This window comes from Aegilops tauschii, chromosome 4, assembly GCF_002575655.3.
Source record: "Aegilops tauschii subsp. strangulata cultivar AL8/78 chromosome 4, Aet v6.0, whole genome shotgun sequence".
Classification (NCBI taxonomy): Eukaryota; Viridiplantae; Streptophyta; class Magnoliopsida; order Poales; family Poaceae; genus Aegilops; species Aegilops tauschii.
Genome location: NC_053038.3, coordinates 514,896,113 through 514,968,201, shown reverse-complemented (window position 1 = coordinate 514,968,201; position 72,089 = coordinate 514,896,113). Strand labels below are relative to the sequence as shown.

Below are 72,089 nucleotides of genomic sequence, written 5' to 3'. Positions count from 1 at the left end.
GTGGACAGCGCCGTCGTAAAAGGTGTGTGGGCGGTCGGTGCTGGTTGCGGACATCCAGCAATGTCTCTGTGGCGGTCGAAGAGGTACAACGACGGCGACGGAGGTGGAGGGTGTGGATGCAAAGCAATGGGGAGATGGGGTGAAGTGGAGGGAAATGGTACCGGGAGGGGGAATTTAATGGGCCTCAGGTGTCTGAGTCCTACGTGGCAGCGGTCCGGACTTCCGCAACCACCCCCCTCCCCCCCCCCCCAACTTTGTCTCCACTTTGTGGGAGAAAGCGTGTCCGGATCACCGAGCACACCGATACAGGACCACGTTAGATGACACAACACGTCCGAACCTCGCAATATGGATGTATGCGGGCGGTTTGAGGGTCCGCATTGAAGATGCCCTTACTACATAGTCTCCCTGTCTCAAACTACATACAATCAGCAGCAGCTACCTAGCTTGAGCTAGGCAACTAGCTAGGTTGCCGACATAGTACGGTACAATACTGGAAAAGAAAACACACATCCACAGCCACTGTCACCCACTGTATACAATCATCCATATTATTATTCACTCGTCAATAAGGAGGGGCAGTATTTGTAGGGTTTCTTTTGAACAACTTTGTTCTCTGGGACCACCGGCTATCAAGTCAGCATGCCACGCCTACTACTGTCGAGCAAGAGGGTAAGATCAACCAGTTTAGGGCCAATTTGATAATCGAGGGAGAGAATGTGTATTAACTATTAATGTACAAAGTTAGAAAAACAAATATGTTACATGAGTATTTCCTTAAAAAATATAATTCGAGCAGTAGTAAATAACAAATGGCGAAGCTAAGCCGAGCAGGTGGCTAGTATCATTTTGACTACACTCGGTTGCACTTTTCATTGGGTTCATATGCCGCCCCTCACGATAATGCATGCTTTGTGGACAGCATCTAAATGGACCAAGGATCTCCGCTGCAATAAAAAAAGGCGTTGTGCTTTCTCCACAAATAACTCTCATATGCATTGTTCATTGTAAACGTTTCCACAAATCTTTGAGTTTCATACAAATAAATACATCATGAACATATAAATTGTGCGTCTTGAACGTTTTCACACGCTATTTACAACTGTCCTTTTTTGAACTAGAGTTTTCTTCCATAGATCATTAAGAAACTTGAGCATATTCGGTTACACAAAAGAAAAGTGCTGCCTCGATCGACAGTGGATGCATGCATGCATGGGAGAGCAACGGGAACACATCCGTCGTTGCTTCTCCTACCATATGCATGCATGTGCACAATATATTTAAATTATTCACTAGCTATCCACTCATGCAGGCGCATATTTCCTACGCGACTCATACATGGGTATTAATTAATTACGACGATTTTGATCAACTGAAACTTGGCCGGTGTGGATCAATATTCCGGTTGGTAGGTTTTGCCGATCTTGAAATCGGTGGAGAAGACCTCGTCGAAGACGTTCTTCATGCCATTCTTGGACAAGAAGCGGAAGTTGAAGGGGCCAACCAGCGGCTTGGAGCACGAGACCTCCCACACGTCGCCCTTCTTGGTCAAGGGCTGCCACTCCTCTGAGCCGTGCTGCCGGAGCTCCACCTCTGACAGGCTGTCGTTTGGCCTTGTGTAGTCGATCTTCAGCGCCAGCTTCTTTTTGTCGGACCCCTTCTGCACCGTCAACTTCACTTTCACGGCCATCGCGCCGGCGAACAGCGCCGCCAGCACCACCACCGTGAGCATCCTCGAGGAGGAGGCCATCTTCTCGGTTGATCCAAGAGATTTGATTGCTGTTATGTGTATGTAGCTGGTGGTGCGAGCTGTGTCTGTGTGGATTCTAATGGATGAACTGCCTGGTATTTATGGGCGGAAGAGAGCGCGCGACCAGCGGCGCTCCGGCGATCTCGCTGGCTGGCTGTGGCCGGGCTTGTCCGCTGATGCGTATGCGGCCCGGCGCCACCATCGGAGGAATGAAATTCAGAAGCCGTGCATGCTTAGTTGGGCCAAATCGGTCCAACTAATATGACAAGACACTATGACAAGGTCCTCTGATTCTAAATACTCGCGTACTAATAATCAACACTACTTTGTAAATTCTTCATTTCTAAATATGAAACAAAATTTGGAACACGGCTATGAACATGCGAACATATATAACCAGATAAATAGAGCAAGTACCACGCAACAATTCAACACAAAAGACTATATCTTGCTTATTGCGACTTGCGAGTGATAGAATGCGCTCGCCTACAGACCTCCCACAAGTCAGTTGGCCCAACAAGTTTTTTTTGAGGGGTAGTTGGCCCAACAAGTGCTTTTCCTTTTCACCCACGCTCTCCTCGCTGTAGTGTGCTGGGTTTTTTTCCTCTTCATGCGAGCCTTCTCACAGGTCTTGTATGTCGGTTTTCTTTTTCTTTTTCTTTATATTTCTTGTTATCCGTTTAATTTTCTATCTTTTTCAATTTCCCTTCTTATCTTTTTTCAATTTATTTATTCGTTCTTTTTATTATATTTCTCATATCATTTTTTTTCCTTCTTCCTTTTCATTTATTTTTTCCTTTACATTTCGATCATGTATTTCTTATTAATTTGTCATATTTTAGTTTTTCAGCTTATAATATATTGTTCAATAATAACATAAAAAGTATACAGTCAACTTTGTTTTAAAACATAATGTATTTTAAGAATTTTCATCATGTACTTCAGAAATGTTCATCGTGTATTTAAAAAATAATTATGATGTATTAAAAAAACCTCCACCATGTAATTTCATTAAAAATCTCCCGCCTATTAAAAATGTTCAAAGTTTACTGCAAGAAAGAGTTAGATTGTATTTCAAAATATTTACCATCTAATGTTCATAGTCATACTAAAATGTTTGATGTGTATTTGAAAAAGTTTGGGGTGTATTTCAAAGATGTCCATCACGAATTTAAAAATTTTCATCATGTAATTCAAAAATTCCTTGTGTATCTCATAAAGTTCATCATGCATTTAGAAAATGTCCAGATTCTATTAAAAATGGTTGTCGCCTATTTTGAAAATGATGTATCTTAAAAATTAGTCATTGTATATTCTAAAATGTTTTTCTTGGATTTAAAAAAATTATTGTGTATTTTTGAGGATTTCATTATAGAGCATTATTTTTCAATATGGGCCACTCTTTAAATTGCACCAACAATATTTAAAAGTATGTGACCACATATTAAATACATGAATAAAATGTAAAAACTCAAAATACTTAAAATATTTCATATAAAAAATTTGAAAACAAAAATATGAAAATAAAACCCAAAAGGGCAAAAAAAAAAAGGCGTGTCTCGCCTGTGCTTTGAGAGACAGCCGCCTCATACTAGTGAGCACGATCAATATGCAGCGCTACAGGGAAGTCTGACTGAGTGCTCACTAAGAGCTAGGCATAGACGCGCACACGAGGTACGGATCCTGCTTGGCGCGTAGGTCGCCAAGTAACAACCAAATTCTTTTGAGACAAACATGGCGACCAAATTTGTACCCCCAGCTCCCTACTACGTACACTTGGGCTGGCCCAAATGGCTATTACCCGTTTTTGGAAGGTCCTGGAACCTTCCCCGACCAGTTTGATTTCTTGTTCTTTCTTTATATTTTTTGTGCTTTCTTTATTTATTTTGTTTCCTTTCGTTTTTATTGTATTCATGTTCCTTTTTTTCATTTTTCATTTTCATTTTTCCTTTCTTCCTTTCTTTTCCACATCATTTCGCGAACTTCTATCAAATTCATGAACATTTTTGGATATCTCAAATATTCTCTGAGATCATGAACATTTTTCGAATTTGCAAAGATTTTTGTTGAAATCATGAATATTTTTTGCAATCATTAAATTTCTTTACAAATTCATGAGCATTTTTTAGATCATGATCATTTTGCGAACTCACGAAGATTTTTCTAATCAGTGTACATTTTTTGATCCACAAATGTCGTTTAAAATATGGGAACATTTTTTGGTTTTCATAAATTTTATGGACATATTTTGAATTTTATAGCACTATTTGAAAAGGTTAATAGTTTTTCAAAAATTGAGTACATTATTTTATTTCCCAAACATTCTTTTCAGAAAATGAACATTTTTTAATGTGCCAATATTTGGTCAATCCGTAAAAAAATTTGAATTAGTGAACAATTTATGATTTCCCAACATTTCCAAATAGTGAACATTTTACAATAATAAATGAGCAAGAAAAAACATATATTATTGTGGGGGGGGGGGGGGGGATAAAACATGTGTGATAGAAATGTATGAATCAGAGACAAAGAAACGAAAGCGAGCTGGTTAAAAAGCAGCAAGCGAGCGAGAATTGTGCCAGCCCAAGTAGTGATGTCAGACTCCCCCACCCTGTGAATTCCATCGTTTTTCGCCTCGCATGTCGCATATCCTGCAAGGCAAATCCGGTTTGAGTCAAATAGGCTCCCTTCTGCACAGACGAGCTAGGCAATCACTTCTGGTTGGCCGACCCATATAGCTAGCGTACACGATAAAGTTTATGTAGGATTTTCAACTGTTTTAGGAACCTTCTAGATTGTTCTAGTCTGTTTTTCTTTACCCTTTTCATTTTCTATTTTATTTGTTTCAAAAATGTTTGAATTTTGAAAAACATTCAGATTTTTTAAAAAGATCATAATCATCAAAAAGTGTAAGCGTATCCAAAAAATGTTCCCATGAAAAAAATGCTTGGGAATGTTATAAACAAGGTCAAATTAAAAAAGTTTACAATATTTGATATATCTTCATGTTTAATAATGTTCATACTTCTCATGAAATGTTCCTCAAATGTTTTACAAAATTATATTTTTCGAATAATATCAACAAAGTTGATAAGTTGGTTGCAATTTTTACAAAAAAACATGCAGATTTTAAGAAAATGTCCAGGTTTTTATAAAAGTAAGTTTACAAAACATTTTTAAAATGCACGTTTTTAGAAAAGTTCTCAATAGTTTTAGAAAATTTTCATTTTTTTAAATCACAGACTTTATGGGAAGCGAAATATAAAAACGATTGAAAAAACCCGCAGAAAATAAAAATCAGACGCTATAGGCCTTGTCATCGCTACAGTGGTCGGCTCGCTGTAGCACTTCGTAAATGCGCCTGCTCGGCCTGTGACACCCCCTATGCGTTTTGCGTCCCACCTACAGGGCTATTTCTGGCACAATGCGAGACCTATCGTCGCCTCCTCTATGGACTGGTCCATCTAAACGGTTTGGGAAGGTTCTGATATACCGATTTGGGTCGGTTTTAGCGTCTTCCATGCAATTGTTTTTCTTGTTCCATTTTTCTGTGTTCTTTTCAATGACCTTCTTCGGGTTTTCTCTTTCTCTTTTCCCTCTCCTTTTTTCCAAAATTTGTCAATCATTTTCAATACACCTTATCCATTTTTAGTATACATGTCTAACATTTTTTTGGTACACGTTCAACATTTATCAAAGACATGATGATCATTTTTTATATGCATATTTGAACATTTTTTCCAATCAATGTTAAACTCTTTTAGATATGTATTGAACATTTTTTTGAACTGTATAGTTTATTTAAAACTGCGTGAATATTTTCTATATTACACAAACATTTACTTCAATCAACACGAACTAATTATTGAAAAAGTGTGACCATTTTTCTTAAGGTCACGAACATTTTTTTGAATGGTATGAAATGTTTTTTCAAAATTATATGAACATTGTTTTACATTGAATTATTTAAAATGATATTTTTGTAATATCCGAACATTTTTTCTGCATGGTGCAGAACTGCATTTAAGATTGCAGGAGCTCTTTTGGACATTGTTTTAATAATATTTCAAAATTTCATGTAATTTATTTTGAAGCACACAAAGATTGTTTAAATGTTATTATTTTTTTAATGCTATCAATATTTTCTAAAGTTGTGCCGACATTTTTTTACACCACGTGAACATTTTAAAAATGTGCGATGAACAATTCTAAAAGTTTAAGTAAATTAGTTATAAAATATTTATATTTTGCCATAATAAATCAAAAGTAAAAAAGGGAAATATGAAAAATAAGTGGAAAAACAAAACAAGTGAAAGGTTTAATGTTAATAACAACTAACGGGCCGCCCCCCTACAACCTCGCATAGATGCGAAACGGACGCCACCCTCGCAGCGGGACGAGACATATTGCTTCCCCGATTGAAACCCAACACATGTGTGCTTTTTGTTTGGGCTGGCCAGTATGAATATATACAAGGGCACTGATAGGCGCCGGCGCACCAGCCGAACGGTTGGGCCGGTCAAGCCCCAGCCACCCGATACATACTTTTTCAACCGTTTGATTGCTTTGTTTGAAAAGTCAAACACGCACACGAAAACAAGAAAAAAAAAAGGCAGCGTGCGCACATGCCAGATCCCGTGCGCTCGCCGACGGCCCGCACTTGTCCTCGTCTTCCCAAGGTTGCTTGCCACCCTCGCCACCGCGCCCGTCACCCGCGCTTGCCTGCCGCTCGACCGTCGCTCGTGCGCGACACTTGCCTCAGCTGCCTCTGCTCGCATGGTTGCAACTCGAATATAGGAGGGTTGAAGCAAAAAGACTTGCCGGTTCCAGCAAAAATAATGATGGTTCCACCAAAAATCTCAGCAGTAGAAAAACTTCAGGAGTCGTTTGTAGCAAATAAAATTAGCTAGTTCCACCAAAAAGAAACGATGGTTTGAACAAAAAAGCATGCCGCTTCAAACAATTGTTTGCTGGTTCCAGCAAATTACATGACGTCGTGATGTGTCATGTAAATGGATGTAGCAATTGAGAACATTGGTTGTAGCAAAAACTCAAACGGTGGTAGCAAAAAAAGTGATGCACTCGTTCCATCAATAAAACATGGTAGCAACAAAATTGATTGGTTCCAGCAAAAAACAAAGATGGTGGTAGCAAAAATGTACACTGGTTGTACCAAAAGCAAATGACATGGTTGCAAAAATTTGTGTTGGTTCCATAAAAAAAACGAACACAATGGTAGCAAAATAATTGATTGGTTCCAGCAAAAACTGAAGATGGTGGTAGCAAAATTGTACACTCGTTGTACCAAAAAGCAAATGACATGGCAGCAAAATTTTGGATTGGTTCCATCAAAAAGAAAACATGGTGGTAGCAAAATGGGACGCTGGTTCCAGCAAAAAATATGGTCGTCGCCATCCTCACCGGTCGTTGTTCGCTATCGCAGCAAAATGGGATGCCGGTTCCAGCAAAACAGAGAGCTGGTTCCAGCATTTTTGCCGGTCGGTTGCAGCACATGTCGTCGCCGTGGACGTCGCCGGGCGTAGCAGGGACAGTCACCGGTTCCAGCATCCTCGCCGGGTGGCCTCGTCATCTCCAACACACGGTTGCAGCACATGGTATGCAGCCCCCAAAACGCCGGCCGGCGTGGTCGTAGCTTTGGCCGTAGGTGCGCGGTGCGGCTCGGCCTGTTGTAGTATCGCTGGCCGCCGTCTCCAGCAACCGTGGATGTCCTTCCCCACGGTAGCCGCTCGCCCCGGCTCCCGTAGCAGCACCTCCGCCTCCCTTCCTTCAGAACGGTGTGATCCGCAGCCACTAGAGCAGTGGATTTGGTTGCGTTAGAGATCAACGGAGGAGCAGGATTAGGTGAGGAGTGGATATTGGAGAGGAAATCCAGAGAAAGGGGATCCACGCTACTGTTATTTTGGGGAGAAAGAGTGATAGAGGAAGGATGCGTAGATGGAAATGAGGTGAAATGAGTGGTGGAGCTCATAGGTGAAGAGATAAGGCACGACACAGGCGGTGGATGGGGCCCGTGACGTGTGGAGGAGAAAAGAACGAGTAGCTGCGCGAGAGAGCGGTGTGACCGGCCGAAGATTCGGCCGGCACGCCGATTTTAAACGTTTCCCTATATACAATGAGTTGAGCGGACTATGTGTGCAAGGGTCATGTTGTAACGTTAGAACTCAGATGATTAGGTTCCATGTGCCGAAACCAACCCATCGGGTTTAAGTCTTAGACTTGCACTGATGGTGGCATTTTTCTGAATTTATTTTAGGCCTTCCGGCGATGTGTGTGCAGTGGGAAGAGACATTCCCGTCAGCTACGAAGGTGTCTGTGGCAACTTTGTCAATCTCAAGATGTTGTGCAGGCTAAGTATCTCGATGGTGCTCATAGGGGTAATGTGTGCATCTATGCGTTCACAGGGTTGAGTATATATGCGTGAATACAGGGGACTGGCAGGTTGCCCCACCACCGGGCAGCATAGTGACTGGTAGGTTGTCCCCCATTAGTGTCGACCATTGTCGAGGACTACCAGTTCCACCTTATTTTCCATCTAGTGCAACCAAGTACCTCAAATACATACTACACATGCAACACAAAAGTTACATAGTACTAAATAGGTAACCTAGCCTACTTCTACTCAACATCGAAGATGTAGACGATCTTCGTGTCGACGATACCGGATGGACCTGCCTCTTGGTGGATGGCCGCTCCCGCAGCTCCAGGTCCTTGTTGGACTCCATGTTCGTGGAGAGTGCATCCTGTAGCGAACGTGCTATGCAACAAAAATTTGATGCTAGATGATCAAACCCAGGAACACTATGAAGATGGAGGGTAACGATCAGGCTCACCGACGGTATAGGGTAGCGGAAGCAGTGACGAGTCGGTGTAGCATGACGATCCCGCCGATTCCCGCAACTAGGTTTTACCCTTCCAGCCGTGAGAATTGTTCTCTGAGACGAGCGTCGAAATAGATGAAGTAGTAGTCCGGCAGAGCTTCGGCGTCCAAGAAGAAGAACAGTGAGAAAAATAGAGAGAGAAAGGCTAGCAGCGCTTCTCGTCTAATTAGGTCTAATTCTCTTAGACAAATTAGACCGAGATTAGAGCCCGTCTAGGTAGGAGCCTAAACACTTAGGCCAGTTAGACCGGGAGAGCATGGAGCTATGCGGGAGAGAGGCCCCTTTGGATTTGATGTGACTCAAGAGGGAGGCCTCCCCACATATATATAGGTGGAGGAAGAGGAGGGGCGCCCAAAGGAGGGGGAATCCTTCTCCTCTTCCACCTGGAAGAGGGAAGGATTCCCTCCTATACCAATTCGGCCTAGGGCCCTGCCATAGCCCTGTGGCACCGCTTGTTGGCCCCATGGGGCCCACTAGGGGCCGTCTCATGACGGTCCTTCATAAGTTTCTTCCATAACTAAAATCCCAGATTTTTCAGATGTCTCTGGAACACATTCTGATGACCTCGAAAACTTTCCGTATATAGATTCGGACTGTCCGAAATCATGTTATACATTTTCAAAATTCCCACGACCCTTCTAGAACCATCTGAAACACTTTCAAAACTATCTAAAATTCTTTCGGTGCTCCTTTAACTCATTTCTCCAGTAACAAGGACTAGAACCCTTAAGCGTGTGACCCTACAGGTTCAAAAATATGCGAACATGTCCTGGAACCACTTCCAGACAATAGTTAACAACGGAATCTAGAACCCTTATTAACTCCCGCATATTCACAAAGTTCTTGAGCAAACCTTTGTTTACGAATACCATTCACTTTGCTCGGTGATATGTTTATGAACCCGAGGTTAGATGATTGGTATCCCCGTGATCAACTCCTTGATCACTATACTGGTTATCCTTGTTAACGGTTTCGTTTTCCTTACTTGTGTTCGTGTTCCGGTATTCCGTGCTCATAACTACAAGTGTTTGGCCAGACAATAATGATGATGTAACACCAAGTGGGCCTACAGAGTATCTCTATTGTGAGAGGAGCAACTCTAGTCTTGAACTATCGATACCGAGACGTACGTTTCTGGTGTACCCGTAAGTCACCTTTATTCACATCCTTGTACGGACTAACATGTAGTAAACCCCAAAGTAACCATCCGGTATGTTGGTATACAATGTTCTCATGGTCTAAGGAATAATGCAACCGTGAACAAGTTATATGAAATACCGATAACATAGCAACAAACACATCTCTCAATAATTCATAAGAGTTGTCCATCCAACACCATTGTTCCAATAAAAATGTGTTGTCATTATTGATAGCATCCTTGTTACAATAACAATTCTCATGACAAGGAAAACAAGATCATCATCAATACATGAGCTAGTCTTAGAGGTATTACGAAGGATCATCTTGATGTTTATGTTTCCACACATGCACTTGGGTTTTCATTTTAATCTCATATTCAATAACCGATGCTACTATAGCATAAAAATATAAACTTAATTGAGAACATCAAAATACAATAATAACATTTATTATTGCCTCTAGGGCATATTCTAGCAGTCTCCCACTTGCACTATAGTCAATAATCTAGTTACATAAGTTACCCAACACCAATGGCATTCGGTGTTGCTCATGTTTTGCTTGTGGTATAGACTTCTTCAATGGATCTGACATCTTCAAGTCCGTGTGCATCTTGCATAGCTTTGTGTCTCCGCACTACACAAAATTCATAATTTGTGTGGAATCAGCTTTGTGTATGTTTTGAACTCCTGGTAGAACCTTGGCTTCTTGGCCAGGGCTATGGCGCCACTATTCTCAATAGTGCCCCATTGACTCAAGCGCACTTGAAACCATACCAAGCTCGGTGATGAACTTCTTGGTCTAAAAAACATGCATTGCCACTTCTAAAGTGGCGACATACTTAGGCTCTATTGTAAAATCCATCACAGTTTTCTGCTTGGAACAATTCCAACTTATTATGCCACCGTTCTATGTATTCACAAAACCTTAATTGAAATTGAAGATCATCTGGATCTATTGTGAAGATTGGATCAGTGTAACTCGTTACAATGATCATGCATCAGTGTAACAATTTACAGCGAAGCTCTTCATCAAGTCCATTTACGAGAAATGTGTCCTTAGAACTTCTCATGTACTTAAGCATATTTTCCATTGTAGTCCATTTGATCAACACCTTGATCATTTTGGCTTATTACTTGTAACACTTGGAGCATAGGACATATCTGGTGTTTACATACCATGCCTTATATATAAATCCATATACAAATGTATATAGAATTTCACTCATATGTTTTTGCCCATCAGTCCTCTTAGGATACTGAGTTTTGCTGAAAACTTTTCATGTGACCTTGGCAACAACACTCCTTGGTGTATACTAAACCTTTTATTATCTTGTCAATATTTCCATGTGACTTCGGCAAGAGCACTTCTTGTCATTTTCATACTAAACCTTTTAGTATTTTGTCAATATGTACATGCTTGGCTAATCCCTATGAGTTTGGATCTATCTTTATAGACCTTAATGCCCAATATGTAAGCTACTTTGCCGAAGTATTTTATTAAAAAACTATTTTTCAATGAAGTCTTAATTGGTTTCGAGAAATTTACTTTACTTCCAATCAACAATATGTCAAACACATAAAGTGTTAGAAATTTTATTTAGCTCCCACTTATTTTCTTGTAACTAGCTACAAGCATCTTCGTCCTTCTTGATGAAATCAAACTCTTTTGACCATTTCATCATTACGAATATTCAAACTCCTTTGCACTTGCTTCAGACTCTCTGAAGTTTTCATATCTTTTAGCATCCTTAAGATTGATAAAACTCTCGGGATGTATCATATACATGTCCTCGTTATAGTCGACTCCTTGTACTTGTCAAAACACTTTGCAACAAGTCGAGCTTTATGAATGTAAAGAATTTCATATGCGCATGTTTATAGATCCATTTACATTCATTAGGTCCAATACCTTCCAGAGGGTCTACCAAGTTACAAACATGATTTTTGTACATGGATACATCTCAGATTACTTGGCGTTAAGCCAATTTCTAGAGTCAGGTCCCATCATTGTCTTTTTGTACTTCACAGGCTTACTATTGTCTAATAACGATATCTCGTTCGCATACCACCGTGGGTTGCACGAGTTTTTCTCATCCCGCGTGGTTCAGTTGCTAGTTCGATCAAAGTCCCTACATCGCATGTAAGAACTTTTTGTATCAATCTTAGTGCAGAAACTTTGGAACTACTTCCGGAGTTCCATTACTATTTGTCGTGATAGCAAAGATTCTCCAATCTCATTGAGCTGCAATATCCTCCCACTCATTCTTTTGCGAAAAACCTTTTCGCCAAGACACACCTTCTTAGAGAAAAACACTTTTCCTCCAGTGCTGTGATAGAAGAAATTCCCTACACTTTGGGATAACCAACAAAGTAGCACAAGTCTGATTTGGGATTTAAACTTGTAAACATTTTACAAAGACAAATTGATTAGGCTTCCCAAGCCATATCTTATATGTCATCTCAACAGATATGATGTCGCTCTTTTCAGTGTAAAACTCGCAGTCACTAAAGCATAAACAAAAAATGATAATGGTAAATAAGTCGATAACATCTATGAGACTACCATGTCATACAAGGTTTGATTACATTTCTTGAACACTCCACTCCCGAGTGGTGTTTTGGTATTCGCAAGTTTCGAAACTATTTCATGACTCATCAGATATTCGCTAAACCCGTAACTCAAATATTCCTTTCCGCGATCCAATCCCAAAAACTTAATTGTCTTGTTACAATAATTTTTTACTGCATTCTAAAATTCTTTGAACTATTCAAGCATTCCAGACTTATCTCTCTTTAAGTAAATATCTATATATCCACTTAAATCATCACTATAAGTAATGAAGTAAAAGAATCCACATTGCACAACTACACTCATTGGACTGCACACAGTATGCATGACTATCAATAAGTTAGTTGCCCATTCCTTATGGCCTATGAACCAGTTTTAGTCATTTTACCCTTTATACTAAAGTTCACAAGTGTCAAAAGATTCAAAATCAATATGACTCCAAACCCATCACTATGGAGTTTCTTCTTGTGGCTTTTGCTAATGTGACAAAAATGGATGTGCCACAAACATGTGGTATTCATATCAGTCTTGCGATGTTTAACATCACTATTATGGATGTCAATATCGTCATCAAGATTCGTAACATACAACCCACTCATAATGGAAGTATGGCCCCTATGTTATTCATAACATCGAAGAACACTTATTCTTCAATTTTATGAACAATATTTCGCAACAAACATGATTATGGAAATAATATTCTTGCACAAGGCTAGAGTATAGTAACATTTTACTTAATTCCAAAATAAATTAGGAAGATAGATCCTGAGATAATATGTTGATGGTGAATTTAGTAACTTTTACTAGTTCCCAATGCGTATCGAAATCTCATCTGTAGCTAGTCTTTTAGGCCTTTGTAGTTCTCATATCAGTATCTTTGTGACTAACAATTAGTCATAATATCAAGAATTATACTATGGACTAGTACCGAATTCATCCATAACGTGCATCACACTGATACCTGAGTTTGACTTTCCAGTCTTCTCCTTTTTGCCAATAATCTTCTTGTAGTTTTACTTTCTGTGTCTCTCCTACTTACAGAAGAAACACACAACTCCAAGAGTGGCACACGCCTTGGACATCCTAAGTGTGTAAGTCTCACTAACACCCTCTGCCTTTTCTCTTTAAGTTGTCGTTTTACCATCATCACATGACTTGTGTTCTTCTAGATCTCACTCTTATCAGTATAAAGCATAGACACTTCGTTTATACTTGCAATCAAACATTACTTTGGATATCTCATATGCTTTAGCCTTTTTTGTTTTTGGAACAACCTTTTCAGCTCCAAGAATATCACATAACTATCCCAAACATTTTGAAACTTGGGTCTCATGGAGGCAAGCATCATGTACTGAATTGTGATGGAATTCTAGTTGTTGGTTCGAGCGACGTGAGTCTCATCATCCATAGCATCAATGGGAGAACACCAAAAGTATGCAGTATGACATAGTCCTCCTCGGCACTTCTTGAGGACAATCCTCACATCATGCTACCACTCCGTAAAGTTTTAACCAGATAATTATACACAGCTAATCAAAATTCAATCAACAAGGTGGTAATGCGGCCTTTATTCTACAATGATAATGCAAATACTTAGACATTGTTCAAAATTAATGTAACTCTAGTTAAGGGTTTAACGAAAGTGTCCTCCTACTAAAATCAATATCCTCATAATTGATTACTAGTGATTCATGATCCACGACTCACTTTCTACCCATTGATGTGACATCACCGGTGAGTGGTAATTGAGATCGGTAGGTCAACAATCAACCATATCTCCCTATGACTCTTGTTCTTCTTTTGATGGTTGTGTTCCAAGATCAAGACCGTCTTGATATGTCATCAAGACAACCAAATGTACTTGCAGTATGAACCGTTCATGTCCGTCTTATACTCTTCACAACTATACCCATGTGCCAAGGCTTAGTCAAAGGAATAAGTATTTTAGACGATGCTACAATTGGATGAACACTATCAACTTGATATTTTGTGTGAGAGATCACCCTAATAAACGACTACTTAGCAATCAAGGTGCATGAAAAGGGATTAACATCATAGGCAATTAATAATATAGTGACATGGTATAGCCTTTTTCCGATGAAGTAGTCCGCATCGTCTCCGCGATATTCTTCATCCTTCTCCATGCCATAGAACTCCTTCTCCACGTCCGGCCTTTGCATTGAGGTCCACCATCGCAATATATTGTCTTCTTAATAGTCACGAAGTTGACACGCGGGTCAACAAAGAAAAGAAAAGACAATCATACGGAGAAATTGTGCGTCCACATATTTCAGCTCCAGCGAGGTCGTGTTTCTGGCTTTGTTGGAGCGATTTCATCCGCGGAGGATTCATTGATCCCTTTTTGCAAGTGCACGGTGCACCGTGCATCGAGTTAGATAAATGCAGTATACATGTGTAGCTAATTCTATTTTCCAAGTTTATTATCTGAATGGAGCTTTTCTTCCTCCTGGTCATGGTGAGAATCGCTCCCGTATGTACGTGCACAGTTTTTTTTGAATTGTCATCAGGAGGGAGAAGAATTTTCCCCACCTAAATTGTATTCATTTGTTGCCTATAGGCTTTACAGCCTAATACAAGATATGGTTCAAGTGAACCAGAGAAGTACAGGGGACACAGGAAGAAGAAATAAAGCAAAATAACACACAAGCAAACACATGGCGAGGGGGGGGGGACACAAGAAAACAAGGGGTACCACGGGCGCTTGAACTGCACCGGCGAGCCCAGGCAAAACCACGACACTGTACCATCGACGCAATCGAAAAGCACCAGGGCAACCAAGACTGCACAACGCCGCGACACCACCTGTGTCATGGGGTACATTCGAACGGTCACCCAGGCCGAGATGACGCCACGACACCTGTGTGTCACCGGCGTAGCCAAAGGGCATCCCCAAGCATAGAACTCCACAGAGCACACCCAAAATATCACAACAAGGGGCACCACGGGCACTCGAACTGCGGCGGCGAGCCGAGACTAAACCATGACACTGCACCGTCGACGCAATCGAAAAGCACCGGGCAACCAAGACTGCACAACGCCGCGACACCACCTGTGTCATGGGGTACATTCGAACGGTCACCGGGCCGAGACGACGCCACGGCACCTGTGTGCCACCGGCGTAGTCGAAGGGCATCACCAAGCATAGAACTCCACATAGCACAACCCAAACATCACAAGACCGGGGGATGAAGACAACGCCATCAAGATGGGAACGACGGGAAGCGTCGCCGCTGTCTCGACCAACTGCTGCTGGCCGACCATGGATTTCTCCCAAACCCCGGTCACATCCTCCACATGACGAGACGCAGAGCAGCCGCCAATAGCGTCGGGCGGCGCTGGAATGGACAGCCCCAGATCCAGGCGAATCCAACCGGCAGCGACGCCGGCAGGCACCCTTGACGCCAAGGCCACCAGCGAGGACCACTGGCGCGGCGCCCCCTGCAGGTAAAGCCACAAGACAGCGACAACCCACCAGGGGAACTGGGAGGTGGAGGGCTCCCTAGGCAGGAAGCCGCGACGCCACCTTCGTTTGGCGACCGCGCGGAGGAGCACGACGACGACAGAACGGGCGGCGGCGGAGGTGGAGGACACGGTAGTTTGGATCTGCGGGAAGGCAGGATGCGGAGCGCCCGGCAGACAGATGACGACGGCGAGCAGTTGAGGACGGGACGGCGGAGGCCGGCGCAAGGCGTGGAGCAGGAGAGCGGGTCGCACCCCCAGCCCAGAAGGTAACAGTCGCCGCCGAAGCAGCCACGAGGCCCGGACGGGAGCCACCCGAGAGCCCGCAGCCGCGGCGCGCTAGCCGGATCTAGAAGGAGGGCGCCGGCCGACGCCGAGGGAGCAGGCCAGAGGAGGCCCGAGGCCAGATCTGGCGGCCCCCCGTCGCGGAAGAGGGGACAGGGCAGCAGGGCCAAACCCACGCGCGCGGGACGGATCCCGCCGCCGCCAGCCTTCGCCGGGCTTTGCCCAACGTTGTTTGCCGGCGGCGGCGAGCTGCGGTGGCCGGAGAGAGAGGCTGTGGCGGCGCCCGGCGGCGAGCTCCGAGGAAGGAGGCCAGCCACCGAGCAGCCGCAGCCACCACGCGCGCCGTGGGTGCCCCCAGCTTCTCGCGCCCGATTGGATTTGAGGCGCAGCAACAAATCGGACGGGAGCCGCAGGCCCGATTGGATCTGAGGGAGAATGTGATTGGCAATCGTACATGCACAGTTTCGTTAGAAAAGATTATGAAACAGTAAAAAGGATTGCGAGGGATTACGGAACGGGCGGTGATATGCGCCGGCGCACCGGCCCAGCTGTTGGGCCGGTCGAACGCCAACCGCCCGATGTAGCGAGCCGGAACCGTCCGATCTGGCAACTCAACCCTCGACTCGTTCTTCCTTCGGTCAAAGCTTCCAGAAAAAACGCCCCCACCCAGCCAATCCTCCTTCCACCGTTGTGCGTGCGCTCCCGGCGAGCTCACCGCTCCCCCCTCCCGCTCCCGCGGTTGCAGTGTCTGGTGCCCCAACCCCTTTTGTCCCCGTCGTCGAGCTCGGCGCAGGCGTCGCCGTCTCTGCTGGCCTCCATCGACATGCATCGTACCTACAGAACTCCGGTGGTCGGTTGAAGCAAAAACGAACAACGCTTCCAGCAAAATCGAACAACGCTTCCAACAAAACCAAACTTAGGTCCCAGCAAAAATGACATGAAACATTTGAGACCTCTACAGCCGATGAAGCAAAAAATTATATCTATTCCAGCAAAGAAATTCATCGGTTCCAGCAAAAACAAAAATTTGGTTCACCAAAAAAAGACGCATCAGCAAAAACGGCCACTCCCTCTTGCAACACCCCCGGTCACCAGTTGTAGCTCCGGCGTACATGGTTGCAACTCCCGGCGTTTGAACGACGTTGGATGCAGCCCTCCTCGCCGCTGGATGCAGCTTCCTCCGGCGAGCTGTCAACCTTGCAGCACGTCCACCAAATGCTTCCCGCAAATCGGGACACCTGTTCCAGCAAAAACGAAAAGAGTTCATCAAATCGAATGGGGATGGTAGGAAAAAAGAAAGGGGTTCTAGCAAAAAAAGTGGGTGGATCCAGCAAAAAAATAACCTGGTTCCAGCAACCCTGGGCTCCAGCACAAACTCGTCGCCGCCGCGGCTGATTGCAGGTTAGTCATGGCGACTAGCGAAGCTCTGGCTGCGGTTGCCATGGAGAGGGCGCGCGTCCAGTTGCCGCGGACAAGGCGACGAGCAAGCCCCTGGCTGTGGGCGGCCATGGAGAGGGATGCATCCGGTGCGGGTGATCTGCACACGATTCAAAAATGAGGCGCATCCAGTTGCCGGCGGCCATGGCGACGACCGCGCCCCGGCTGTGGGTGGATGGGGAGGGAGATGCGAGTGGATATGGAAGCAAAGGGATAAGGTTGCGGGCTGTGCGCGGGCCCCAACAGCCACGCGTTTGATCCCCTGTGTGGAAGACGTGGCTAAACAGGCGGTTCGATTGCTAATCATCGAACGACCCGCGCGTGACCGGCCCAAGCTACGGCCGGTCCGCCGGCTACAACCGTTTCCCTTACGGAACAGTATGAATGGATATCTAGGTATGTAATGCCACCACAAAATGCTTCAGGGGACTGAACGGAAGTTAAAAAAAAAGATGCTAGCTAATAAAGACCACATCTGCTTTTCCAAACTCATGAAAAAAACCTATTGTTCACGCTGATCTGGCCCGAGACCCAACTTAACCCAGTCCTGGTTTGAGCAGCTCACGGCATAGACATGATCACACAGCACAGCTCATTATTGTGTGTTCATGCATAAGCTGTTGTTTCCATTAAGAAATGGCACACCGAAGATTGTGGTCACACAGTAGCTTCTGAAGCTAGCTAGCTAACTAACTACCCGGCATAGGGAAAGCTAGCTAACTGACAGCTGCTATTTATAGTCCTTGGCGTGTTTGGCATGGAGTTTGTTAGAACCATCCATGGCAAATATCCCAGCACAAGAGACATCTGGTATGTAGCTTGTGACCTAATAATCCATGGCGTTGCATGGACAAAGCCGGACAATGAAGGAGAAGAAGGGGACAAACATATACGAGTCTTTTACGGTACATCATACTACTCCTGTGACCGTGTAGTATTAGTATAGAATCATCTCAGCCTTGAATAGCTGGGTACTATACTGTATATACACAAATTGGCCGGAGCTAATTGCATCATTAACCCATATGTTTTTTTTTTTGAGAAGACATTAACCCATATGTAAATTACTAAATGAACTACAGGAAAGCAAAGCTCAATAGCCCATGTATGCATGTAGGGTTGTGGCCTGGCTGGCTACTGTTTTGCCGTGCGTACATGCGTGATCCGCACTATGGCGTCTTTCTCCGATGCCGCCGGCCGCCGCTCATGCCTGTCTGTTTACCATTGCCCCATTACCACGACGACTCCATCAATTGATTTACAGTCCGCTATCCGGATCATAGCACGGCTAAATGCAGAGAGATCAGATAGAGGAAGAAGGTACGAAACCGCTACATGCTAGTACTCCCTCCGTTCGGAATTACTCGTCCAACAAATGAATGTATCTAGATGTATTTTAGTTGTAGATACATCCATCAGGTTGATGATCTTCTGAAAAGGCTGGTACGTAAGGAATGAGCTAGTACACTCTAAGCTTGCTCCGCCAATGAACGTATCCATGAGGTTCTTGCAAAGCTATATGGAGTCCTTGATGACAGTAAAGTCAAACTCACGTTGTGACCCTGCTAAAGGGAAGATGGCGATCGTTCTGGACGGTGCCACTAAGCATACAAGTGCAGCGGTGGGTGCTCTGCCGACGTGGTCTAGGCCGGTGAATGGATGGGTAAAACTTAATACAGATGGGTCTTTTGTCTCAAATGAAATAGCTGGAGCAGGGATGATTCTGAGAGACTCGGATGGCAAGATCATCTTCTCGGCGTGCAGGGCTCTATTCTCCTGTAGAGATGCTTTGAAGGCTGAACTGTGTGCCTGTATGGAGGGCATCTCCTATGCTTTGCAGCGGTCAGATTTGCCTATTGCAATTGAATTGGACTCTCTTGTGGCGGTATCTATGATCACATGTGATGGTTGTGATCGGTCTGCTTATGCTTTTCTGGTAAAGGAGATTAGATATCTTCTTAGTCTTCGTCAATCTTGTATTACTCATGTCTCGCGGTCGCGAAATAAGGCCAGCGATAGTCTAGCTGCTTTTGGTAGAGCTCAAGGTAGAACCATGACCTGGATTGGTTTGGCTCCTCCGGATGTGTTAGAACTGGGTGCGATGGATTGTACTGATACTATCTGAGTAATACAAGTTTTGAACCCGAAAAAAAAAAGCATCTGTTACTCTTCCTTCTTCTTCTACACACATCGTTTTCATTATTTTAGGCCATCCTATTTAAAGCATGTATTACACACAGTCATCCCAATCTTTTCCACCCGCTCCGGCCGCCAGCCTCCCCACGCAGGCGTTCAGAGCCGCTCCCTCCTGCCGTTCCTCCGCTTCGAGTCCTCCTCACGACGGAGGCATCGGGCGCACTGCGCCGCAGCGCCGGCGTTCAGAGCCACTCCATCCTGCCGTTCCTCCGCTCCTGGTCCTCCTCGCGGTGGCGGCATCGGACGCACTGGACACGCCGGATGCGGCCATCCCCATCGCGGCCCCAGTTTGTGGGGATCCAGCTGGCCAGGTGGCCTCGAGAAGGAGCAGGGCGTTAGTATCCCCCGCCTCCTTGGCGCCGCCATGGCCTGCAAGACATCCCCGCGCAGCCGATTTATCGTCTACGCACACTCTGCCTCCCCTCCGGTTCCTCCTCACGCCGGCGGCCCCGAACGAACGCACCGGACAAGGCCCTTAGCCGGGAGCCCGGGACACATCTGTAGTCCTCCGTTGCCTCCCCTCCCTTCTCTGGACCAGCTTATCCCTCTACAGCGTCAAGACCAAGATTCTGCTGTGCCGATGCTTCTGTGCAATTTGTTTGCAAATAGAGGCAGGTGAGAAGGATCTGCAGTCCTGTTTTTCTCGGATCCTAGATTGTGTTGGAGTTAAACCCGACGTGGTTTCTCTCGTACGTACGTGATGTACGCACGTATCCGTGTAGGATACAGAACCTTCACCGAGTAGGTTACGTATAGGCCTAGTTCCCTAGTATATATATGTACCTATCCCCTTGTAAACACCACCGTGATCTGAAGATTGAAAAAGCAATAAAGATATTAACGGGAGCGACACACTCCCGTGGCGATCAACTCGGCGTCCTCGTGTACGTGAGTTTCCAGCGATCCAAATCGATCAAGTCGGTGGCTTGATACGTACGTGCTAGTACGTTGAAGCTAGCTCCAGTGAAGATCGATTATCCTGCCTGCCAGTGAAGATCAAGTCGGTGGCCAACAATTGTTGGAATCAACCACGGCAGACCAGTCCGGCACGGACTTGGTGCAATCATCCGAGTAGGTTTGGGTTATTTAGCTTTGTACTAGTATAAATATAGCTGTACCCTATGTCTGTAATCAGATCAAATCAATACAAACCAAAGGCACGACACAAGCCTTTTTGTGCGATACAACTCGGCGTGTGTCTCCTGTGCTTGTTTCTTGTGCTAAGCTAGCTAGACATCCAAAGCATCCACCAGGCTGCCTGCTTGCTAGCTTAGTTAGTACGTGCGTATTGCGTCTCCGTCGTCCGGCGACTCGAAAGCTAATCGAAAAGCTCGTACACGTATATTGTCGGAAGGTACTCAGCAGCATCGTGATCTGGACCAACAATTGGTATATAGAGCAAGGTTGATCTTCTAGTAACGGAAGGTCATGGCGGGCAAGGAGATCGTGGAAGCGTCCGGTGCGGCTAAAGTACTTGCAGTGCCCGATTCGTCGTACCCACGGTTTGATCGCGAGAACTTCGGGGTCTGGAAGGCTCTCATGGAGTGTGGTCTCCGCGCCAATGAGCTATGGGACGCGGTCGATCCAGGAGGCGACGCGTTCAAAAAGGAGGGAGCCGAGCACCGGAAGGATCGGCAAGCGGCGTCGGCGATTTACTCAGTGATGCCGATGGATGTCCTCCAACACCTGATCGCCAAAGAAACGGCGAAGGAAGCGTGGGATACCTTGAAGCTCATGTTCGAGGGACACACCCGCATCAAGCAAGCCAATCTCCAAACTCTCCTAAGGAACTATGAGACTTTGGTCATGGGCGACAATGAGTCCGTGGATGCGTTCGCTTCACGGGTGGCTACTCTCGTCAATCGGATCCGCGCGCTTGGTGAAAACCTCACGGAGACCTCGGTTGTCCGGCGGTTCTTGCGCGCAGCCCCTCCCCGGTACCTGCAAATTGTCATGGCGATCGAGCAGTGCGTCGATCTCGAGACTCTCTCCATCGACGATCTCGTCGGACGCTACAAGGTTCACGACGAGCGTATGCGGTACAGTATCGGGGATGGGAGGAACGATGAGAATGTCATGCTCACACGGGCTCAGTGGCTGGCGCTGGACTCAAGGAGAGGAGGTGAGGGCTCTAGCAGCAACACTTGCCAAGATCGTGCGCCAAAAGAACAAAGTAAGAAGAACGCTGGCGACGGCGCTCCGAAGAAGAAGAAGATCGACAAGCGCAAGATCAAGTGTCACAACTGTGGCATCATGGGGCACTTCAAGTCAGAGTGCAAGAAACCACCGAAGGAGAAAGCTCTCATGGCCAAAGGAGGCGATGATGGAGACATGATGCTCATGGTCGAAGTATGCGAGCTAATGGACGAGGATAGTCCAGCTCCAAAGGCGCCGGCTACAGAGGTTGTCACGCTCATAGAGGAGGCAGTTTATCTTTAGGACAAGAAGAGGATGAACACATTGAGGCACGTGTGGTACCTCGATACGGGTGCTAGCAACCACATGACCGGCGACAAGGACCAGTTTTCTGAGCTCAGTGTTTCGGTGGGAGGCACGGTTCGGTTCGGCGACGGACGGACCGTTGACATCGCAGGGCGAGGTACTGTCCTGTTTGAGTTGAAGAACGGCGGTCACAAGGTACTCACGGATGTGTACTATATTCCCAAGCTAAAGAGCAGCATCATAAGTCTTGGTCAGCTCGAGGAGCGTGGTTGCAAGATTGTGCTCGAAGATGGCTATCTATGGGGGTATGATCGTGAGAGGATGCTAATTATGAAGGTGCAGAGGTCACCAAACAGGCTCTACATCCTCAACTTGGATCGTGTGGATCCGGTATGTCTCTTATCGAGCATGGACGACTCGGCATGGAAGTGGCAATGCACGCTACAGTCATCTAAATTTCCAGGCTCTTCGGCAACTTGGACAAAAGGAGATGGTACGTGGTCTACCGTGCATCAATCATGTCAACCAAGTGTGCGACGGTTGTCTCATTGGGAAACAAAGGCGAGCCCCGTTCCCAAGAGAGGGAAACTTTAGAGCGAGTAAAGCTCTTGAGTTGGTCCACGGAGACTTGTGCGGACCGATTACACCGGCCACCCCTGCCGGAAACAGATACTTCTTGCTCGTCGTCGACGACTTTAGCAGATTCATGTGGATTGTGTTGTTGAAGACGAAGGACCAAGCTTTGCAAGCCTTCAGGATAATAAAGATGGTGGCTGAAGTAGAATCTGAAGCCAAGCTGAAGGCCCTCCGTACCGATGGGGGGGGGGGGTGAGTTCAAGTCTCGTGCATTCATGGAATTTTGCGAAGCTCAAGGGATCAAGAGGTATCTTACGGCACCATATTCACCGCAGCAAAACGGTATTATGGAACGGAGGAATCAAACCGTGGTGGCGATGGCACGAAGCATGTTGAAGAGTAAAGGCATGCCGGGCAAGTTTTGGGGTGAGGCGGTCAATACGGCCGTTTATCTGCTGAACCAGGCTCTAACCAAGAGTGTGGTTGGGATGACGCCGTACGAAGCATGGTACGGACACAAGCCCACGGTTGATCATCTTCACACTTTCGGGTGCGTGGCGCATGTGAAGACAGTGACCGGGCATACTAGCAAATTGGCGGACCGGAGTACTCCAATGGTGTTGGTTGGCTATGAAAAGGGAACAAAGGCATTCCGTGCATGCAACCCCTTGACCAATAAGGTGGTTGTGACGCGTGACGTGGTCTTTGAAGAAGCGAGGTCATGGAATTGGAACTCCACGAGCCGGTATACCCGTCTTTCTATGAAATTTTCAACGTTGTTTACGATGATTACGAGCATGCAGACATTGGTGATCAACCGAAGACTTCGAGCATCGCGAAGTCAGTTTTCACAACTCCACCGCAACAACACAGAGTGAGTTCTGACTTCAGTGCTCACAAACCATATTGCTTCTGTCCGGACAGGTCTAATTTTTGCTACAAAAATTGGAAGGCTTTTTCTTAACCATAACTTGCATTTGGATCTCTGTATTTTACTCTGGGGTAGTAGCGTGTTGTTCATCTAAGTTTCCATTAAGTCAAGATTGCAGCAGTTACGTCCTTTCTTGAGTATTCTACATATGTCAGTCCCTTCTCCCATGACTTCGTTAATCAAGCCTTTTGTTGTACGCAGTGATACACATGCGTATCTTCTCCTCGAGTTGTTCTTGGTGAGAACTATGAATCGTGCTGATTAAATAATGGACAGCAATGGCTTATGAATCATGCCTTTCTTAGCATGCATTCATGAAATCAGTTTACTAGCCACAGGATTTACATTTCAGATCTATCTGGCAACAGTATAGTTAAGGAAGGAAGGTCAAATTTATATGATTCATTTCTTTTTCATTTTTTTGCACTCTCGTGGTTAAAATTTCTTGCTATTCATTCTCTTAACGGTTTCTTCTGACTGGCATCAACTTTAGATGTATTATATTTGGTTCATCAATTTGTTACATCACATTTGATATTGCTAATAGAAATGTGTGAGTTTGTCTTTTGCCTTTTTAGCCCACTAGCGTTGCTTATTTATTTTGACATCTAGTATTTGTCACAATGGAAACCTCCAGGACAGGATGTGTACTTTTGCAATGCTACAGCTGTGTAGGTACTTGCTGCAAAATTTGACAGGCGCTTATTTGATTACTTATATCTATAAGTGGAATTGAATTAGCCGGTTAAGATCTCAAGCATGTATTATTTTTCTCTGTCTGATGTATCATTTCATTTCATGTTATTTATAACATTGGCTTGATCTCATTTTTGTGATTAGGTAAGCTATTAATCGTATATCTTCACCCATCTTCTTGGGGACTATCAAATGTTTATGTCCCATTTCTACTGTTTCTTTGGCTTGCTATGCAGGCCACATCAATGGCATTGGGAAAGCCATTAATTGGTTACCGGCTGTAATAATCTTTACTCCTTTGAGAGATCTTCCTATTTGAATTGTTCCATGGGTGACTGAAAATCCAAATTGCTCTGCTACGAAATCTCGGTGTGTCTTCTTGAATTTGTTCATAGGAATGATAGCTTATTTTAAGGAAGTCGCAGTCTAAATCTATGAATTATACCACTATGTTTGCTTCATGAAGGTATTCAGGAAAAAGGAGTTGGAAGACTTGGCCAACATCACTTCTATAAATGGTTACAAACACTTTTTGCCAAGTGAGTTTCTATTATGGAAATGTGTAGTGTATTGGCTCAAGACACCAATAAATATGACATCGAGAGTTTGTTAATCCATATTCCTTCGGAATAACCATACATTTTAAATAGTTCTAATTTGTTGTCATGCGTGCTTCAATGCAACACTCATTTACATACTTGCTCACAATAATGTGCAGCCACCCTCATTTGTTCCTAGGTTTGCTACCGTTCATAGAAAGAGGATGTGTTTGTGTGTCAACGGGGGGTATTGTTATCATCTATTCCAATTTTATTCTCGATAATTTATTACTATAAATCCCCGCAGCAAAGCACGGGGAATCATCTAGTTTTTTATATAAAACAGTGCATTAATCTATTATATTAATCAAGTTCCGTTTTTTGTTACAGTAGTCAAATATGAAACAAAAGACCACAACAATTAAGTGGAATAGATTCCTTTTTCAAGAAAATTGCTTTGACTTCAACCTCCAACATTACTAGCGTCGAAAATATAAATACATCAGAGGAGCAACCTATTGCAAATAAGAATACTGATGATCAAGAGGTTGTGGCATCGGTAGAAGTCATAGAACAATGTATTGGAAGCACAACTTATGAAAAGGGACCCTGTAAGCACCAACAATTTTGAAAACCCCCTCATGATAAGAAAGAGGAAGCACATCAATTTTATATTCGGGAGGGTGCTTATCAACCATACATGAAAGAATATCCATACACGTTTATATTTTGACAGTGCGCCCCCCTCGTACACCCTTGTCTCGCTCCTCCCCTCCAGGGCGATCGGGGGGGGGGGGGGGGGGGCAACCCTAGAACCCAGTCACCCTGATCCCATACCTCCTTCCCTCTAACGCCGCCAGGGGACAGCGCCGAGCAAAGTCCGTGCATTCGACGGCGGCGGTAGAGGGCTGCTCCTCCTTCCCTGGCTGTAAGGCGGCAAGGGCGCTAGTTCCGCGGAGGTGCGGCCATCTTCCTCGATCCATGGCGGCGCGGTGGTTTCTGGTGGAGGCGTTTGTAGTGGTGCGTGTTGAGATCGCCAGAGGATGGAGGTGGCGCTGGGCGTGGCCGGTGGCGGCGTCCGGCCCGGATCCGGACCTGGCGGTGGCGGCGACTCCGGCCCGGATCCAAACATGGCAGTGGCGGCGCCCCTCCGCCAGGGATGACAAGCCAGGTGGTGGGTCCTTCTAGTGGCGCCGGTGGCAGCAGATCTTTGGATTCCGCACCCATGGACGTTGCAGGACGTGTGTGGCGGCCAGTGCTTCTCCCAGCATCGATGACACTTAATGCGGGATCGTGGCGGCAGTTGCCATTGTATGGGCGACGACAACAGCGGGCACGATGGTGGGTGCTCCTTATAGTGCCCAAAATTGGGGCGGCGTCCCCTCTTCATCAACAGCGGCGGACTCCGAGGTCGTGTGGGCGACTCGGAGTCTGGATCTCGAGGTGGTGACGGCCTTTCTGAGGCTGGTGGCGGTATGGGATGTCCCCTCCGTCAATAGACCGGGTTCGATGCGGCTCAGCAGGTGACACATGTGCCTCTTTTGTAGTTGTCGGGTAGTGCCTATCGTCGGCAGGTGAAGCCACCGGTGGAGGCGCTACCGGCGGATGCTACGCATGACGTCTTATTTGGAGACGTCAAGTCATGCATACTACCGGCAGGTGATGCATGGTGGCTCTGGCAGAGGTGTCATGTTTAGTCTGTTTCTGTTGGATTGAAGGTGGTGCGATAGTAGCAGGAGGCAGGTGGTATGGGACTTCTTTGTCTTCCGTTCTCTTCTCCAGAGGTATTCGGCTATCTGGGCATCGGTGGACGGATAAGGGTGAATGGTACAGACGGATTCAATAATGAGTTTATGCACTCCGGTGGAAACACATGATCTCTGATCAGGCTATGTTGACACGCACCTGCGTCGTGTCCTTGATGAAGGTGGTGGACTGAAGCTTGGCGTTGGGGATGAGAATCCGGAGTTCAACCTTGTGGTGGACTCGCCATCATCAGCGCACGTCTGGTGATTCCTTCTTGAAGGAGTAGCCTAGGAGTTGTGTATTTTTCATTTCTGATGTGTCTTGTAAGATAGGGTTAGTGGCTATCTAGGAGAGTTACTATCGCGAGGTATATGGCCTCAGGGTTTGTTTTTCGCTCTATTTCTGAGTCGAGGTTGTTAGGCTGCTTGATTTTGCATTATTAATAATATATGGCTGCATGCATCATTCTGATGCAGAGGCCGGGTCATCCTCCTTTTCTAAAAATAAAAAATATTATATTTTGATCGACAATTGCACAAGCATTTGCAAAAGCAGTTGCAGAAGTAAGACTAAAGCTTAAAGTTACAATTGATTCTGTTGGTGCAATAATTGGCCCCCTTGAGTTCTGGAGATTGTTGCCAGAAATAGGGATGAACTGATTTATTTGCTAGTGCATGCACAAAGAGAGAGATAGTCCGTGCAACTCTGAGGAAAATGCTATGTTCGGTGTTGAAGTTCAAAGAACTTCACCGAAGATTATCTGTGTGGCAGAGAAGGAAGAGCTACATTTTGATAAGAAATGAAAGCGAGAAGATATATCAAAGGAATTCACCCCTTAAAATTATTGCTCACGCAAAGCAATAGTGGTTCGGTTCATCCAAGGAAGAATGACTACAATTGAGAAGATTGAAGGTGAAGTGAAGACATAGCATTAATTTTGTTTTCTTCTTTCTCTTACTTGAGTCATAGGACCTCCGTACTATGAAGAGGGGTATAGGTTCTCGAAGCTTAGGTCCATTGTGATGCTTAGCTGAAACCTATGAAAGACTGAGAGAAATCTCTTTATGTTCTGAATGACTACCTGTTAGCAGAAGAAGTGGTTCCTTGGAGCTGCAAGAGATATCTTTCGAACCAAGGAATTAGCATTTATTGTTCCGCAAGAAATGTTAACGTTGTGCTCAAAATCCGACCGTTGGAAACGTGTTGTTTGGCCATTAGCTGATCCGTATGTCCAATTTGCTCATTTCCCGTCAGGGAAGGCCACGGCTGTAAATAGCCACCCCGCAACAACGTTGTCCGTTGGCTGCTCCGCTTAAGATTTTGAGAAGATTGATTGAGCATCGCCTCGCAAGAGATTTGAGTTTACGATCCACCGAGAGAAAATTACTAGCCAAAACATAGACGGTGGTTGAGTATCACAATAGTTCCGAGTTAGAGTTCTTGTACCCATTACTCTTGAGAGCTGAGCACTCTCTAGACGGATAGATGTCAGCTTGAGTGTCGAAGAGTAATTTTATTCACCAAGCAAAGTTTTGGCAACCAATAGTAATTTTGGTTTGTGAAGAAGTCTGACAAAAGTTTTGAGATCACCGACAGGTATATACAACGAGTGAAATCAAATAGAGCCTGACCAGCTTCGAATTGAAGGAGAATAGGACGGAAAGAGGTTTGCTCATGTCTTCTATCACAAGTCTCTCCAACCAGACATAGTTTTTTGGCAGAAGGGCGAACTGTTCTACCAATTCCATTTGTCGCCATCGAGTACCACTGGTTCATTCTACTCTACTGCATTCCTTTCTATGGTTTATATTCGGTGCTTAGTGTCGATAGATCTCTTTGATATTATATTAGTTGTTATTTATATTCACATGCGTTTCTCATGTTGTACAGTATATTTTAGTTCATTGTTCTCAAGGTTGTTTGTTTGTATGCCCGTTCTCTGTGGTGTTACATGGTCATTCAACTTAGCTATATCCTGAGTAACATCTCGCAATAGTTTGCATTTGTTCTGTGTTGTGTTTTACCTCTCTTGTATTTCCCCTCATTCGTAAGCATCTTAATTCATATTTACTTGTATTGTTCGCTTACTCATGTTGTTCATTCGGTTAGTGTACCGTGTTACCATTGTTGTCACGAAGATTGTGAACTATTACTCTCGAACAATTATAATATCTTTCCTCAAAAGATTTGCTTAGCTCTCTTTGCCTATCATTCGGCATGGTTCTGCCCATTTATCTTCAGAGTTTGATCTACTCAGCTTATTCTGCTTTTGTGTTTGGGTCGGTTCAAAGTTTCAAAAGAAATTTTGAATCTCCCATTCAACACCCCCTCTCAGGTCGATATAGTCTCTGTCCTAACGGATTCCACCAACTAAACAAGATTTTCCTATTTTGAGAATGACAACCTTATATTACTACTTTAGTAAAGAAGTAACAATTTCTTTTCTTAGTGATTTCATGAGTTTGTTAACATTTCAAGCTTGTGCTTATAGAGGTAACGATGAATCTTCGTGATCTACAAATTAAGGTAATTTTCTTGAACCGCTGAAGTTGTTGCCTTATTATAGCAAACTAATAAGTGTGTATACTTGTGTACGTGCAATGCACGTTAATATTAGGCAAAATATTAATCATATGCATAATAATATTAGGCAAGATATAAATGGCATGCTAATATTAGGTAGGATATAATTAATTGGTTAATGTGGATGCTGATATTAGGCATGGTATTAATAGGCCAAAGGATGCTAAACATGTTTAATGCTAAACACCAAAGCGACCTGGGCCGTTGGATATATGCGGTTGAACAGGCAAGATTTATTGCATCTCCACAACTCGCTCTTTTTATACCGATGTAGAGAAATGATGTTGTCTTAAAACATGCACCAAAAAAATTCAAAGTATACCTACCAAATTGCGCAACAAGAAATTCTCGAGTTACTTTCTCAAAGTGTACTAATAAGTTATGTATGATGGTAGATGAATTTAAAATTTGGAAATGGCTCTGGTTTTTTGCCACACCCCCCTCATGTCCAAATCCTGGCTCCGTCCCGGCACCCATCCAACAGTCGATCACACTTCAGATCTCACACCATCTATTGGTTCTAAGGGCATCGACGAAGAAGTTGCCATCTTCCAAAATTCTGGGCTCCATTCTCTTCAATTGGGAGCTCCAGTTGGGCATCACGAAACAACCCATAGGTCACGAAGCTGCCGCTACATCGACGTGAATCTCCCTCAGCTGCTCATGGTGCCCACCAGTGCCTTTGCCCCGCCGCGTCCAACGGCCATGCACATGGCATGGCTGAATCGACATCAACATGGTGGACCTTCCCGAGCGTGTCGCCGTCTTAGACACCAAAGGCGATGGCGCTGCAGCACCGACTTGCTTCGAATAGGAGGCATAAAATCTCTGCTAGAAGGATATCACATTCGAGCAGAGAGAAGAAAACATAATGTCTTTATACTATTGATTTTATTCTAATAGTATTAGTTAGTCCATCAAATGATTGGAAATGAATGGCTCCTATCATTTAAATGCACCATAAAAGAGCTCCGGATGATATTACACATTAGAATTACAAACATAGTGCATATTACAACCATAATTACAATCCTGGCGGTGACAGAGCGCATCCAACTTAGAATAGAACTGAGCAGGTACGCATATGAAGATATCAGTGTCACAAGGACAAGACATGACCAATCGTTTTCTAGCACTCCTTGGGGTTTTCGAGGCTCATGTCATGTACATGGCTTTCGCTGGCTCTGTAGTTACGGTGTGCAAAGCACATAGGTTCTTTCGGTTGTGGGATCTCAATGTCTTCGTTATCCAGGCTTACTACCACCCAAGACATGAGAGGGTGAGCATCTGGGTCATCCTGCACCGACAAGAGTCCGATATGGATGCATCGTAAAGCTTCAACGAGAGAGCAACCCTTGATGATAGATGAGTCGATTAGATCCATCACTTTCCCATCCTTCCTTAAGCTCCACGCCTGCATGAAACCAATCATGTCATTAATTAAGGCCACAGTATAGTACCACCTTCATATTAGTTGAACAAATTCTGATGACTGAATAAAGTTTTTTGAAGAAAAGAAGGATAACCTGCAGCCTCTGTATCCAAAGATGGACACAACTATAATCATTAAATAAAGTAAAATATACTCACATAATCTATAAGGTTCTGAGTGCATGCACGTGAGCTTGTTGGGGTTGTGGTGCCGATTTGACGGAGATGATGCCTTCCATTGCATATTCAGGCGACATGTATCCGCTTGTTTGACAATTAACCATGGTAAATTTAAACTTATTATCCAGTGGAAGCACAAAAGTTAAGGGATCCCGTAATTGTAATTCCTCACTACTCACAATGTTCCAACAACTCAATTGGTATGTCCTTCCTGTTCATTGACACCAAAGCTCCTAGTTGTACCAAAATCACATATTTTGGGGCTCATATCAGTATCCAACAATATGTTGCTTGCTTTGAGATCTCTATGAATCATAACCAATTTGGAATCATGGTGGAGATAAAGGAGTCCCCTAGCTATACCAGTGATTATTTTAAATCTTGTGGGCTAATTGAGTAGTGATTTTCTTGTATCATCCATCAGGGACAGAATTAGATAAATGATCTTGTCAGTGATGTTTGACCCAAAATAGAGATTTCACAACAGGTGAGTAGAACGTACTAAAAAAAAAAAAGAAGTAATCCAAACTTTGGTTAGGTAGGTATTCGTAAATCAAAAGCTTCTCATCTTCATGAATACTGCAGCCCATAAGTTTGACCAAGTTTCTATGTTGCAACCTGGAAGTCAGAGCTATTTCATTTTTGAACTCCACAGCCCCCTGGACAGAACCAACACGAAGCCTTTTCACAGCAATTTCCTTACGATCTTCTGACGTTCCCTGAAACATGAGGTATTATTGAGTCAAGAAAGTTAAATCTTCCAATATTAATGATCTAACTATCTCCCTCGCCAAAAAGGGTCTAACTATCAATAGAAATATCTCTTGCCTTATAAACACTGTCAAACCCTCCTTTGCCAAGAATGTTGGATTCAGAGAAATTATTTGTCGCGGCAGCAATTTCCATGAAGTTCAAAATGGGAAACTCTATGTTACTATCAGCAACCTCATTATAAATTCCTGTAGCTCGTCGCATCATCCTTTCCCAGACAACCTTGCTTCCTTGATTGCCTATCAGGAGTGTGTGCACCATCTCTTCAGTTTCTTGGGACTAGAGATAACATTAAAATTATAACTAAAGAAAAAGTTTCATACCTCGAGAGGCATAGATCCAAATAAGCCCCACGCATATGAATATCAGAAAACTTGAAACAACTGGTAATACAATTTCTAGGGTTGTGATCTTTCTCATGTTGCCTGCACAAAAGTAATATAAGGAGAATCACCAAAGTTTGTTAGTGCTAATCACCACATTCATAGGAAACACCTTTCTCAAATACATGCATAAAAACATGAGGGCACACTTTCTCCAAATTCTCTCTTTAGAAGAAAATAACACACACACACACACACACACACACACACACACACACACACACACACATATATATATATATATATAGTGTTACTATTCATCACCCAGGATGCAGAATAAGTTATTCTTCACTCGAGATATTTTTACGATCACTTCATAATCAAATTACATTTAGAATTCAAATAGTTACATTCCTATTGATTCACTACGTAAAATTTGGCATAAGAAAATAAAAATATAGGTCATAAGACAAGAAAATTTGCAGTTTATGTACATTTTACACTATGTTTTTACGTTTGTAATTTTACATAACATAAAATATTTTTTACGGCGATTATATATTTTCTTGCAGTCTCTTTTTACTTCAGAAATAATAAAAAACTTACGAAACGTAAAATTACGGTGCATTGATGGTAAAATAGAGGGGGTGAAGAATAACTATTCCTCACCCAGGGGGATGAATAGTCAATCCCTATATATATATATATATAGACACACACACACATATCATAAGCAAGCAGAGAAAGAGAGCAAGTTATTAATCATGCATACCTTGTAATCTTTTAGTCCGAACATATAGGTTCTCCCCTCCTTGAGTGTGGTTCTCCATGTCAATCAAATCTCCCATCCATCCCAGGCATCTTGTGCCATCCCCATCAATATCCATGTTGCTCATCTTGGAGTAAGCATATGCCACGCAGGAGCAATTGCTTCTGCTTTTCTTCGTGCACTCAGCAAAGCTTCTGCTCGGACATGTATGAACTTGTCAGGGACCTTCATGACGGGAAAGGCCAACAAACCGTCTCCATGGGTGCACCTTCGCACCTCCTTCTGGCGGCATCCCTGTGAGAAGCTACCGGCGATCCATCCTTCACCATCCCTCGGCTCAAAACCGTCAAGGCACTAGCAAACTGGGACAACTTCTGTGTTGTCGCAGCAACCATAAAGACCATAGTAGCCATACATATTGCACTCATGTTGAGGCTCTGCATATAGGGTTCTCCATGCGTACATGTTGCTCTCCCAGCGTAGTGTATTTACCTTGCCTGAGTAGTCAATCTCCATCCTGACCAGCAGGACAAAAAGTAGCCAGTCGGCATGACGAAGGACATGTACACCTCATTGTCGGCATGATGTAAGGCCGTGTAAATGGTAGACTCGTTGAATCCACCAACATAGAGGTAGTTTGTCCACACCGGGCTTCGCCGGTGTGGCCTCCAGCCATTCCAGATGAAGCACTAGAGGAAGCTGCTAGGGTCTGTGCCGTAGGAGAACTCACCGGTGGATGGGTCCTGTTGGCCTTTCCAGGAGACGAGGTCCTGCAGTGGAAGCGTGTTGTGGCTAAGCCTGAGGTTCATGCCGGGTAGGAGAGTGTTGGCCGAGTGGTCGAAGCTTTGCCATAGGATGGCACTGTCAGCTAATGATCTAAGGATGAAGTTGCCAGTGTTGTCCAACACTGCTTCCACCGAGATGGAGTTGACGCTGATGTTATTGTTCGTTGTCCAGAGGACATGACCATTGCTATCAGACAAGACTATGTTGGAACAACTAGCGACGACAAGATTTGCAGAGGAAAGGTTAGTGGTGATCGGTGCCGCACGGTTAGAAACCCATACCACCGTGCGCTCCAGGATGTCGTCATACCGTATGCCAACATAGTGATGGTTCTTGGTGGAGTCGGACGGGGAGAAGAATCCCAGGGCAAACACCCCATCTTGATAGACGAGGACACTGCCAGGGAAGAGCAGCTTGCCAGCGACAAGCTGGTTATCGGATGCACAAAGAGGCACCAAACTGAACGGCCAAGAAAGAAGCAAAAGAATGGCATACACAGGAAGGGAAGAATACATTAGCATTCCTAGCCAGCGTGCTCTCCTCACCTCACAACCATGTCCTTTAGCTTCGCCTCGACACCCTGAACCTCTACAACGAAGATTGCAAGACCGAACGCCCTGAATCATCACCATCGTGGCCTTCTTCACTATTTGTAGCCGAGGTCGCCGTTGTCGATTCGTCGCCTACAGCCCATCCCCGAGCTCGCTAATGTGCTCTACAGCCTTACCATGAGCTCCATAGATTTTCCCTCTCTCCTTGTCAACGTTTTCATGCCGTAGTGTCGTTAACCTTGAGCTCCCTTTGCTCATCACACATGAGATCATCTAGACGCTCCAGTGACGATTTGGTCACGTGCCCATGTCAAACTACACCGCACGCAGCCGTAGAACAACACTAGCAGAAAAACTCGTTCGAATCCGTGCTCTATAGCTTTGTTGCCTGCAATCACCAAACTTCGGCCATGATGGAACTCACCCACTGGCGTCGTTTTCGTCCACCCACGGCCATCCTAATGCCACCCATCGATGTGCACGCGCACCAACAACCCGTAGAGGCTATGATATCTTCCAGCCATCACTGGAACCGGTCGTACGAGCAACTCTGCTTTGCCCTACTATGCGTTGGCGACTCACGCCGGTCGGAGTTTACAGTGGGCCCACATGCCTATTTTGCACAGTCCCAACTCATCCATGTAATGGTCAAAGGGGTTGACCCAATGGAAATGCTGCATTTGGCCTTATGTGAGGATCAGCTAGAGGGAGAAGGGCAAAAGTGATGTATGTTTGTTGCCATGGGCAAAGCTGAGTAGAACTAAGGAACCGAGGGCACAAAAATAGAAATCCCTTTTATTATTGGTTCACTTCAGTTTCATTGTCGTATCATCTCACATTTCACATAAGTTCCAGTATGGCATCAAATTGAATTTGAACTTGTTCATAGCATGTTAAAGTTTGATTTTATTTTATAGATATAAATATCATGAACATGAATCTGTAAACAGAATCTAAATCAGATCATTGCTTAAAAGTTAATAGTGTTACAAAATTTAGAATCAGACTAAAAGTATGGGTGGATGGATTGGGTGGTGAAAGAATAAAATAGTCTGAGTGCAATAAATGCCTTGTCTCTATACAGTGGGTGGTCCCACGAAACCAGTGCAAAACAATTGTATTCATTATGTACACATACACACATGACGAGCATGCAAGACCCCGGTAGAAACCGGCACGGTTTGTTTTTCATTTAGCCCCAGTTTCCATATGTTAGTCTTCCATAGTCTGGATGTGTTACCCATGTTTGCAGCTGCGATGGCATGCTGATTCTGCTGGATTTTTGTTTTCACGAATATGATTCTGCTAGTCTTGACGAGACCTATGCCCACTTTGTTGCTTTCTCAACCTGATGTTAGTCTGCAAGCAAGTCTAGGAGTCGGCGACTCACCTTCTTTTCCGATGCCGCTACACGATCAGAGTTTGGGAGGTGATTTAATCTTGACTGGGTAGCGATGAATATGGTCAAAGACTGGTACAAACATATATTTTTTTCCGACTGAATTGCGATGGTTTGTAGTCGGTTGTTGCATGTTGCCCTGATGGACCACGTGTTGACCCGCATTTAGTTGATCGGTGGTATCTTGATTCTTCGGGTGTCCTCTTTCTCTCGAAAGAACTCACCAAATCACATACGGTTCCCTCCATGCTTATCTCGAACCCTGCTGCCCACGGCAGGTTGCACATGGCTTTCTTCCTAACGAGCATCCACATATCTTGCTTCTGAGCCCCACCCATCAGTCATCTAAATTTCTGCCGCGCTCACACCCGGTATGTCGTCGGCCCGTGCCTCGCCATTGGCCACCACCAGTCCCCGGCCTGGCCCGCCGACTCTCCGTCATGGCCTTCTCCGACGGCGGCAAGCGGCTGCGGCGGATATCAGACACATGGGCAGCGGTGGCGGGTCGATTCTCGACTGGCTGGTGGTGTGCGCCGCCGCGCAAGGGCAGAAGCATCCAAGCGCAGAACCACCGGCACTCCGCCGTCCTATGTCGCCCAGGTGTACCTCTTGCTTGACGTGCGATTGTCCTTGCGTCGCCGGCGCCTGGACCCAATGCCCGTCCAGACCACCGGCGTCCTGCCGTCCCATGCTACCGGAGCCTTCCGCCCCGCATCGTCGTCGTCGCCGTCAGGAAATTCGGCCTGAGCTAGGCTACCACCGAAGCGGACGCGAGAAGGCACCCCCAGCTTCTGTCTATGCGCCTCCGCATCAGCTGCAGGAAGGTAAACCCACGCCGACTGCCTCTAGCTCGCTCTTGGTCGTGCACCCCGGCGCCCCTTCCGCTGCCTCGCGCGCGCGGCTTGCGTTCTTCGGCTGCGTTATGTGTGGTTCGTGGGCTAGCTAGATGTGTGTGCGCTAGGTGGTTGCATGTGTTCGGTGTTCGTGATGTGCTCTACAGCGGCAAAATACAACCGATGTTATCTCCTTTTCCCGTGTCTATGCATCTCTTCCTCCGTTCGGCATCCATACATCCCGAGAGACACTGAGATTTTCTACATACGTAATCAGGGGAGGTAAATATTCCAGGTCTGTCTAGAACACATCTAGATGTGACATAGTTATGTGTCACATCTAAGCTCATGTCCACTTTGTTTGTGGTTTATTTTTTTGTTCTAATTTTTTTTCATTTCTTGTTGCTGCATTATATATTTATGGAAGTTTAGATGTGACATGCTTAAAAAAACATTTAGATGTGAATTAGTCAAACTGAATATCCTCTACTAATCATGATTTTTTTACAGATTTTCACCCACCAAGTCACATCACCTTCCTATTCTCATGTATACTTGCATATAGACATTATCAAGTCGTTCCTGGAAACGTAGCCAACCACTGAATGCATCCGCAAGCGATCAAAACTTGAGCAACCAATCCGATACCAGCGACAGGCCGACACTGCGGGCTGACCAAGCACCAAATCAAAAAGAAAACGTACGTACACTCATCAGCATGTGTACCCAGATTTACCAATTGCATGACCTCAAGTTTCGCAGGGATTTCAAAAATTATTTCAAAAAAAAGGAGAAAACTCAGACCCTTCGGTGCTTTAGTGCTTTGTTCTGCTGGCGTGATATTTTGTTTCGCTCCAGCCGACCAAATAAGTATCTACGTAAATATCTGTTTTGTACTATCTGTCCTTAAAGAGCATGTGATTTTTTTGCTTTATTTCTGCTCAGCTGCTTAAGTGCCTTCTCTTCCTCGACCTTCCATACCGATTAAATACATTGATTAATCGCTAGAACAAAAGAAAAAAATGTGCTTTCACTTGCACCACTGAAATATCTGATGAACATGAAGGGATATCTGTATGTATCTTCGCTGAAAATCCGCTCTCCTCCCTATGTGTATATATATCCCTTGGATATAGTTGGCCGCATTTGCTTGCTGGTGCATGCATTCACTGGTGCGGCATGGATTTCGGGGATGATGTGATTGCGTGCATGAAAATCCGATGGTATGTGACTACGTGCATGGCAGTCAGTTCTATTTTTTTCCTTTTTGCATGTGGGCGCCGTGTTGGCTGTTGCTCGAGAGATTTTTCTCTAGCTATTTTTAGTGTGGAAGGTATAATTAAATGCATATCAAGGATCCATAGTGGGGCGTTTTTGCCAGTTGTCAATGATGAAGTAATGTATGTTTATTATACAAATCAACGTTCCATATGTAGATGATTCCCAAATTCAATCCAGTTATACATGGATGGTATTAGCCTGGATAGAGATTGACTGTCGGAAGTAATTTTTTCTAATATTAATATCATCGATTATGTGCCTGCAACTTCATTGCGCCTTGAACATGTACTCCAAATATTTTTGGGTTAATCGTTTTCAAATATTCAATAGCGGCAGTGCATCATAAAATTTATAGTGACACGATTATACAGCATCATCATGCTCAATTACTAAAATTTGACCAAATTTATGATGTTGAAGAAGTATTGGACTTTGACTAAATTAAATATGTGATATAGTCTTATCGTTTACTATTTCGCTTCTTTCATAAAATTGACCAACCTTCATTTTCATCATCATCCATCATTGGCATAGACCATCCATGTAGCCTATCCATATTTCCAATTAGAGAAACATGACTTCACATGAGTTGACACATGCAACAAAAAAAATATACATCACTGGTTCATGAAGGCAGGAAATAGGTAATAAAAAAAACAAAAAGGATCAACACATAAGCCTATCTTCACGACACACAAATCTCAACGAAACGCACCAATAATGCACAGTGTGCACCATGAAGTCACAAAGAGAAGCCTTTTCACGACAAGAGAAGGCACACACCAATCAATGGCAGTTCAACATGGCCCATTAGCAGATAGCTGTCCATCAAAATGAGTTCACACGACATAATAAGATTCCGCCAAAGATATGCAATAATTTTTCTGACCTCACACACCATTACATATCTATCTTCAACATACTCAAACTGAAGATCCAATAATATCATACATCAGCGCTTACCAACCGCAAGATCACTTGCAACAATTTACAATAGTTGTATGCCACTTCAACACGGACACCAGTCCCGCAGGAGGCCGCACTAAATTGATATAAACTACAAATGGATGTAATGTGTTTAGTAGTCCTATTAAGAAAAGGGTGAGGTGTATTTCTTACTTTGTAAGGCGTAGCACTCGATCATTCCAATAACAAATGCATCCCCTCCAATTTGCATTTATGATGGATTGACTTTTTTGTAATCACAAACTTATGCATGTAGAGTTTGTCTTCCAACTTTAAATTCATCAGAGGAAAGAAAGGCAACATATATCTACATGACGTATCAACGGGCGTGCCAATTGCGTGTACAGAGGCACTATCACTAGCAGCAGAACTTGGCATGCAGCATCTTCACGTCGCATCAGATTGAAGGGGGGTGGGGTGTGAACCTATTCATGAAGGAAGCAGTTGTTCTTACGGGTGCGTTATAAAGGAGATCAAACAGATGGAGGAATCATTTAGTTCATGTTCGTTTGTACAGGAACTTTGACCTTCGAACTATGAGGCTCATAAGTTGGCTAGGTTAGGCGTTTCCCTTGCTTATGGGAGACACATTTGGTTAGGCAATCCCCATGATTCAATTGTAATACCTGTAAATGTTGCCTATGATTAATAAAGCCTAGCAAATGTTGCTAAAAAACAAGATCAAGGACAGACTTTATCTGAGATATGCGTATATTTAGCAGACACAGTGATTCCATATAGGCAACTATACGTCGCGGTGTCGCGTGTTACCTCGCGTGACGGTCTTAAGTTTTTAATTGAGGATGACCATGGTTGCCCACCTTTACATGGAAGTGATTTCAAGGCGGTGAGTGGTGGCTGTGGTGTTATGGGCATGATGTAATGACTATTTAGTGTATGAATATGTTTCATAGTGTAATAATATTTTGGTGTATGAATGTAGTGTAAAAACACTGGAATTGGTAAAGCACTCTACGACTTTTATCACAGGCTCTAATCCTGCTGGAGGCTACACTAGGATGATCTTATCTAGCAAGAATCGTCTACGCTTCTTCTATCTCGCCGTAGTAGTGTCATGGCATAATATCCGTTTTGTAAAATCCGGACCGTGCGTAGTTTCAATAAGTACATTTTGTCGGATATGCATCAGTTTATGTTCTCCTGTTTAGTAGCATGTATTGTACGTGATGGCAATAAATGAACATCCTTTCATCATATCATCCTATGTTGGAATATTTATGCATGTATAAACATCTATTTCCATTTCAAATATTTTTTATGTGATCCTATCAGCACAGCCCTAAGAGTACTTACCATAAATAAACATCACACCCCATATAGATATGCTGTGTCGACGAGTATTAGTTTACAGAGGGAGTACCATGCATACAGAGGGGTATCAAAGTTAAAGGTGAATGGACAGAAAATATTCAAATATTTCAAAATCTTGAGCATATTCGGTTACACAAAAGAAAAGTGCTGCCTCGATCGACAGTGGATGCATGCATGCATGGGAGAGCAACGGGAACACATCCGTCGTTGCTTCTCCTACCATATGCATGCATGTGCACAATATATTTAAATTATTCACTAGCTATCCACTCATGCAGGCGCATATTTCCTACGCGACTCATACATGGGTATTAATTAATTACGACGATTTTGATCAACTGAAACTTGGCCGGTGTGGATCAATATTCCGGTTGGTAGGTTTTGCCGATCTTGAAATCGGTGGAGAAGACCTCGTCGAAGACGTTCTTCATGCCATTCTTGGACAAGAAGCGGAAGTTGAAGGGGCCAACCAGCGGCTTGGAGCACGAGACCTCCCACACGTCGCCCTTCTTGGTCAAGGGCTGCCACTCCTCTGAGCCGTGCTGCCGGAGCTCCACCTCTGACAGGCTGTCGTTTGGCCTTGTGTAGTCGATCTTCAGCGCCAGCTTCTTTTTGTCGGACCCCTTCTGCACCGTCAACTTCACTTTCACGGCCATCGCGCCGGCGAACAGCGCCGCCAGCACCACCACCGTGAGCATCCTCGAGGAGGAGGCCATCTTCTCGGTTGATCCAAGAGATTTGATTGCTGTTATGTGTATGTAGCTGGTGGTGCGAGCTGTGTCTGTGTGGATTCTAATGGATGAACTGCCTGGTATTTATGGGCGGAAGAGAGCGCGCGACCAGCGGCGCTCCGGCGATCTCGCTGGCTGGCTGTGGCCGGGCTTGTCCGCTGATGCGTATGCGGCCCGGCGCCACCATCGGAGGGACAATCTCTGCATGCATGTCATCTCGTCTCTGACGGTCTAACCTGCCCTTTTCTTTCGGCTGGAATGGAGTTCAGTGCCCGTGCATGCTTAGCTGGACCAAGCCGGTCCTATAACCTTGCGTGATCTTTAGTTTGTTGTTCCGATTATTATGAGGCAAAATGGCAAATATGAAATCAACGAAATATCCATGTAATACTCAACGAAATAGCTCTTCGTATCATATCGTCAAACAAAATTTGGGAAAGGGCTAGAAAGGGAGCTTAATTATGCCAAATTACACATGTCTCGAATTCGTCACACTACAACCAGTACGAACACACATAAACAGAGCAAGTACGTACGTGTGCTGTACCGTATAGAGGTGGAGGCCACTACTGGATCTGGATGGACCAATAAGTATTTGGTAAACTGTTTGCAGACCCAAAGAGCTAGGTGGTTAGGGTGTTTCAAACTTAAATCTGATGAATATGAGTCAACATCCCTCTTTCTCGTATGCAAAGTCTGATACAGCCGTCACGCAAAAAAAAAAAACTGATACCCCCGTCAGGGCTATATCTCGCCTAATGCGAGATGATACTCCGTCTCAGAGAAGGCGTTCGCTACATGGGTTGGCACAGTATGACCGGTCTTACAAAGCTTCACGTACCGGTTTGGACCGGCTTTAGAAGTTTCTACACTTTTTTTTTATCGGGTATACTGTGTTCCATCACGGTTTTTTTTTTCCTTTCCTATTTTTCAACACATGTCTATAATTTTTTTTACACATTTTACATTTTTCATATGCAGGTGGAACCTTTTCTAAATACACGTTGAATATTTTCTAAATAAATTATGTACATTTTCCTAAATGCATGTTTCAAGCATTTTCTCACTACATTTTAAACTTTTTTAAGTGGCCTGTAATAGTTCTCAAATCCACAGCCGTCGCCGGCTTGCAGGGGACTAACTCGAGAGCCCTATAGTTGTCGTGTTTTTTTGAAGGGGTGCACAGCTTACAGTGGGCTAAGTCGAGTATAGCAAAGAAATAACACTTGGCTTACGGTAATACAATAGGCATCATTTGTCTTTCTCGTAGCCCAAGATATATACATCATCGTCATCATCTTCTGTATTGTACTGATCTAAGAAGAATATGGCATACTCCCTCTGTTCACGAATAAGTGTACATATAGAAATTTTAGGAAAATTTATGAAATGAAGTAAAAAAATGCATTGAAAAGGTGCAAGCCACAATCTCTCTACTCTTTAATTACCTCACCTCCAATGAGCTAAGTGCATGTAGAAAATAAGAAGATCATGTGTTCAATCTTCCTTTTCTGCGAGAAAACTTACGATCTATTTACCTTCAGTCATGGCAATACAACGAGCACCAGAAATAATAAAAATTACATTCAGATCCGTAGACCACCTAGCGACGACTACAAGCACTGAAGTGAGCCGAAGGCGTGCCGCAGTCGTCGCCCCTCCATCGCCGGAGTCGGGCACAACTTGTTGTAGTAGAAAGTTGGGCAGTCGTCGTGCTAAGGCCTCATAGGACCAGCACACCTGAAAAGCAACCGCCGCCGATGAAGAATAACGTAGATCAGAAGGATCCAAACCAAAGACAGACGAACGTAGACGAGCAACGACGAGATATGAGCAAATCCATCAAAGATAGATCCGCCGGAGACACACCTCCACACGCCCACCAACGATGCTAGACGCACCGTCTGAACGGGCTAGGCGGGGAGACCTTTATTCCATCTTCAGGGAGACGCCGTCATCTCATCTTCCTAAGCAGGACACAAACCCTAATAAAACTGAAAGGAACGACTAAAATCGGAGCCGTCCCACCGGCCCTTGCCAAGATCCACCGCACCCGTTGCGAGTATGAAACAGAGGTAATAAAGACTTGGTGTCTTAGATATTGACAGAAATCTCTGTGAATAATGACGCGTATAAATAATATATGTTTTTTCGAACAATAAATAATATATGTTGATGACGAAGTGTCATGAAAAAACGCGCTCACTGCTGTGTCATGGCGCAGTCGGGTGGTCCGTCGCTATTTTGGCTTAGCCGGGGTCGCCATCGTACGTCGGCACAGATTTAATTTCTGTCTGTCGGCACACCGCTCGAATTGACAAACCAGGCGCTCAGCCGGGCCAAGCTGCAGCTCTCGCGTATGTACGTTCATGTGCTACTGCACCCTCGATCGCGACGACTCGTGCTGTCCTGCATATTCTCCATGTGGTTCACTGATTTATTGCATTATTGGGATTGTACGTGCGACGGCGATATAATGCCCAGCACCTCACGCACGCACCAGAAGGCAGCTGTGACACCAACACCGGCTAAGCTAGATAGTAGACATATGGCGGCGGGAGGCGTGTGGGTGTTCCGGAAGGACGGCGTGATGGAGCTGGACGCATCGACGACGGCGAAGAGCAAGGCGCTGGTGTACGTGCCGGCCAACGAGCCGATGCGGTCGCCGCCGGCGCTGGAGCGGCGGCTGGGGTCGCTCGGGTCGGAGCGCTACTACGAGAACATCGCCGTGGTGCAGCTTCACAGGCGGGACGGCGGCCTCGACCTCATCACCCTCCCGCGCGACTTCGCCAGGCTGCGCTCCACCCACATGTACGACGTCGTCGTCAAGAACCGAGGCCACTTCAGGGTCGTCGACCACGTCTACTAATGTGCACTTTGCACTAAAGCCTCCCAATTAGTAAGCTCTACTAAGCATATGTAGCATGAGTAAGCCTATACCTAGCATATGAAGGCGTCTCTAACGACTTCGCCAACCTCAAGATGTTGTCCGTATCGGCTCAGTATCTCTCTTTCTCTTTTTTGCGGGGTATCAGCTCATTATCTCGGAGATGCTCATAAAGGTAAGGTGTGTGCGTACGTTATGGGGTTGAGTGTATATGAGCATCTGAGCTTGTGATGTGTTCAAAAAGAATAAATATGTGTAACATGAAAGATTCTGTAGGAATAAACCCTTTGTCTTGGGCCGCATGTGTATATATAAAAGGTTTGCCGTGGCTTACAAGCTTGAAATATTGCTAGGATTCTTCCAAATTACATCGAGAGAGATTACAACTCACGCGAGGAAGAATAGAGCAGAAGAAGAGATAGAAATAGTTTAAACAAACATATCTGCTACCTCTACGTAATTATTCTAACATCCTCCCTCAATCCAAACCTATGGAACCTTGTATAGGTTTAGATTGTACTTGAACTCATTCAGTCTCCTCGTGGTGAGTGGTTTAGTGAAGCCATCAACAAGTTGATCTCCTGTGGGAATAAACTTGATGTCAAGTAGCTTACGCGCTACTCTTTCTCTCACAAAATGAAAATCAACCTTTATGTGTATTGTACGTGCATGAAATACAGGATTTGCTGAAAGATAGGTTGCATCAATGTTGTCACACCATAACCTTGCAGCTTGTGGGGCTTTGATCCCTAGTTCATATAGAAGGGTCTCAATCCACATAATTTCAGCAGTTGCATTAGCAGGAGCCTTGTATTCTGCTTCAGTGTTGGATCTTGACACAGTAGCGTGTTTCCTTGCACTCCATGACGCAAGGTTTGATCCCAGAAACACAGCAAATCCACCTGTGGACCTTCTATCATCGGCACACCCTGTCTAGTCTGCATCAAAATATGCACTAACAAGCATGGGGCGACTTAGTAATCTTGATTCCAACTCCCATTGTAAATTTTAGATACCTCGGAATTCTCTTTACTGCAGTCCAATGAACTATACTTGGTGCATGTAAATACTAACATACTTTATTGACAGAATATGAAATATCGGGTCTAGTCAAAGTTAAGTATTGTAATGCACCAACAACACTCCTATAGCTAGTTGCATCATTTGTCCCAAGTAATTGTCCTCCCTCAACTGTAAGTTTTTCAGAAGTGGAGAGTGGTGTACTTACTGGTTCGCAATGTTTCAGTCCTACTCTTCTTAAGATGTTTGTGGTGTATTTTTCCTGTGTCAGAAGTATCCCATCCTTGATTTGTTTTACCTCTATACCAAGAAAATAGTGAAGATCACCCAAGTCGTTGAACGCAAATTCCACGTTAAGATCACGAAGCAGACAGGTAGTGGCTTCTGAGCCGGAACTAGCAACAATTATATCATCAACATAGACAAGAACAAACATAGAGATGTTGCCTTTGTTGTATAGTGAGGTATCTGCTTTGCTTGGAGTAAAACCAAGTTGTTGTAAATGAGTGCTCAACTTGGAGTACCAAGTTCCTGGGGCCTGTTTCAAACCATACAAAGATTTATCCAACTTACAGACATAATGAGGTTTGCTTTTGTTCTCATACCCTGGTGGTTGCCGTATGAACACTTCTTCCTCAAGAACACCATGAAGAAATGTGTTCTAAACATTTAGCTCCCGTAGGCTCCATCCTCTGGAAATAGCAATAGACAGTACAAGTCTAATAGGAGCTGCTTTGACAACAGGGCTAAAGGTATCCTCATAATCAATTCCAAACATTTGCTTAAAACCTTTTCAACTAATCTAGCCTTGTATCTATCTATAGTTCCATATGATTTTCTTTTAATCTTATAGACCCACTTGCAGTCAATCAAATTCTTTCCTTTTTCTGGTGGTACTAGGTGCCACGTTTTATTTTTCATGAGTGCTTGATATTCATTGTCCATAGCCCCTTTCCATTCTTTGTGAGCAAGAGCTTCAGTTAAATGAGTGGGTTCACCGGTACTAGCAAGGAAAGCACGTTTACGTGGATCATACCTTATTGTAAATCCTTGTACTCTTTAGGTTTAAATATCCCAGATTTCGATATGGTAATGTGCTAAGGAATTTCAGATGATGTATGGAAGGAGCAGTCACAATTTTTGTAGTACCAGAACCAACCGCGGAAGATCCCATCAAATCGCCCTGGACTGCTGCGCCAGAAGGCTCTTGATCCGAGGAAGACACGAGATCCAACGAGATTCGCCTCGCAACGGGCGCACCAGCGATGGGACTCCGCGTGGCATCTCCTGGAGACGCAAGACCGGGCGTGCGGGCTGGCGCACAGTTGGCAGGCCCCACGTGAAGGAAATATGCCCTGAGGCAATAATAAAGTTGTTATTCTATAGTTCCTTATTCATGATAAAAGTTTATTATTCATGCAAGAATTGTATTGATCGGAAACCTAGAAACATGTGTGAATACATAAACAAATACCGTGTCCCTAGTAAGACTCTACTAGACTAGCTCGTTGATCAAAGATGGTTAAGGTTTCCAAACCATAGACATGTGTTGTCATTTGATAATGGGATCACATCATTAGGAGAATGATGTGATGGACAAGACCCATCCGTTAGCTTAGCATAATGATCGTTCAGTTTTATTGCTATTGCTTTCTTCATGTCAAATACATATTCCTTCGACTATGAGATTATGCAACTCCCGGATACCGGAGGAATACCTTGTGTGCTATCAAACGTCAAAACGTAACTGGGTGATCATAAAGATGCTCTACAAGTATCACCGAAGGCGTTTGTTGAGTTAGCATAGATCGAGATTAGGATTTGTCACTCCGAGTATCGGAGGGGTATCTCTGGGCCCTCTTGGTAATACACATCATAAGCTTGCAAACACACGACTAAGGAGTTAGTCACGAGGTGATGTATTGCAGAATGAGTAAAGAGACTTGCCGGTAACGAGATTGAACTAGGTATAGAGATATCGACGATCGAATCTCGGGCAAGTAACATAGCGATGGACAAAGGGAATTACATATGTTGTCATAACGGTTTGACCGATAAAGATCTTCGTAGAATATGTAGGAGCCAATATTGGCATCCAGGTTCCGCTATTGGTTATTGACCGGAGAGGTGTCTCGGTCATGTCTACATAGTTCTCGAACCCGTAGGGTCCGCACGCTTAACGTTTGTTGACGATATAGTGTTATATGAGTTATGTGATTTGGTGACCGAATGTTGTTCCGAGTCCCGGATGAGATCACGGACATGAATAGGAGTCTTGAAATGGTCAAGAGGTAAAGATTGATGAAGGAAATATGCCCTAGAGGCAATAATAAAGTTGTTATTTATATTTCCTTATATCATGATAAATGTTTATTATTCATGCTAGAATTGTATTAACCGGAAACTTAGTACATGTGTGAATACATAGACAAACAAAGTGTCCCTAGTATGTCTCTACTTGACTAGCTCGTTAATCAAATATGGTTACGTTTCCTAGCCATAGACATGTGTTGTCATTTGATGAACGGGATCACATCATTAGAGAATGATGTGATGGACAAGACCCATCCGTTAGCTTAGCATAAATGATCGTTTAGTTTTATTGCTATTGCTTTATTCATGACTAATACATGTTCCTCTGACTATGAGATTATGCAACTCCCGAATACCGGAGGAATACCTTGTGTGCTATCAAACGTCACAACGTAACTGGGTGATCATAAAGATGCTCTACAGGTATCACCGAAGGTGTTTGTTGAGTTAGCATAGATCAAGATTAGGATTTGTCACTCCGTGTATCGGAGAGGTATCTCTAGGCCCTCTCGGTAATGCACATCACTATAAGCCTTGCAAGCAATGTGACTAATGAGTTAGTTGCGGGATGATGCATTACAGAATGAGTAAAAAGACTTGACGGTAACGAGATTGAACTACGTGTAGCGATACCGACGATCGAATCTCGGGCAAGTAACATACCGATGACAAAGGGAACAACGTATGTTGTTATCCGGTTTGACCGATAAAGATCTTCATAGAATATGTAGGAGCCAATATGAGCGTCCAGGTTCCGCTATTGGTTATTGACCGGAGATGTGTCTCGGTCATGTCTACATAGTTCTCGAACCTGTAGGGTCCGCACGCTTAAAGTTCGATGACGATTTGTATTATGAGTTTATGTGATTTGATGACCGAAGGTTGTTCGGAGTCCCGGATGAGATCATGGACATGACGAGGAGTCTCAAAATGGTCGAGACCTAAAGATTCATATATTGGAAGGCTACATTCGGACACCGGAATGGTTCGGGTCGTTTCGGATAAGTTTCGGAGTACCGGGGGTTACCGAACCCCCCCCCCCCTGATAACCCACAAGTATAGGGGATCGCAACAGTTTTCGAGGGTAGAGTATTCAACCCAAATTTATTGATTCGACACAAGGGGAGCCAAAGAATATTCTCAATTATTAGCAGCTGAGTTGTCAATTCAACCACACCTGGATAACTTAGTATCTGCAGCAAAGTATTTAGTAGCAAAGTAATATGGAAGTAACGGTAACGGTAGCAGAAGTAATATTTTTGGGTTTTGTAGTCATTGTAACAGTAGCAACGGAAAAGTAAATAAGCGAAGAACAATATGTGAAAAGCTCGTAGGCATTGGATCGGTGATGGAGAATTATGCCGGATGCGGTTCATCATGTAACAATCATAACATAGGGTGACACAGAACTAGCTCCAATTCATCAATGTAATGTAGGCATGTATTCCGAATATAGTCATATGTGCTTATGGAAAAGAACTTGCATGACATCTTTTGTCCTACCCTCCCGTGGCAGCGGGGTCCTAATGGAAACTAAGGGATATTAAGGCATCCTTTTAATAGAGTACCGGAACAAAGCATTAACACATAGTGAATACATGAACTCCTCAAACTACGGTCATCACCGGGAGTGGTCCCGATTATTGTTACTTCAGGGTTGCCGGATCATAACTCATAGTAGGTGACTATAGACTTGCAAGATAGGATTAAGAACTCACATATATTCATGAAAACATAATAGGTTCAGATCTGAAATCATGGCACTCGGGCCCTAGTGACAAGCATTAAGCATAGCAAAGTCATAGCAACATCAATCTCAGAACATAGTGGATACTAGGGATCAAACCCTAACAAAACTAACTCGATTACATGATAGATCTCATCCAACCCATCACCGTCCAGCAAGCCTACGATGGAATTACTCACGCACGGCGGTGAGCATCATGAAATTGGTGATGGAGGATGGTTGATGATGACGACGGCGACGAATCCCCCTCTCCGGAGCCCCGAACGGACTCTAGATCAGCCCTCCCGAGAGGTTTTAGGGCTTGGCGGCGGCTCCGTATCGTAAAACGCGATGAATCCTTCTCTCTGATTTATTTTTCTCCACGAAAGTGAATATATGGAGTTGGAGTTGAGGTCGGTGGAGCGTCAGGGGGCCCACAAGGTAGGGGGCGCGCCCTCCACCCTCGTGGACAGGGTGTGGGCCCCCTGACGTGGCTTTTTCTACCAGTATTTTTCTTATTTTCCAAATAGATGTTTCGTGGAGTTTCAGGTCATTCCGAGAACTTTTGTTTCTGCACATAAATAACATCATGGAAAGTCTGCTGAAAACAGCGTCAGTCCGGGTTAGTTCCATTCAAATCATGCAAGTTAGAGTCCAAAACAAGGGCAAAAGTGTTTGGAAAAGTAGATACGACGGAGACGTATCAACTCCCCAAGCTTAAACCTTTGCTTGTCCTCAAGCAATTCAGTTGATAAACTAAAAGTGATAAAGAAAAACTTTTACAAACTCTGTTTGCTCTTGTTGTTGTAAATATGTAAAGCCAGCATTCAAGTTTTCAGCAAAGATTATGACTAATCACATTCACAATAACTTGTAGGTCTCATGTTTACTCATATCAATGGCATAATCAACTAGCGAGCCATAATAATAAATCTCGGATGACAACACTTTCTCAAAACGATCATGATATGATATAATAAGATGGTATCTCGCTAGCCCTTTCTGAGACCGCAAAACATAAATGCAGAGCACCTTTAAAGATCAAGGACTGACTAGTCGTTGTAATTCATGGTGAAAGAGATCCAGTCATACCCAATATAAATTAATAGTAATGGATGCAAATGACAGCAACGCTCTCCAGCTGGTGCTTTTTAATAAGAGGGTGATGACTCAACATGAAAGTAAATAGATAGGCCCTTCGCAGAGGGGAGCAGGGATTTGTAGAGGTGCTAGAGCTCAGTTTTTGAAATAGAGATAAATAATATTTTGAGCGGCATACTTTCATTGTCAACATAACAACCAAGAGATGGCGATATCTTCCATGCTACACACATTATAGGCGGTTCCCAAACAGAATGGTAAAGTTTATACTCCCCCTCCACCAACAAGCATCAATCCATGGCTTGCTCGAAACAACGAGTGCCTCCAACTAGCAACAGTCCCGGGGGGAGTTTTGTTTGCAATTATTTTGATTTAGTTTGCATAAAGCATGGGACTGGGCATCCCGGTGACCAGCCATTTTCTCGTGAGTGAGGAGCGGAGTCCACTCCTCTTGAGAATAACCCGCCTAGCATGGAAGATACGGACAGCCCTAGTTGAGACATGAGCTATTCGAGCATACAAAACAGAATTTCATTTGAAGGTTTAGAGTTTGGCACATACAAATTTACTTGGAACGGCAGGTAGATACCACATATAGGAAGGTATAGTGGACTCATATGGAATAACTTTGGGGTTTAAGGGATTGGATGCACAAGCAGTATTCCCGCTTAGTACAAGTGAAGGCTAGCAAAAGACTGGGAAGCGACCAACTAGAGAGCGACTACAGTCATGAACATGCATTAAAATTAATAGACATTGAGTACGAGCATGAGTAGGATATAATCCACCATGAACATAAATATCGTGAAGGCTGTGTTGATTTGTTTCAACTACATGCGTGAACATGTGCCAAGTCGAGTCACTTAAATCATTCAAAGGAGGATACCACCCCACTATACCACATCACAACCATTTTAATAGCATGTTGGCACGCAAGGTAAACCATTATAACTCATAGCTAATCAAGCATGGCATAAGCAACTATGATCTCTAATTGTCATTGCAAACATGTTTATTCATAATAGGCTGAATCAGGAACGATGAACTCATCATATTTAGAAAAACAAGAGAGGTCGAGTTCATACCAGCTTCTCTCATCTCAGTCAGTCCATCATATATCGTCATAATTGCCTTTCACTTGCACGACCGAACGATGTGAAAATAATAAGTGCACGTGCATTGGACTAAGCTGGAATCTGTGAGCATTCAATAAACAGGAGAAGACAAGGCAATATGGGCTCTTGGTTAAATCAACAATAATGCATATAAGAGCCACTTCAACAATTTAATCATGGTCTTCTCCTATCGACCCCCAAAGAAAAGAAAAGAAATAAAACTATTTACACGGGAAAGCTCCCAACAAGCAAAAAAAGAAGAACATGAAATCTTTTTTTGGGTTTTCTTTTTAACTGTTACTACTACAGCAAGAAAGTAAACTAGCTAAAAGCTACAACTATTTTTTTTGGTTTTTCTTAAGGTTTATTAAACACACAAGAAGAAAGCAAGAAATAGGAAAATAAACTAGCATGGATATTACAGTGAAAAAGTATGAGCACCGACATTTAGCAATGAGTGTGTGAACATAAATGTAATGTCGGTGAGAAATACGTACTCCCCCAAGCTTAGGCTTTTGGCCTAAGTTGGTTTATTGCCACGGATGGCCTGGCGGATATCCATAGTTATAGCTGGGGTCGTACTGAGATGAAGAAGACTCTGACTGCCACTGGTTGGCAATCATATCCGGATCCCACTGGTAGTTAGACTGTCGTGGAGGTTCAAATTGTGGTTCCGGCTCCGTGGCTGGTGTAGGGTTCCAGTAGGCGTGAATGGCCGCCAACGGACGAGATACGGACCTTCAGATAAATTAAACAAGGAGGGAGCAGGCAAGGTAATAGTCTCAGGGTGATGTGTATCAAAGAACAATTTGTATTTCAGCGCTCCTTCCCTATGCTTAACAATAAAGTCATGCACTACCATACTCTTATAATCTAAATAAGCATTGGGCAGCAATTTTTCTTCTTTTTCATAGTGCATAATAGGTATGTTATAATGTGCAGCAAGACGTGAAGCATAAATACCTCCAAAGATGGGGCCCTTTGTACGGTTTAGACTTAACCGTTTGGCAATAATACCGCCCATACTAACAGTGTTATCGTAGAATAAACCATGGAACAAAATGATAATATGAGGAACACTAAGGTATCCACATTTTCCGCGACCAATCAAGCAATGACTAGCAAATATGGCAAAGTAGCGTAAAACAGGAAAATGTATGCTAGTGATTCTTGCATCGGAAACCTTCCTGGTTTCCCCCACAGTGATAGTGTCAATAAACCCATCCACATCTTTACGATGTGGTTCATCTAAACTACCATCAAAAGGTATTTTGCAAACCTTGCAAAATTCATCTAGTGGCATCTTCTTAACAACATCATATAAATGAAACTCTACTGAAGGAGGTGATTCCTTAGGATAATAGTGGAAGTTTTGCACAAAAGTATTGGTGAGTAAGAGATACTGATTGCGTTGGTCGCGGAGGAAGTCGGTGAGGCCTGCATTCTCAGCCAATTCATAAAAATCATCATAAATCCCGGCTTCTCTCAAGAAATCATTGGAAGGCCATTCACACGGCCGGACCTCCGCGGTGCGAGGCAAATTATATTTGGGCCTCTGTGCTTCTTCACTTTGCTTTTCCTTCGAGCTTCGGCTCGATGAGCCCCTCAAAAATCTCTTCATTATTTTCTGAAAAATTCTGAAATTTTTAGTAACTTCAAATAAAAATGAACCAAACTCAATAAAATTGATAGCAACTACTCCTACAAGTGCCTAGAGCCTATATCATGCATTAGAACTACTTGGAACCATATAAATTTGACATGCAAGCTCAAGAACATGGTCACCTAGGCAGCACAAATTTGCAATGAATAAAGCACTAGAACAAAAACTAATTGGACCAATGGAGGAGTCACATACCAAAGAACAATCCCCCCAAGCAGTTTTGTGAGAGGTGCTTTGAGCAAGGAGATCGAAAATCGCAGCAAAATGAGCTAGAACTCGTGCTTGAGCTGGATGGTGATTTTTTTGGGAGGAAGAAGGAGTGTGTGGGTGCAGGAATAAGTGGAGGGGAGCCACCGTGGGCCCACGAGGCAGAGGGCGCGCCCAGGGGGGTAGGGCGCGCCCTCCACCCTCGTGGCCAGGTGCTTGCCCCTCCTGCGGTGTTCTCAGTGTCAGATATTCTCAAATATTCCAGAAACAAATCATATTCCATTTTCAGGGCATTTGGAGAACTTTTATTTTCGGGGTATTTTTATATTGCACGAATAAATCAGAAAAAAGACAGAAGAATACTATTTTTACTTTATTTCAACTAAATAACAGAAAGTAGAAAGAGGGTACAGAAGGTTGTGCCTTCTAGTTTCATGCATCTCATGCTCATCAAAAGGAATCCACTAACAAGGTTGATCAAGTCTTGTTAACAAACTCATTCCGAATAACATGGAACCGGAGAAATTTCGAATAACACTATGTTACCTCAACGGGGATATGCACATCCCCAATAATTAGAATATCATATTTCTTCTTGACAGTAGGAAGAGGAAATTCAAAACCTCAAAAAATAATCGATGGAATTTTTCTAATAGAATTGATACTGTGGACTTGAGGTTGTTTCCTCGGGAAGTGTACCGTGTGCTCATTACCATTAACATGAAAAATGACATTGCCTTTGTTGCAATCAATAACAGCCCCTGCAGTGTTCAAAAAGGGTCTTCCAAGAATAATAGACATACTATCGTCCTCGGGAATATCAAGAATAACAAAGTCCGTTAGAATAGTAAAGTTTGCAACCACAACAGGCACATCCTCACAAATACCGACAGGTATAGTAGTTGATTTATCATCCATTTGCAAAGATATTTCAGTAGGTGTCAACTTATTCAAATCAAGTCTACGATATAAAGAGAGAGGCATAACACTAATACCGGCTCCAAGATCACATAAAGCAGTTTTAACATAATTTCTTTTAATGGAGCATGGTATAGTTGGTACTCCGGGATCTCCTAGTTTCTTTGGTATTCCACCCTTAAAAGTATAATTAGCAAGCATGGTGGAAATTTCAGCTTCCGGTATCTTTCTTTTATTTGTAACAATATCTTTCATATACTTAGCATAAGGATTCATTTTGAGCATATCAGTTAATCGCATACGCAAAAAGATAGGTCTAATCATTTCAGCAAAGCGCTCAAAATCCTCATCATCCTTTTTCTTGGATGGTTTAGGAGGAAAAGGCATGGGTTTCTGAACCCATGGTTCCCTTTCTTTACCGTGCTTCCTAGCAACAAAGTCTCTCTTATCATAACGTTGATTCTTTGATTGTGGGTTATCAAGATCAACTGCAGGTTCAATTTCTACATCATTATCATTACTAGGTTGAGCATCATCATTAACATTTTCATTAGGTTCATGTTCATTACCAGATTGTGTTTCAGCATCAGAAATAGAAATATCATTTGGATTCTCAGGTGGTTCAGCAATAGGTTCACTAGAAGCATGCAAAGTCCTATCATTTTTCTTTTTCTTATTTTTAGAAGAACTAGGTGCATCTAAATTATTTCTCTGGGAAACTTGCTCAATTCTTTTAGGGTGGCCTTCAGGATACAAAGGTTCCTGGGTCATTCTACCAGTTCTAGTAGCCACTCTAACAGCATAATCATTTTTCTTACTATTCAATTCATTGAGCAAATCATTCTGAGCTTTAAGTACTTGTTCTACTTGAGTGGTAACCATAGAAGCATGTTCAGTAATGAGTTTAAGTTCACCTTTAACTCTAGACATATAATCACCCAAGTGTTCAATCATATAAGCATTTTGTTTTAATTGTCTACCAAAATAAGCATTAAAATCTTCTTGCCTAACCATGAAGTTATCAAACTCATCCAAGCATTGGCTAGCAATTTTAGTAGGAGGGATTTCAGCTTCATCAAATCTATAGAGAGAATTTACCTTTACTACCTGTGTCGGGTTATCAAGACCATGTGTTTCTTCAATAGGTAATGGATTAGGATCACATATTTCTTCAACAGGCCGTAAATTAAGACCATGTATTTCTTCAATAGGAGGTAAATTCTTAACATCTTCAGCTTTAATACCCTTTTCCTTCATAGATTTCTTTGCCTCTTGCATATCTTCAGGACTGAGAAATAGAACACCTCTCTTCTTCGGAGTTGGTTTAGGAATAGGTTCAAGAATTGGCTCAGGAGCTGGCTCAGGAAGTGTCCAATTATTTTCATTTGTCAACATATTATTCAATAGAATTTCAGCTTCATCCGGTGTTCTTTCCCTGAAAACAGAACCAACACAACTATCCAGGTAATCTCTGGAAGCATCGGTTAGTCCATTATAAAAGATATCAAGTATTTCATTTTTCTTAAGAGGATGATCAGGCAAAGCGTTAAGTAATTGGAGAAGCCTCCCCCAAACTTGTGGGAGACTCTCTTCTTCAATTTGCACAAAATTATATATTTCCCTTAAAGCAGCTTGTTTCTTATGAGGAGGGAAATATTTAGCAAAGAAGTAATAAATCATATCCTGGGGACTACGCACACAACCAGGATCAAGAGAATTAAACCATATCTTAGCATCACCCTTTAATGAGAACGGAAATATTTTAAGGATATAAAGATAGCGAGATTTCTCATCATTAGTGAATAGGGTGGCTATGTCATTTAATTTAGTAAGATGTGCCACAACAGTTTCAGATTCATAGCCATGGAAAGGATCAGACTCAACCAAAGTAATTATATCAGGATCAACAGAGAATTCATAATCCTTATCGGTAACACAGATAGGTGAAGCAGCAAAAGCAGGATCAGGTTTCATTCTAGCATTAAGGGATTGCTGCTTCCATTTAGCTAATAATTTCTTAACATCATATCTATCTTTGCAAGCAAAGATTTCTTTAGCAACTGCTTCATCCATAACATAGCCCTCAGGCACAACATGTAATTCATATTTATTAGGGGGAGAGTCTTCATCATCACTTTCATCAATATTATCAATAATTTCATACTCTCTAGCCCTAGCAACTTGTTCATCAAGAAATTCACCAAGTGGCACAGTAGTATCAAGCATAGAAGTAGTTTCATCATAAGTATCATGCATAGCAGAAGTGGCATCATCAATAACATGCGACATATCAGAGCGAATAGCAGAAGCAGGTTTAGGTGTCGCAAGCTTACTCAAAACAGAAGGTGAATCAAGTGCAGAGCTAGATGGTAGTTCCTTACCTCCCCTCGTAGTTTAGGGATAGATTTTTGTTTTCTCGTCTTTCAAGTTCTTCATAGTGACCAGCAGATATAAATCCCAAGTGACTCAAAGAATAGAGCTATGCTCCCCGGCAACGGCACCAGAAAATAGTCTTGATAACCCACAAGTATAGGGGATCGCAACAGTTTTCGAGGGTAGAGTATTCAACCCAAATTTATTGATTCGACACAAGGGGAGCCAAAGAATATTCTCAAGTATTAGCAGCTGAGTTTTCAATTCAACCACACCTAGATAACTTAGTATCTGCAGCAAAGTATTTAGTAGCAAAGTAATATGGAAGTAACGGTAACGGTAGCAAAAGTAATATTTTTGGGTTTTGTAGTGATTGTAACAGTAGCAACGGAAAAGTAAATAAGCGAAGAACAATATGTGAAAAGCTCGTAGGCATTGGATCAGTGATGGAGAATTATGCCGGATGCGGTTCATCATGTAACAATCATAACATAGGGTGACACCGAACTAGCTCCAATTCAACAATGTAATGTAGGCATGTATTCCGAATATAGTCATACATGCTTATGGAAAAGAACTTGCATGACTTTTGTCCTACCCTCCCGTGGCAGCGGGGTCTTAATGGAAACTAAGGGATATTAAGGCCTCCTTTTAATAGAGTACCGGAACAAAGCATTAACACATAGTGAATACATGAACTCCTCAAACTACGGTCATCACGGGGAGTGGTCCCGATTATTGTCACTTCAGGGTTGCCGGATCATAACTCATAGTAGGTGATTATAGACTTGCAAGATAGGATCAAGAACTCACATATATTCATGAAAACATAATAGGTTCAGATCTGAAATCATGGCACTCGGGCCCTAGTGACAAGCATTAAGCATAGCAAAGTCATAGCAACATCAATCTCAGAACATAGTGGATACTAGGGATCAAACCCTAACAAAACTAACTCGATTACATGATAGATCTCATCCAACCCATCACCGTCCAGCAAGCCTACGATGGAATTACTCACGCACGGCGGTGAGCATCATGAAATTGGTGATGGAGGATGGTTGATGATGACGACGACGACGAATCCCCCTCTCCGGAGCCCCGAACGGACTCCAGATCAGCCCTCCCGAGAGGTTTTAGGGCTTGGCGGCGGCTTCGTGTCGTAAAATGCGATGAATCCTTCTCTCTGATTTTTCTCTCCCCGAAAGTGAATATATGGAGTTGGAGTTGAGGTCGGTGGAGCGTCAGGGAGCCCACGAGGTAGGGGGCGCGCCCTCCATCCTCGTGGACAGGGTGTGGGCCCCCTGACGTGGCTTTTTCTACCAGTATTTTTCTTATTTTCCAAATAGATGTTTCGTGGAGTTTCAGGTCATTCCGAGAACTTTTGTTTCTGCACATAAATAACACCATGGAAAGTCCGCTGAAAACAGCGTCAGTCCGGGTTAGTTCCATTCAAATCATGCAAGTTAGAGTCCAAAACAAGGGCAAAAGTGTTTGGAAAAGTAGATACGAAGGAGACGTATCACCCCCCCCCCCCCCGGGGGGGAAGTTATTGGGCCTCATGGGCCTAGTGGTGGAAGAGAGGAGGCAGGCCAAGGAGTGGCGCCCCCCCCCCTTGCCCAAACCTAATTGGACTAGAGTTGGGGGGGCCTTTTCTTCTCTCCTCCTCCTCCTTCCCCCCTTCTCCTTGTGGGAATAGGAAAAGGGGGGCGAATCCTACTTGGAGTAGGACTCCCCCCCTTTTGGGCGCGCCACCCTTGGACGGCCTCCTCCTCCTCCCTCCCTCCTTTATATATGTGGGGAGGGGGGCACCCTAGAACACACAAGTTGATCTTTTAGCCGTGTGCGGTGCCCCCCTCCACAGTTACACACCTCGGTCATATCGTCGTAGTGCTTAGGCGAAGCCTTGCGCCGGTAACTTCATCATCACCGTCACCACGCCGTCGTGTTGACAGAACTCTCCCTTGGCCTCAACTGGATCAAGAGCTTGAGGGATGTCATCGAGCTGAACGTGTGCTGAACGCGGAGGTGCCGTACATTCGGTACTTGGATAGGTTGGATCGCGAAGACGTTCGACTACATCAACCGCGTTACTAAACGCTTCCGCTTTCGGTCTACGAGGGTACGTGGACACACTCTCCCCGTTCGTTGCTATGCTTCTCCTAGATAGATCTTGCGTGATCGTAGGAATTTTTTTGAAATACTACGTTCCCCAACAGTGGCATCCGAGCCAGGTCTATGCGTGGATGTTATATGCACGATTAGAACACAAAGAGTTGTGGGCGATAATAGTCATACTGCTTACCAGCATGTCATACTTTGATTCGGCGGCATTGTTGGAAGAAGCGGCTCAGACCGACATTACATGACCGCGTTCATGAGACGGGTTCTACTGCCGTGCTTCGCACACAGGTGGCTAGTGGGTGTCTGTTTCTGCAGCTTTAGTTGAATCGAGTTTGACTATGCCCGGTCCTTGTTGAAGGTTAAAACAGCACACTTGACGAAAAATCGTTGTGGTTTTGATGCGTAGGTAAGAACGGTTCTTGCTAGAAGCCCGTAGCAGCCACGTAAAACTTGCAACAACAAAGTAGAGGACGTCTAACTTGTTTTTGCAGGGCTTGCTGTGATGTGATATGGTCAAGACGTGATGATATATAAATTGTTTTATGAGATGACCATGTTTTGTAACAGTTATTGGCAACTGGCAGGAGCCATATGGTTGTCGCTTTATTGTATGAAATGCAATCGCCATGTAATTGCTTTACTTTATCACTAAGCGGTAGCGATAGTCGTAGAAGCAATAGTTGGTGAGACGACAACGATGCTTTGGAGACCAAGGTGTCAAGCCGGTGACGATGGTGATCATGGCGGTGCTTTGGAGATGGAGATCAAAGGCACAAGATGATGATGGCCATATCATATCACTTATTTTGATTGCATGTGATGTTTATCCTTTATGCATCTTATTTTGCTTAGTACGACGGTAGCATTATAAGATGATCCCACACTAAATTTCAAGGTATAAGTGTTCTCCCTGAGTATGCACCGTTGCTACAGTTCGTCGTGCCGAGACACCACGTGATGATCGGGTGTGATAAGCTCTACGTTCACATACAACGGGTGCAAGCCATTTTTGCACACTCGGAATACTCGGGTTAAACTTGACGAGCCTAGCATATGCAGATATGGCCTCGGAACACTGAGACCGAACGGTCGAACGTGAATCATATAGTAGATATGATCAACATAGAGATGTTCACCATTGACAACTACTCCATCTCACGTGATGATCGGACATGGTTTAGTTGATTTGAATCACGTGATCATTTGGATGACTAGAGGGATGTCTATCTAAGTGGGAGTTCTTAAGTTGAACTTAGTCCTGATAGTATTTGCATATCTATGTTGTAGATCAATAGCTCGTGTATAGCTCCCCTATTTTATTTTTGATATGCTCCTAGAGAAAAATAAGTTGAAAGATGATAGTAGCAATGATGCGGACTTGGTCCGTGATCTGAGGATTGTCCTCATTGCTGCACAGAAGAATTATGTCCTTGATGCACCCCTAGGTAACGGACCTATTGCAGGAGCAGATGCAGACGTTATGAATGTTTGACAAAGCTCGGTATGATGACTACTTGATAGTTTAGTGCACCATGCTTTACGGCTCAAAACCGGGACTTCAAAAATGTTTTGAACGCCACGGAGCATATGAGATGTTCCAAGAGCTGAAATTGGTATTTCAGACTCATGCCCGAGTCGAGAGGTATGAGACCTCTGACAAGTACTTTGCCTACAAGATGGAGGAGAATAGCTCAACCAGTGAGCATGTGCTCAGATTGTCTGGGTACTACAATTGCTTGAATCAAGTGGGAGTTAATCTTCCAGATAAGATAGTAATTGACAAAGTTCTCTAGTCACTATCACCAAGTTACTAGAACTTTGTGATGAACTATAATATGCAAGGGATGACGAAAGTAATTCCCAAGCTCTTCGCGATGCTGAAATCAGCGAAGGTAGAAATCAAGAAAGAGCATCAAGTGTTGATAGTTAACAAGACCACTAGTTTCAAGAAAAGGGCAAAGGGATAGAAAGGGAACTTCAAGAAGAATGGCAAGCAAGCTGTCAGTTCCGTGAAGAAACCCAAAGCTAGACTTAAGCCTGGAACTGAGTGCTTCTACTGCAAGGGATTAATCACTGGAAGCGGAACTACCCCAAATAATTGGCGGATAAGAAGGATGGCAAAGTGAACAAAAAGTATATTTGATATACATGTTATTGATGTGTACTTTACTAGTGTTCATAGTAACCCCAGGGTATTCGATACCAGTTCAGTTGCTATGATTAGTAACTCGAAACAGGAGTTGCAAAATGAACAGAGACTAGTTAAGGGCGAGGTGACGATGTGTGTTGGAAGTCATTCCAAGGTTGATAAGATCACCATCACACACTCCCTATACCTTCGGATTAGTGTTGGACCTAAATAAATGTTATTTGGTGTTTGCGTTGAGCATGAATATGATTTGATCATGTTTATTGCGATGCGGTTATTCATTTAAGTGAAAGAATAATTGTTGTTCTGTTTACATGAATAAAACCTTCTATGGTCATACATCCAATGTAAATGGTTTATTGAATCTCGATCGTAATGATACACATATTCATAATATTGATGCCAAAAGATGCAAAGTTAATAATGATAGTCCAACTTATTTGTAGCACTGCCGTTTAGGTCATATTGGTGTAAAGCGCATGAAGAAACTCCATGCTAATGGGCTTTTGGAATCACTTGATTATGAATCACTTGATACTTGCGAACCATGCCTCATGGGCAAGATGACTAAAAACTCCGTTCTCCGGAACAATGGAGCGAGCAACTGACTAATTGGAAATAATACATACTAATGTATGCGGTCCGATGAGTGTTGAGGCTCGTGGTGGGTATCGTTATTTTATGACCTTGACAGATGATTTGAGCAGTGTAAGATCCCAAAATTCTAAATTTTGGAATGTTATATTAAATAAATAGTTTTGATTGATTGCTTGATTGTGGTGTGGTTGCCTGTGTGAAATTGAGTGAAATTTGAAACTTTTTGAAAGTTAAATGAGAGGGAATAAAAGGACTTTCCAGAACTTTAATCTTGCTTTTATGATCTCCAGGAATTCAAATTCATTTCATCACAAAACCCTAGAGTGAAGATGATATGACTTCTTCCATTTAAATAATGAAAAGGGTTTTGAAAAGATTTGAGTTTCATTTGGAAATATTTCAAATTCAGAAACTTTATGGAACTCAATGATTTTCATGAGAGAAGATAAAATGACTTCTTCATATCGTATGAAATATGAGTTGGAAGTTTCAAAGAATCAAATTTAAAGTCCCTTTGAAATTATTCTCAAGTTGAAGTTATTTGGTTTTTATTCAAATTATTTTTCTCCAAAAATAAAATATATGGAAAATAGGGTAAAATGATTCCCTATAGTAGAAAATTGGAGAGAAATAAATTTGAAATCATTTTGGTATTTTTTTCTAATGATTTTTATGGGGTTTTAATGTAACAGTAGCACTCTTTGCTTTATTTCGAATTTTTGTGGAATTTATTTGACGCTTTAAAAGTGTTCATGTTGTAGAAAATCTTTTTCTAAAAATTTCGATATATAATAAGCTATATAATATTTTTATTATTATTGCTACTTATTTTATTTCTATTGTCGGAGTAAAAAAAACTTCCCGCCGAACTAGGCCGGCCCAGCCAACCGGGCCAGGCCGCCACAGCCTAGCCAGCCGCACGCTCCCGTCCCCGAGCTCTAGCCAGAGACCGGTCGCCGCACGCCGTCGTCGCCGAGTCGTCCCCGACCTGGACTCCCGCCGCATCGCCCCCTCCTCCAAGCCACGCCGCCGCCTCCTCCCGCATATAAAAGGGGACCCCCCCGGCCCTCTCTCTCCTCCACGCATCTCGCCGTCGCCGCCCACGCATCTCGCCGCCACTGCTCCACCGCCGCCCCGCGTAGCCACAGCCGCCGCCGCTCCACCCGCCGCCCGCAGCAGCCGCCGGAACCGCCGCCGTCGTCAGCCCAAACCGCTGCCGAACTGGTAAAACCGCCCGGTCGAGTTTATTTCTTTTATGGTTTCGTTTTTTCTTCTAAAACATGTTTTCATTTTTTTAGTTTAGTTATTTAGCGAGTGTTCGTTAGTTAGGGTTCTATAGCGAACGGTTTTCGTCGGATTAGGTTCTGTAGCGAACGTTCGTTCGTTAGGTTTTTCTTTTTATTTTATTTTTTTGGCCAGGGACCTAGATGCAATTAGTTTATTTACAGTTTAGCCCCTAGTTTTCAAACGATCACAACTTTTACACCGTTTATCCAAATCCAACAAAACGAACGCTCACTTCTTTGTTATGATCCCCTCTATCTAGATAACCAACTTAAACATGTTTTTGAAAGTTTAAAATTTGGTTTCAAACAGATTTGTATTTGAATTTCTTTTGATCATAACTTGAGTTTTATAACTCCAAATTAATTGTTTCTTTTTGCAAACCATAGCTCTTGACATGTACTTTCTGTTAAGAACTAATCCACATAATTTTTTTACTTTTGAAAATTGTTTTCTATTCGCAGGAGTTATTTGCCTGTTTTCAAAGTTTTCCGAGATCTTTTCTTTGAATTTTATGCTTGAGTGCTTATGTATGCAAGTGCTTGCTTACGATGGATTGACCGGAGTGTGACGAGTAGAACTATCAGGAATTATGAGTGCGAAGAATCTTCATCAACAGTACAAGGCAAGTTCACACTTTGATCATATTTTTCATACAGTTTTTATGCATTAGTTTTACCCTCAAAGATTGCATGAGTAGGATTGGGAATATGTGGGTATTGCTATGTAGTTGATGAGGTAGGAATCTATTACCTTTTTGATTCACCCCGGGAAGATACGCTTTGTTACTTATTGCTTAGCCATGCTCGTAGACGGGGATCGGTATGTCAGATTCATGATAGTTGCAAGAGTTTTATTTAACTAAGGGAAACTTAAGGTGGCTACTTTAATACACATCTGGGTGGAATTGTTGGGGCACCCTGGAGCACCCAGTGGTTTGCCCGGGCACCTGGAGAACCCAGTGCTTGCCCAAGGGAATCCCGGAGTACCCGTGTGATCACCCTATGGAATGCCACCCAGGCTCAAAGGGATCATAAGATTATTCATGCTAGAAACTTCCGTGTGCAGCCACAAGCTATTATGGGCTCTGGCATAGTTGAGTATGTTGTGTGACCTCTTTCAGTGGTAGGCTAGCAGATGTAGGGCAAAGTAGGTGGTACTGTCTACCCAGAGTAAAGAGTTAATGCTTCAGAAAGACTGTGTCTCGATCATCCGTTTCTCAAACATCATGTAGTGCGAGACATTCCGAGGAGATCGAGTCTTGTGGGGAAAAGTGCGTAAACCTTTGCAGAGTGTACAAACTAATCATGCTTAGTCGTGTCCCCGGTGTCGTGGGAACGATTCCGGCAATAAGAGAGGGGTAGGATAAAGGAGCGTGATCTATCGAGATGCAAATGGGTGACACGGTGGTTTTAGCGAGTCCGGGCCTCTCACGGTGGAGATAACAACTCTACGTCTCGTGCTCCGGAGAGGCTTTGTTTTATCTGAGTATGTATCCAGAGATTACAATGAGAGAGGAAGAGGAACGGATCCCCGTGCCAGAGCTAAGTCCTCAGACTAATGGCGAGAGTAGAGGGAGAAGAATGAGAACCTGCCCTTTGTCTAGTGGTGGGGGTGGCTTATATAGAGTGCGCCAGCCCCTCACCTCCTATGTTACAAAGTGGGGCATGAATGCCATAATGCCATCTCACTACCAAGCCTTCACTATGAGAATGATGCTTTTACTGCTTTGCTACCTGCTGGTCTTCGTATGCCCGAGTGAGTTGTACGGTCGAGTGGTGAACTGTTATCTGAGTGGATGGTATGCTGCTTGGTCGAGTGGATAGTATGCTGCTTGTCCGAGTGATAGTATGTCTGTATGAAATTTATCTGGACCCAAATGTTGTGTGGACCCCATGCTTTATGATATTTTGACCCTTCGTGGGCCTACCTTTCATGTGTGTCCTCAACATTAGCCCCCGAATCGATTGTGATTTTGCAAAACTAGTTTGTGAAACACAAAATTTGGCCCGAGTGGTTACGGAAATATTGGTACCCGTTATCGTGCTTCAGACAACCAAGGTTCGAACAAAATCTCAATGGATTCTGGCACTGCGCTTCCCGACTGATCTGGGGTAAATGCCCGCAAGGAGCAACTTGGTGACATTCGATCATCTCTCGGAAGAGGTTAACTCGTGATCAGAGTATGGATGTGTCATTAAATCCAGGCAACAAGATCGACGCATGGACTGCTCTCTCGGAGAGATGCCATTATTATCCCAGAGGAACGTCAATACGAGTCGGCTCTAGATCCAAACTTATAAGTTTCACGCTTTGAGTCCTAGAAGAAGGTTCCAAACAGGTGCATGGAGGAGCGTTAAACTCAATTATAGCTTTTTTTGGTAGCCGACGGGAGCCTTAGAACTTGTTTGTTTGTTGTTCGCTACTCGGACCGGTCAGGCCGTACCGAGTGGAGATTACTCCAGTGGGGGCATGCTGAGTGCACCCACTGGGTGTAGTCCCCGAGAAAGCCGTCGACTGCGGGCAGTCGGCGGGGGTCTGAGAGAACTAAAAATCTTCTTAGCTGGTACTGATAGAACTTGTTCCTCTCCGACTCGGAGGTTGAGTATTACTTGAGGATCTGGTACTGGTCTAGCTTGCCCTTCCTCGACTCGGAAGTCGAGTAGCACTTGAGTGATCTGGAGATGGTCTTGCATGGAGCAAAATGTTTCTTTCTGAGTTCTCTTCTAGTGGGGGCACGCTGAGTGCACCCACTGGGTGTAGTCCCCGAGCCTCTGTCGGACAAGATGGGTCGGGCAGAGGGTTTAAGTCTCCTGGTAAACCTCCACGCAGTCGACACGGTAAATATCTTTTAGTCTGAAATTGAGTCAATCGGATGCATCTTCAGACGCTTGACATGGTAAATAAGCTTAGCCTGGAGCTGAGTCAGTCGGACTGATCTTCATGCACTCGGCACGGAATAAATTAAACCTGGAACTCGGTCAAGCAGGCGAATCTTCGTGCTCTCGGCACGGTGAATGAATTCACCTTTGAAACTGCCGACTAAAGAAAAAAGCTGGACACTCCAGGGAGTAGTCATTCCAGTAGTACTTCTTATATTGACCGTTAGATTTTGCGTGAAAGGGGTATTTGTCCAAGTGGACGTGCTTCCCGACTGATCGGGGTATGTTGACTGCAAGGAAAAACTTGGTGGCACTTGTATGTCTCCCGGAGGAGATAGACTAGTGGTTTGACATGGACGTGCCATGAAACCCGAGTGACGAGGCTAGTCTGTGGGCTGACTCTCCGGAGAGAGGCCACTCATTATCCCGGGGGAACACCAGCACATGCCATCTCTAAGTCCAAATTTGTGAAACTGACGCCTTGGAGCCTAGGATAGGGCCAAGTGTATCGGTAGAGGAGCGTTGTTTTCACCCTTTTGCAGTCCTGAAGATGACTTTAGGTAATGATTTGGGCGATCATCCGAGTAGACAGTACTGCCCTTATAGATTTTCGGCAGACCGAGCATGTATGGTCAGAAAGATATTCCTGATACAATCAATGAATTGATTGAATGGGCGTAACCACTGAGGGCGGCATGGCCAACGGCTGTGCGTAGCCCCCGAGTGATGCTCGAAAGAGGTAAGCTTGCTACAGAGTGTGATATAAGGTTTGATCATATGAGTAACTTCGTCGTTCCCGTGCTGGGGGTGTAGAGGTAAAGACATGTCCAACTGATGGTGACGCGCGAGGCCACCGAGGGGCGATGATGTGTACAACCGAGTGGCGACGCGCGGGGCGGCCGAGTGGTGAAGGCATGCCCAACCGAGTGGCGACGCGCGGGGCGACCGAGTGGTGAAGGCATGCCCAACCGAGTGGCGACGCGCGGGGCGACCGAGTCATGACGCACGGAGCGGCCGAATGATGAAGACGTGCACAACTGAGTGGCAATGCGTGGGGTGGCCGAGTGGTGAAGACGTGCACAACCGAGGGGTGACACACGGAGCAGCCGAGTGGTGAAGACGTGCCCAACCGAGTGGCGACGCGCGGGGCGACCGAGTGAGGATGTGCGAGGTGGCCGACTGAAGGACTACGTGTCCAGCCAAGTGGTGATGCGCGGGGTGGTCGAGTGACAGATTGTGTGTCCAGCCAAGTGGCTGAAATGGTCTTCGAAGGAGTTAGCCAGTGATGTCTACTACACAACCTTCTTCTTGTAGACGTTGTTGGGCCTCCAAGTGTAGAGGTTTGTAGGACAGTAGCAAATTTCCCTCAAGTGGATGACCTAAGGTTTATCAATCCGTGGGAGGCGTAGGATGAAGATGGTCTCTCTCAAGCAACCCTGCAACCAAATAACAAAGAGTCTCTTGTGTCCCCAACACACCCAATACAATGGTAAATTGTATAGGTGCACTAGTTCGACGAAGAGATGGTGATACAAGTGCAATATGGATGGTAGATATAGGTTTTTGTAATCTGAAAATATAAATACAGCAAGGTAACTAATGATAAAAGTGAGCGTAAATGGTATTGCAATGCTAGGAAACAAGGCCTAGGGTTCATACTTTCACTAGTGCAAGTTCTCTCAACAATAATAACATAATTGGATCATATAAATATCCCTCAACATGCAACCAAGAGTCACTCCAAAGACACTAATAGCGGAGAACAAACGAAGAGATTATGGTTGGGTACGAAACCACCTCAAAGTTATTCTTTCGGATCGATCTATTAAAGAGTTCATACTAGAATAACACCTTAAGACACAAATCAACCAAAACCCTAATGTCACTTAGATACTCCAATGTCACCTCAAGTATCCGTGGGTATGATTATACGATATGCATCACACAATCTCAGATTCATCTATTCAACCAACACAAAGAACTTCAAAGAGTGCCCCAAAGTTTCTACCGGAGAGTCAAGACGAAAACGTGTGCCAACCCCTATGCATAAGTTCACGAGGTCACTGAACCCGCAAGTTGATCACCAAAACATACATCAAGTAGATCACGTGATATCCCATTGTCACCACAGATAAGCACATGCAAGACATACATCAAGTGTTCTCAAATCCTTAAAGACTCAATCCGATAAGATAACTTCAAAGGGAAAACTCAATCCATTACAAGAGAGTAGAGGGGGAGAAACATCATAAGATCCAACTATAATAGCAAAGCTCGCGATACATCAAGATCGTGCCAACACAAGAACACGAGAGAGAGAGAGAGAGAGAGAGAGAGAGAGAGAGAGATCAAACACATAGCTACTGGTACGTACCCCCAGCCCCGAGGATGAACTACTCCCTCCTCATCATGGAGAGCGCCGGGATGATGAAGATGGACACCGGTGAGGGATCCCCCCTCCGTCAGGGTGCCGGAACAGGGTCCCGATTGGTTTTTGGTGGCTACAGAGGCTTGCGACGGCGGAACTCCTGATCTCTTCTGTTCTTTGGAGGTTTTAGTATTTATAGGATTTTTTGGCGTAGGTCTCACGTCAGGGGGGTCTCCGGGTTGTCCACGAGGCAGGGGCCCACGCCCAGGGGGGTGGGCGTGCCCCCCACCCTCGTGGGCAGCCCGGGACTCTTTTGGCCCAACTCTTTTACTCCGGGGGCTTCTTTTGGTCCATCAAAAATCATCAAAAATTGGCATGTCAATTGGAATCCGTTTGGTATTCCTTTTCTGTAAAACTCAAAAACAAGGAAAAACACAAACTGGCACTGGGCTCTAGGTTAATAGGTTAGTCCCAAAAATCATATAAAATATCATATAAATGCATATAAAACATCCTAGAAGGATAATATAATAGCATGAATACTTCATAAATTAGATACGTTGGAGACGTATCAGCATCCCCAAGCTTAATTCCTGCTCGTCCTCGAGTAGGTAAATGATAAAAGAAATAATTTATGAAGTGTGAATGCTAGCAAGTGCATAAGTTTGATCAATGATAGTTCCAATCACTTTTTCTAGCATCATTATATATCATAACAGTAGCTCATATCATAAAGCTTTTCATGATCAAGTAACAAACTATTCACATGTTAAAGCATAGACCATAAACTTTCTTGAAAACTAACAAACTATGTTCTCAGTCATCAAACAATTGCAATTCATCTTATTTTCAGGAAGAGTCTATGTAAGAGCTTTGATTTAGCAAATCCCACATACTCAACTATCATATAGTCTTCCATGATTGCTACCACTCAAAGCATATTTGTAGAACAAATAGCATTCATCGAACACAGAGAAGGATAGGGGCTTAATGTTTCGCCTCCCAACTTATTTATCATATAGATAATTGTCAACAATAATAATTCATGATCAAATATATTTGAATGGCCATATATGCTTAGATCTTTCTCCACCACATGATGCTTGCCAACTAAAAAGTAGGTTGGAATGAGAAGGAATACTACTGACTCTTGCATAAAACTAAAAGATAGGCCCTTCGCAGAGGGAAGCAGGGATTTGCAGAGGTGCCAGAGCTCGAAGCTTTAAAACGGAGATGGAAATAATTTTGAGAGGTATGCTTTCATTGTCAACAGAACGACCAAGAGTTCCCAATATCTTCCATACTAGATACATTATAGGCGGTTCCCAAACAGAAAGGTAAAGATTTTACTCCCCCTCCACCAACAATCACACTCCACGGCTTGTCCGAAACAACGGGTGCCATCCAACTTTCAACAATCCTGGGGGAACTCCCGATTGATTTTTGGTGGCTACAGAGGCTTGCGACGGCGGAGGTTTCAGTATTTATAGGATTTTTTGGTGTAGGTCTCTGGGTTGTCCACGAGGCAGGGGCCCACGTTGTTGAAGTGAAGGATCTGACTGTTGATGAAGTACTCGACCACTCAGGAAAGTGTCATTCCAAATGAGATGCAGCGCCCGAGTGCGGCGTAGCCCCCGAGCGTACTACAGGCTTCGACAATGGACATGTCGGAATACGAGAAATATAGTTTTGAATGGATGATTTGCAATTCATCGAGCTGGACTCGGGTAAAGATGAGAAGCTTCCGAGTGATGCTTGAAAGACGCAAACTCGCAAAAGAGTGAAGTGTGAAATTTGATTATAAAAGGGACTTATCTGTCTCATGCCTGACGAGGTCCATATCATTGATACGATGAAGAGGATTTCACAGAGGGGTTGGCCGGATGTGTTTGAAGTCAACAGAGCGACAAGGTCGGTGTTGTGGTGCGCTGGGACCGGTATGGTGACCGAGTCCGAGCAACGATGAAGTTGGCGCATAGGGCCGTTGAGTGATCGCGTAACTTGTGTAAAAAATGGCACAAGCCAACGAAATAATTTCTCGAGGAAATTTGATGTGTGTTGAAGTGATTTGTGTGAACAACACCCATAGACACCCGCTCGGAGTGCAAGGGGCTTGCTGGTTAACCAGCAAGAGTCTGAAAGAGCGAAGGATCCGTTCGAACTTGTCGAAGCGACGGATCTGACTGAACTCATTGGAATACTGGCTCAAATAAAACGGAAGTGTAGTGTTTCAACTGAGTTGCAACCCCGGAGGACCGATGCAAACTCGAAATGAAGAATGACACATGGTGTTCATGAATTATGTATGCGAAAAAATGGAAGTTGGACTCGGGAGTCACATAACTTATACTAAGCAAGTATGTGAAAACAAGCAGTCGAGCGTAGAGGTACACTCGGTGGCGTGGCCTCCGAGTGAACGTGATGTGTGAATTACGGGATACTCGGGAAGACGCAAATAACAGAATGTAAAATGACTTAGCTGTCTGAAGGCGCGCAGGCGGTCGAGTGGTGATGAGGTGACCAACCGAGTGGCAACGCGTGGGGCGGCCGAGTGGTGATGAGGTGACCAACCGATGGCGACGCGCGGGGCGGCCGAGTGGTGATGAGGTGACCAACGATGGCGACGCGCGGGGCGGCCGAGTGGTCATGAGGTGACCAACCGATGGCGACGCGCGGGGCGGCCGAGTGGTGATGAGGTGACCAACCGATGGCGACGCGCGGGGCGGCCGAGTGGTCATGAGGTGACCAACCGATGGCGACGCGCGGGGCGGCCGAGTGGTGATGAGGTGACCAACTGATGGCGACGCGCGGGGCGGCCGAGTGGTGATGAGGTGACCAACCGAGAGGCGACTATGTGCACTAGATGGCAACTAATTTCCACATCAACTGTGTCAATTGCCACATATATGCTTTCCATGTAGCAATTATTTCTGTGAACACACTATGGCTGTTGCCACGTTGTAGGCAGGATAATGTGGCAAATTCACTGTACTACAGACCCAAATTTGTGTTTTGCCACGCTGACTTTTGTTCAGTAGATATGAGGTCAGGGTGTGCATTGCAATTTCAGGTTGTTTAGTAGATGTTTTTCAGCGCTTTTTTGAATTTTGTGTTGCATTTTAACATGGCAATTTCAACCTAGCACATTTTGCCTTTGAACACATGGCAACTCATTTTTGTATGAGGACAGGGTGTGAGCTGCCACATTTTATGTTTGTGCAGGGGAAGATTTGTGTCTTTCTTTCGTACGATCTTGTGCTAACATGGCAACTTCAGCATTTTGTTTCAAGTGCCTTATGATCTGTACATTTTTCAAATGAAGCCAGTGTGTTTTGTTGCCACATTTATTGTTGGACAATCATAGGGGCTGTGGGTGTTCATACGATATTGTCTAAACTTTTTGCCACTTTCAATTGAGCCCATGTGGCAAGTACATTATGTTAGGTGGCAACTGCTTACTTCATACTTTCATTTTCACCCAGACATTTTGCTTTGTTCTTACCTCAGCAGAATGGCTCGCGGCGATCATCAAGATGATGATGATGATTTAATGGAGTTACCGCGGCAGAATCGCGCAACTAGACGGACAACAGACAGCGATAAGGTAACTGTCAACCCCCCCCCCCCAGCCCCCTTCCCCCATATGTTTTGAATGTCATGTTGAGTTTGCAATCGTCTGATAGGGTCTAAACCTTCATGATAGTGAAACATGGCAACAAATGATCATTTCTCTGTTTTGCAGAAGAAGAAACGTAATCGCAATAGGGCTTCACAAGAACGCCTGACTATATTGACCAAGGGATTCACCGACGACCAAAAGGGAGCTGCTGCTGAGTTAGGGATGCAGGCTCTGATGGATGTTCGGTGCAAGAATCTAGTGAACCCTATATGCGACTGGCTTGGTGAGATTTACGAGCCCGCCTCCAGGGAATTTGTGATTCCGGGACGTGGAAGACTGTCGTTAGACGAGGAATCCGTGTTCTGCATGTTGGGTGTGCCCCGTGGAGAAATCAAAGTCCCGTATGAGGTCAATAATACGACTGAGGAAACGTTGTTTGCCCGTTTGTTTCCTGGGATGACATCCATGCCGAACACGACCGTGCTGGCAAATTCGCTGGAGGGCATGAAAACCCATGGAGAAGTTTTTAAGATGAAGCTACTCATGTACCTGATCTCAGCTGTTTTTGCGCCGACCACATCTCTTCGCCCAAGCAACAAATGCTTCCCCATCCTGGTGAATGCTCTATCTCTACTCCTTCATTTTTTCCTTCAATCTTTTGACTCCTATGTCATATGTAAGCTAGTCACTGCCAGTTTTTTTGATGTTTTCCCATTTTGATTTCTGATGCAGCAACTTCTTGTCCTGAAATTTGTGTCGTGCAGGCAAAACTAAAAGAAGTGAAGAACATGAATTGGTGTAAGTTCATTGCGGACTTCCTGCATGATGCATTCTCAAACAAGATGTACCAGAAGGGTTGTCGACTCCATTTAATGGTATTTTTGTACTACTTTTTTGCAAACACTCCTAGCTCCTTGAGCATGCATGGCAACCATGATGGTGACATTGTGGCAACTACCATCATAACAAGATGGCAACTGCCAACATAACTAGAATGGCAACTGCCAACATAACAAGATGGCAACTGCCAACATAACTAGATGGCAACTGCCAACATAACTAGATGGCAACTAAAAGAAATACATGGCAGCTTTTTCCTTCTTCATGCCCTCCAACTTGATG

General features: G+C 44.0%; 3 protein-coding genes, 2 long non-coding RNA genes and 1 pseudogene across 5 annotated transcripts; 1 reads left to right on the top strand and 5 right to left on the bottom strand.

Annotated features, from left to right (window-relative positions):
• Positions 1 to 1,015: 1,015 nt before the first annotated feature.
• On the bottom strand, positions 1,016 to 1,899 carry LOC109763305 (pollen allergen Dac g 3-like). The gene has a single exon (XM_020322147.4). It carries the CDS (start codon positions 1,748 to 1,750, stop codon positions 1,394 to 1,396), a length of 357 nt encoding a protein of 118 aa, XP_020177736.1. The 5' UTR covers positions 1,751 to 1,899; the 3' UTR covers positions 1,016 to 1,393.
• Positions 1,900 to 4,123: 2,224 nt separating this feature from the next.
• On the bottom strand, positions 4,124 to 7,811 carry LOC120963159 (uncharacterized). The gene is made up of 2 exons (XR_005755220.3): positions 7,172 to 7,811; positions 4,124 to 4,401 (listed from the first exon to the last, which is right to left on the bottom strand). It is a non-coding gene; the product is annotated as an uncharacterized lncRNA (long non-coding RNA).
• Positions 7,812 to 17,087: 9,276 nt separating this feature from the next.
• Positions 17,088 to 17,720, bottom strand: LOC123493568 (uncharacterized). Its single transcript, XR_006662099.2, has 2 exons — positions 17,466 to 17,720; positions 17,088 to 17,360 (listed from the first exon to the last, which is right to left on the bottom strand). It is a non-coding gene; the product is annotated as an uncharacterized lncRNA (long non-coding RNA).
• Positions 17,721 to 30,397: 12,677 nt separating this feature from the next.
• LOC141022057 (receptor-like serine/threonine-protein kinase SD1-8) lies at positions 30,398 to 34,160 on the bottom strand (annotated as a pseudogene).
• A 5,825-nt stretch (positions 34,161 to 39,985) lies between these two features.
• LOC109763303 (pollen allergen Dac g 3-like) lies at positions 39,986 to 40,782 on the bottom strand. Its single transcript, XM_020322143.3, has one exon. It carries the CDS (start codon positions 40,604 to 40,606, stop codon positions 40,250 to 40,252), a length of 357 nt encoding a protein of 118 aa, XP_020177732.1. The 5' UTR covers positions 40,607 to 40,782; the 3' UTR covers positions 39,986 to 40,249.
• A 2,329-nt stretch (positions 40,783 to 43,111) lies between these two features.
• LOC109763306 (flowering-promoting factor 1-like protein 5) lies at positions 43,112 to 43,791 on the top strand. Its single transcript, XM_020322148.3, has one exon. It carries the CDS (start codon positions 43,170 to 43,172, stop codon positions 43,488 to 43,490), a length of 321 nt encoding a protein of 106 aa, XP_020177737.1. The 5' UTR covers positions 43,112 to 43,169; the 3' UTR covers positions 43,491 to 43,791.
• The last annotated feature ends 28,298 nt before the right edge of the window (positions 43,792 to 72,089 follow it).

Bases quoted from the DNA above. Each gene is read 5' to 3' on its own strand.
- LOC109763303 (XM_020322143.3), bottom strand. From the start codon at position 40,606: ATGGCCTCCTCCTCGAGGATGCTCACGGTGGTGGTGCTGGCGGCGCTG.
- LOC109763306 (XM_020322148.3), top strand. From the start codon at position 43,170: ATGGCGGCGGGAGGCGTGTGGGTGTTCCGGAAGGACGGCGTGATGGAG.
- LOC109763305 (XM_020322147.4), bottom strand. From the start codon at position 1,750: ATGGCCTCCTCCTCGAGGATGCTCACGGTGGTGGTGCTGGCGGCGCTG.